The following is a 72089-nucleotide window of genomic DNA, read 5'->3' on the forward strand; positions in this document are numbered from 1 at the left end:
AAACCGGCCGCTGAACCGGATGCTCCTTGCCCTCCTCCTTGCGCTCCACCACAATAGCCACACTGACGGCTCGTGCATTTGCCGCCACGTACAGCAGTAAGGGCTCCTTGTCAACCGGAGCAGCAAGGACTGGGGGCTCGGCCAGCTGCCTCTTCAAATCCTCAAAAGCGGTATTGGCTGCATCATTCCAGACGAAGTTATCAGTTTTCTTCATCAACTGATATAAGGGCATGGCCTTCTCACCCAAACGGCTTATGAACCGGCTTAAAGCAGCGATGCTACCCGCCAAACGCTGAACGTCATTTATACACACCGGCTTAGCCAGGGACGTGATGGCCTTGATCTTCTCCGGGTTAGCCTCAATGCCTCTGTCAGAAACCAAGAAGCCCAAGAGTTTGCCTGCAGGAACACCAAAAACACACTTGGCCGGGTTAAGCATCATCTTATAGACCCGAAGATTATCAAAGGTTTCCCTTAAATCATCTATCAGGGTTTCCTCTTTTATGTATTTAACCACAATATCGTCCACGTATGTGTGAACATTGCGCACGATCTGCTTATGAAGACAGTTCTGTACACAACGCTGGTAAGTCGCCTGTGCACACTTGAGTCCAAAGGGCATAGACACATAGCAGAAGGCTCCAAAGGGAGTGATGAACGCCGTCTTCTCCTGGTCCTTAACTGCCATCTTGATCTGATGATAACCAGAATAAGCATCCAAGAAACTTAAACGTGCACAACCTGCCGTAGCATCAATGATTTGATCAATACGGGGGAGGGCAAAAGGATCAGCCGGACACGCCTTGTTCAAGTCCGTGTAATCCACACACATCCGCCAGGTGCCGTTCTTCTTAAGTACAAGCACCGGGTTAGCCAACCACTCCGGGTGAAAAACTTCAACGATAAACCCGGCCGCCAAGAGCCGGGCTACTTCTTCACCAATAGCTTTCCGCCTTTCCTCATTAAACCGCCGAAGGAACTGTCTGACCGGCTTAAATTTCGGATCAACATTGAGAGTATGCTCAGCGAGTTCTCTAGGTACACCTGGCATGTCAGAAGGTTTCCATGCGAAGATGTCCCTATTCTCACGGATGAACTCGATGAGCGCGCTTTCCTATTTTGGATCCAGATTGGCACTGATGCTAAATTGCTGAGATGAATCTCCTGGAACAAAATCAACAAGCTTAGTTTCATCAGCCGACTTAAATTTCATCGCCGGCTCAGTCTCCGTAGTCAGCTTTTTCAGAGAGGTCATATCTGTTGGGTCGACATTGTCTTTGTAAAACTTCAACTCCTCTGTAGCACAAACAGACTCTGCATAAGCCGCGTCGCCTTCCTCACACTCTAGAGCCACTTTTCGGCTGCCGTGAACCGTAATAGTCCCGTTGTGACCCGGCATTTTGAGCTGTAAGTACACATAACACGGCCGTGCCATGAACTTGGCATAAGCCGGCCGTCCAAATATAGCATGGTATGGACTTCGTATCTTGACCACCTCAAAGGTCAACTTTTCCACCCTGTAGTTGTTCTCATCACCAAAAGCCACTTCCAATTCGATCTTGCCGACTGGATAAGCCGACTTACCAGGTACCACACCATGAAAGATAGTGTTGGACTGGCTGAGATTCTTATCAACCAACCCCATACGACGGAAAGTCTCATAATAGAGGATGTTGATGCTGCTGCCTCCATCCATGAGCACCTTTGTGAACTTGTATCCTCCCACTTGAGGAGCCACCACTAAGGCCAAGTGGCCCGGGTTATCCACCCGAGGAGGGTGATCCTCCCTACTCCACACTATGGGCTGCTCAGGCCATCGTAAGTAGCGTGGGACTGCCGGCTCAACAGCATTCACCGCCCTCTTGTGAAGTTTCTGATCTCGCTTGCACAGACTAGTGGTAAACACATGATACTGTCCACCGCTTAGCTGCTTTGGATTGGTCTGATAACCCCCCTGCTGCTGTTGATGACCCTGGCTAGCCTGTTGATGAAAGCCCCCTTGACCATTCTGAGGACCGGAATTTGAGCCGCCGCCCGGGCCATTGTAACTCTTAAAGGCCTTCATGATCGCGCAATCCTTCCACAGATGAGTCGCTGGCTTCTCTCTAGAGCCATGCCTTGGACAAGGTTCATTCAACAGCTGCTCCAGCGTTGGACCTGACCCGCCGCCTCGGGGAGGTGGCCTCCCCTTGCGTCGCTGGTTATTACCCTGGGAGTTGGCGTTGGCTACAAACTCTAGGCTGCCATCGGCCTTACGCTTGCCTCCTCCTTAGTTCCCCGGGTTAAACTGAGGACCCTTGCCATTGCCGTTCTTCTTTCCCTTCCCTGTCCTTTCATCATCTGAAGGGGGATCCTTGGTACCATCGGAATCGGCGTTGTTGACAAGAGCCGCCATTAGTGTACCCATATCGGTGCAGTCGCGTTTAAGCCGCCCGAGTTTCATCTTAAGGGGCACAAAGCGACAGTTCTGTTCCAGCATTAAGACTGCAGAGCCGGCATCCATCTTATCTGATGAATGTATGATCTCCTTGACCCGGCGAACCCAGTGGGTCGTGGATTCACCCTCCTGCTGCTTACAGTTAGTCAAATCCACAATTGACATAGACTGCCTACAGGTATCTTTAAAGTTTTGGATGAACCGGGCTTTCAGCTCAGCCCAAGACCCAATGGAATTCGGTGGTAGCCCTTTCAACCACGTGCGGGCAGTTCCATCTAACATCATGGTGAAGTACTTGGCCATGGCCGCCTCACTGACCTCCAGCAGTTCCATAGCCATCTCATAACTCTCAATCCGGGCCGCGGGTTGTAAGTCAGCTGTATAGTTAGGCACCTTCCTAGGGCCCTTGAAGTCCTTAGGTAGACGTTCATTACGGATAGCTGGCACCAAGCAAGGGACACCCCCGGTCCTGGTAGGGATACCTACATCAACGGAAGTCGTCGGATAAGCCGGGGGGGTCTGGTAAGCCGTTAATTGAGGCACTTGCTCCGCCTCTTGGCGCGCTCGGTCCTGGTCTGCTGCGTAAAGGGCTCCATTATGAGCCGGGCCATGGCCAGGGGGCGGGTCATGGCGTCGGACATTGCTTGAGCCGGTTGCTGAGACCACATGCCGGCTGTAACTCGGGCTCTGACCCGGACGAGGGGTCGAGTGGATCCTATCCCGGCTGTAGGAGTACGCCTCTTGCTGTGCCAGTGCCGTCTGCAGGAGTTCCCTGACCCGGCGGGTCTCGATGGCCGTCGGAGAGTCGCCGTCAACGGGGAGAGCCGCCAGCCGTGCTGCCGCAGCAACCATGTTCTCCAGCGGGTTATTATAATGTCCCGGGGGTATTGGCACATACTGAGGCGGGGCAGGGGGCACCTGGGGAGGCCCCATCACTTGTGGCTGAGTAAGGGGTCCAGACCCGGGCGCTATGCCCCCTGGCGGGTTACTAGACCCTGCACCTGGCGTGTTGAAGAGGTTGCGTGGATCGTAAACCGGTGGGCGTCGAGACTGGGCCTTTTGATGCCTCCTTCTCATGACCTCATTGGCCGCGTTCTGATCCATCGTGAGTTGGAAGGACTGCGCCTGAATCAGCTGAGTCCGGGCATCGAGAGCCGCCCGCTCCGCAGCCAGCCTGATTCCTTCCGCTGCGAGATCCTCTTTAGCCTTTATCAGATCCAATTTCAACTGTGCCACCTCCGCATCATGCTCGGCTTGATCCGCCGGGTCAACCGTGGCGGTTAACAGGGCCGTCATCTTGTTCGTGAGATCCATGAGCACCTGAGCCGGGGAAGGCACCGGGTTTCCTGCCCCAGCAGCGGGGTTCTGAACAGGCTGCGCCCCGGCCATAAACACTCCAACCTGACTTGGTGGCTCAAAAAGGTCCGGAATGCTGTCACCATCGGAACAGCCCATGAGCCTGCCATCTTGAAGTTGGTACAGTGAGTTTGATTCATCGGTGGCCGGCTCGCCGTCAGAGCCGGCGGGCGCCTCATCACCAGACCCAGATGGATCAGAGGGCCCTCCATGGATGCATCCCACAAAAGCGCGCCTTAAGGCAGACCGGGCCCGGGCGGGTCGTGCGCGCTGAGCCGTTTCGATGAGATCGGCGCAGAGATCCGGCTCAGGGCCTGGCTCACCAATCTTGCCAATGAAGACATGAATTCCGCCGAAGGGGACCCGGTACCCGTACTCAATTGAGCCGGCGTCGGGGCCCCAGTTTGTGTCGTCGATGTAGAGCTTGCCGCGACGACTCTTGGTCATCCGGCCCACAGCGTATCCCTTGAGCCCTTCGAAGCTGCCCTTCAAGAACTCAAATCCACCGTGCGCTGGCCCCACGGTGGGCGCCAACTGTCGTGGAATTGTCACGGCAGATGTCCTCGAGCTAGGACTTAGTCGTGGAGCCATCGCAGCTAGGAAGCTTGAAGGGGTTATGCGGGACAAGGGACGCGAGGGTTTATACTGGTTCGGCCCCTTACGGTGAAGGTAAAAGCCTACGTCCAGTTTGAGGTGGTATTGATTAGGGTTACGATCACCAGGGAGCTAAACAGCTATGCCCGGCTCTCGATGAGATTGTTGTCGTCCTTAAACCGCTGCCGGGTCGTCCCTTTATATAGGGAGGCTGACGCCCAGCAGCCCTTAGAGTCCCGGCCGGCTCATAAGAGTGTCCGGCTCGGACTCTCAATCTTACTTGCCTTACACTACAAGTTCTACCATAATAATGATTATAACTATGGGCCTTAAGCCGTATCCGGGTCTTAACTCATCTCCGGCCCATCATCTTCAAGCTTGTCTCCGGGCTTCTGGCAATGATCATACGAGTAACCCGGCCCCTCCTGGCGGGTGACTCTAAGGTCTGTATCCTCAACAGGCATACTTTCATTGTCAACATAACAACCGAGAGATCTCGATATCTTCCATGCTACACACATTATAGGCGGTTCCCAAACAGAATAGTAAAGTTTATACTCCCCCTCCACCAACAAGCATCAATCCATGGCTGGCTCGAAATGACGAGTGCCTCCAACTAACAAGAGTCCCGGGGGAGTTTTGTTTGTAATTATTTTGATTTGATTTGCTTAGAGCATGGGACTGGGCATCCCGGTGACCAGTCATTTTCTCGTGAGTGAGGAGCGGAGTCCACTCCTCTTGAGAATAACCCGCCTAGCATGGAAGATACAGACAACCCTAGTTGATACATGAGCTATTCGAGCATACAAAACAGAATTTTATTTGAAGGTTTAGAGTTTGGCACATACAAATTTACTTGGAACGGCAGGTAGATACCGCATATAGGAAGGTATGGTGGACTCATATGGAATAACTTTGGGGTTTATGGAAGTGGATGCACAAGCAGTATTCCCGCTTAGTACGGGCGAAGGCTAGAAAAAGACTGGGAAGCGACCAACTAGAGAGCGACAACAGTCATGAACATGCATTAAAATTAATAAACGTTGAGTGCAAGCATGAGTAAGATATAATCCACCATGAACATAAATATCGTGAAGGCTATGTTGATTTGTTTCAACTACATGCGTGAACATGTGCCAAGTCAAGTCACTCGAATCATTCAAAGGAGGATACCACCCTATCATACCACATCACAACCATTTTAATAGCATGTTGGCACGCAAGGTAAACCATTATAAACTCCTAGCAAATTAAGCATGGCATGAGCAACTATACTCTCTAATTATCATTGTAAACATGTTTATTCATAATAGGCTGAATCAGGAACAATGAATTAATCATATTTACAAAAACAAGAGAGGTCGAGTTCATACCAGCTTTTCTCATCTCAATCAGTCCATCATATATCGTCATTATTGCCTTTCACTTGCACGACCGAACGATGTGTATAATAATAATAGTGCACGTGCATTGGACTAAGCTGGAATCTTTAAGCATCTGACACAAAGGAGAAGACAAGGTAATATGGGCTCTTTGTTGAATAAACAATAATGCATATAAGAGCCACTTCAACATTTTCATTATGGTCTTCTCCTCTCGACCCCCAAAGAAAAGAAATAAAACTATTTACACGGGAAAGCCCCCAACAAGCAAAAGAAGAACAAGAAATCTTTTTGGGTTTTCTTTTAGTTATTACTACTACAAGCATGGAAAGTAAACTAGCTAAAAGCTACAACTATTTTTTTGTTTTTCTTAAGGTTTTTCAAACACACGAGAAGAAAGCAAGAAAGAGAAAATAAACTAACATGGATATTACAATGAAAAATTATGAGCACCGACAACTAGAATGAGTGTGTGAACATGAATGTATTGTCGGTGAGAAATACGTACTCCCCCAAGCTTAGGCTTTTGGCCTAAGTTGGTTTATGCCCATGGATCAAAGTTGTGGTTGGGGTCGTACTGAGAAGGAGCCTCGGGTTGCCACTGGTTGGCAATCTCCTCCGGATCCCACTGGTAAACAGACTGTCGTGAAGGATCAAATTGTGGTTCTGGCTCCGGCTCTGTAGCTGATGTGGGGTTCTGGTAGGCATGAAATGCCTCCGGCTGAACAAGGTACTTGCCTGTAGATAAGTCAAACAAAGAAGGAGCAGGCAAAGTAATAATCTCAGGGCGAATTTTATCAAATATCAGTTTGTACTTAAGCGTCTTTTCCTTATTCTTAATGATAAAATCATGTGCTACCATACTCCTATAGTCTAGAAAAACAGGAGGCAGCAACTTTTCTTCCTTCTCATAATGCCTAATAGGTATGTTAAAGTGTGCAGCAAGGCGCGAGGCGAAGATACCTCCCAAGATGGGACCCTTCGTGTGGTTAAGACTTAACTGTTTGGCAACGATAGCGCCTAGGCTAAAAGAGTTATCACGAAACAAGGCATGGCCCAAATAACAATATCAGGGGCACTAACGTTCCCACAGTTTCCGCGACCAATTAAACATCTACTAGCAAATATCGCAAAGTAATGTAGAACCGGAAAATGTATGCTAGTAATCCTTGCGTCGGAAACTTTCCTTGTTTCCCCTACAACAATCATATCAATAAACCCTTCCACATCATTTCGATGTGGTTCCTCTATGCTGCCAGTAAGTGGTATCTTACAAACCCGGCAGAAATCAGAAAGGGACATCTCCTTACGCTCATCATATAAATAAAATTCCACCGAAGGTGGTGATCTCCTAGCATGGAAATGAAAATTTTGCACGAAAATATTAGTGAGTAAGAGATACTGTTCACGCTGGTCGTGGAGGAAGTCGGTGAGGCCCGCATTCTCAACCAAAGAATAGAAATCATCATGAATCTCGGCTGTTGTTAAGAACTCATCACAAGGCTATTCACACGGCCGAACCTCCGTGGTGCGAGGGAGATTATATTGGGGCCTCTTATCCTCTTCACGTTGCTTCTCCCTCAAGCCTCGGCTCGAAGAGCCCCTCAATAATCTCTTCATCATTTTCTGAAAATTTCTGAAATTTTTAGTAATTTAAAATAAAAGTGAACCAAACTCAACAAAATTGATAGCAACTACTCCCACAAGTGCCTAGAGACTATATCATGCATTAGAACTACTTGGGACCATATAAATTTGACATGCAAGCTCAAGAACAGGGTCACCTAAGCAGCAAAAATTTGCAATGAATAAAGCACTAGAACAAAAACTAATTGGACCATTGGAGGAGTCACATACCGAAGAACAATCCCCCAAAGCAGTTTTGTGAGTGGAGCTTTGAGCAAGGAGATTGAAAATCGCAGCAAAATGAGCAAGAACTCGTGCTTGAGCTGGTTGGTGATTTCTTTTGGGAGGAAGGAGTGTGTGGTGGCTGGAATAAGTGGAGGGGAGCCACCATGGGCCCACGAGGCAGGGGGGCGCGCCCAGGGGGTGGGCGCGCCCTGGACCCTCGTGGCTAGGTGCTTGCTCCCCCTACTGTGTTCTCAGTGCCAAATATTCTCAAATATTATAGAAAAAATCATATTTCATTTTCGGGGCATTTGGAGAAATTCTATTTGTGGGGTATTTTTTATTGCACGGATAATTCAGAAAGCTGACAGAATATACTAATTTTGCTTTATTTAATCTAAATAACAGAAAGTAAAAGGAGGTTACACAAGGTTGTGCTTTCTAACTTCATCCATCTCATGCTCATCAAAAGGAATCCACTAACAAGGTTGATCAGGTCTTGTTAACAAACTCATTCGGAATCGCATGAAACCGGAGAAATTTCGAATAACACTATGTTACCTCAACGGGGATATGCACATCCCCAACAATAAGAATATCATATCTCCTTTTGACAGTAGGAAGAGGAAATTCAAAACCTCCAATAACAATCGATGGAATTTTTCCAATAGAATTGATACTGTGGACTTGAGGTTGTTTCCTCGGAAAGTGTACCGTATGCTCATTTCCATTAACATGAAAAGTGACATTGCCTTTGTTGCAATCAATAACAGCCCCTGCAGTATTCAAAAGGGGTCTACCAAGGATAATCGACGTACTATCGTCCTCGGGAATATCAAGAATAACAAAATCTGTTAAAATAGTAACGTTTGCAACCACAACAGGCACATCCTCATAAATGCCGACAGGTATAGATTTATCAGCCATTTGCAAAGACATTTCAGTAGGAGTCAACTTATTCCAATCAAGTACGATATAAAGAGAGAGGCATAACACTAACACCGGCTCCAAGATCACATAAAGCAGTTCTAACATAGTTTCTTTTAATGGAGCATGGTATAGTTGGTACTCCTGGATCTCCTAGTTTCTTAGGTATTCCACCCTTAAAAAATTAGCAAGCATGGTGGAAATTTCAGCTTCCGGTATCTTTCTCTTATTTGTAACAATATCTTTCATATACTTAGCATAAGGATTCATTTTAAGCATATCAGTAAAACGCATACGCAAGAATATAGGTCTAATCATTTCAGCAAAGCGCTCAAAATCCTCATCATCCTTTTTCTTGGATGGTTTGGGAGGAAAAGGCATGGGTTTCTGAACCCATGGTTCCCTTTCTTTACCGTGCTTCCTAGCAACAAAGTCTCTCTTATCATAATGTTGACTCTTTGATTATGGGTTACCAAGATCAACAACTGGTTCAATCTCTACATCATTGTCATTGCTAGGTTGAGCATCAACATGAACATTATCATTAACATTATCACTAGGTTCATGTTCATCACCAGATTGTGTTTCAGCATCAGAAATAGAAATATCATTGGGATTCTTAGGTGTGTCAATAACAGGTTCGCTAGAAGCATGCAAAGTCCTATCATTTTTCTTTTTCTTCTTTTTGGAAGGACTAGGTGCATCAACATTAGTTCTCTGAATCCTGCTCAATTCTCTTAGGATGACCTTCAGGATACAAAGGTTCCTGAGTCATTTTACCCCCTCTAGTCATAACTCTAAGAGCATTATCATTCTTCTTATTATTTAATTCATTGAGCAAATCATTCTGAGCTTTAAGCACTTGCTCTACTTGAGTGGTAACCATAGGAACATGTTTACTAATGAGTTTAAGTTCACCTTTAACTCTAGACATATAATCACTCAAGTGTTCAATCATATAAGCATTTCGTTTCAATTGTCTACCAATGTAAGCATTGAAGTTTTCTTGTTTAACAATAAAATTATCAAACTCGTCTAAGCATTGGCTAGCAGACTTATAACGAGGAATATCACCTTCATCAAATCTATAGAGAGAATTTACCTTTACTACCTGTGTCGGGTTATCAAGACCACGTATTTCTTCAACAGGCGGCAAATTAAGACCATGTATTTCTTCAATAGGAGGTAAATTCTTAACGTCTTCAGCTTTAATACCTTTTTCTTTCATAGATTTCTTTGCCTCTTGCATATCTTCAGGACTGAGAAATAGAATACCCCTTTTCTTAAGAGTTGGCTTAGGAGTTGGTTCAGGAAGTGTCCAATTATTTTCATTAGTCAACATATTATTCAATAGCAATTCAGCTTGATCAACTGTTCTTTCCCTAAAAACACAACCAGCACAACTATCTAGGTGGTCTCTGGAAGCATCGGTTAGTCCATTATAAAAGATATCAAGTTTTTCGTTTTTCTTGAGAGGGTGATCAGGCAAAGCATTAAGTAATTGAAGAAGCCTCCCCCAAGCTTGTGGGAGACTCTCTTCTTCAATTTGCACAAAATTATATATTTCCCTTAAAGCAGCTTGTTTCTTATGAGCGGGGAAATATTTAGCAGAGAAGTAGTAAATCATATCCTGGGGACTACGCACACAACCAGGATCAAGAGAATTAAACCATGTTTTAGCATCACCCTTTAATGAGAACGGAAATAATTTAAGGATATAATAGTAGCGAGTTTTCTCATCATTAGTGAACAGGGTGGCTATATCATTTAATTTAGTAAGATGTGCCACAACAGTTTCAGATTCATAGCCGTAGAAAGGATCAGATTCAACCAAAGTAATTATCTCAGGATCAACAGAGAAATCATAATCCTTATCAGTTACAAAGATAGGTGAAGTAGCAAAAGCAGGGTCATATTTCATTCTAGCATTCAGAGATTTTTCTTTCAGCTTAGCTAATAATTTCTTAAGATCACTCCTATCATTGCAAGCAAGAAAGTCTCTAGCAGTTTCTTTATCCATAACATAACCCTCAGGCACAACAGGCAATTCATATCTAGGGGGAAAATCCTCATCATCACTTTCATCAATATTATCAGTTTCAATAATTTCATTCTCTCTAGCCCTAGCAAGTTGTTCATCAAGAAATTCACCAAGTGGCACAATAGTATCAAGCATAGAAGTAGTTTCATCATAAGTATCATGCATAGCAGAAGTGGCATCATCAATAACATGCGACATATCAGAATTAATAGCAGAAGCAGGTTTAGGGTCGCAAATTTTATCAAAACAGAAGGTGAATCAAGTGCAGAGCTAGATGGAAGTTCCTTGCCTCCCTTCGTAGTTGAGGAAAAATCTTAGTTCTTTCGTCCTTCAAGTTCCTCATAGTGACCAGCAGATATAAATCCCAAGTGACTCAAAGAATGGAGCTATGCTCCCCGGCAACGGCGCCAAAAAATAGTCTTGACACTACTGGAATCTGGTAATTTGCCGTCTGCCAACTCTTTGCCGTCCGCTTCCACAAAGCCGACGGCAAAGAATGGGCAGATGGCAAAAAGTATATTTCCCGTCCGCTTCTTCTTTGTCGTCCGCTGGCTGACGGCAAAGAGCTAGAAGGCAGATGGCAAAGGGCCAGGTGGGCCCCACAGGGCACGGCGTGGCTAGGTTAGCTTCTTTGCCGTCTGCCTGGTCTTTGCCATCTACCTTCGGGACCTTTGCCATCCGCTGGCGGACGGCAAAGAAATGGCCCAGCTAACGGCCGTCTCCCCCTCCTATGCTCGCTCTCTGTCTCTCTGGCCGCACCCCCTCTCTCTCCCCTCTCTCACAACTCAACCGCGCCCGCGCCTGCAATGCCGCCGTCGAACACCGCCACCGCCCGGACGCTGCCGCCACCCCACCCCGCCGCAGCACCGCCCCGCCGCCCCGGAGCCCTGCGGCCCCGTCGCCACCACCACCCGGCCAGCGTCGCCCCGCCGCCCCCCACACTACCGCTGCCCCACCCCGCCGCAGCACCACCCCGCCACCCCAGAGCCCTGCGGCCTCGTCGCCACCACCGCCCACCGCCCCCTCCGCCCGGCCAGCGCTACCCCGCCGCCCCGAAGCCCTGTGGCCCCATCGCCACCACCGCCCAGCGCCCCCTCCGCCGCCGAGCAACCCCGCCGCCCGGCGCCCCTGGGCCTACCGCAGGTGAGCCCCGGCCGCACCCCTCTTCTTCTCTATTTTTTGTTTTTTTCCGTTTTGTAGTTTAGATTACTTTTAGTTTTGTTTTAGATTTAGTTTAGTTTAGATTACTGTTAGTTTGGTTCTTAATTTAGTTTAGTTTAGATTACTTTTAGTTTGGTCTTAGGTTTAGTTTAGTTTTAGGTTTATGTTTAGTCATGAAAAAAAACTAAGAATAATTAGAAGAAGAGGAGGAGAAGAAGAATAGCTAGGTTTAGGTGTAGTTTTTTCCTGTTTTGTTTTAGGTTAATTAGTGCTAGGTTTAAGAAGAGGAAAAAGGAGAAGAAGAAGAAGAAGAAGAAGAAGAAGAAGAAGAGGAGGAGGAGGAGAAGTAAGAAGAAGAAAAAGAAGAAGAAGAAGAAGAAGAAGAAGAAGAAGAAGAAGAAGAAGAAGAAAGAGAAGAGGAGGAGGAGGAGAAGAAGAAGAAGAAGAAGAAGAAGAAGAAGAAAGAGGAGAGGAGGAGAAGAAGAAGAAGAGAAGAAGAAAAGGAAAAAAGAGACCCCGACCCCGACCCGACACCCGACACCCCGACCCCGACCCCCGACCCTCGACACCCTGACACCACACCCCGACCCCCGACCAACCGACACCCTGACACCACACACCGATCTACACCCCGACCCCGACACCTCGGCACGACACCCCGACCCACACCCCAACACCTCGGCACGACACCCCGACCCGACACCCTGACACCCTGACAGCACACCCCGACCCCATATATATTTGTGTTGATCGGGTGTATTTTTATTATGATACACTTAAATTATATACATATTATTATGTTCATGTCAGGTATCCAAATTTTTTATGTTGTACTAATTTCGTTTACTTTTTGTCATTGCAGGTGTTGACAGGATGGTGGGCAAGGGTCCAGAGCGCCCCGATCCTCCTGCGAGCGCTACTGGGAGGGGTGGTTCCATTATTCCAGCCCAGCCCCTCCGGAGAGCGCTGCTAGACAGTATGCAGACAACTGCGGCAGGCGCTTCTTCTTTGGCTGGGAGAGGTCGGGGGAGGATGAAGAAGCCTGCTAGAGGTGGACATGGCAGTGGGAGAGGTAGGAAGGCTGTTACGCCTTCCTCGCCGCCACCCTCAACCGATTCACCAGACCACAGGAGTGCTCCATCTGACGTGGACCCGTCTCGGACTCCGGTCCATGAGCCTCCGGTCGCTGATCCTTCCCCCGACCAGACTCGGGTCGCCGATCCTTCGCCCCACGTGAGTCCGGTCCCAGAGTCTTTGTCTCAGAAGACTCCGGTCACGGGGTCTTCGTCCCAGAAGACTCCGGTCACGGGGTCTTCGGCCCACTAGACTCCGGAGGCTAGTGGCTCGGAGGATGGTAGCGAGGACACCTTTTCAGATGATAGCTACAACGACGACGAGCTGGTTGAGAAGGGCAAGAAGGTCTACAAGCGTGGATGTACAAAGCTCCCGCCTGTGCCAACGACCCCGGACCAGAGGTGGTTGATTGCGTCTAAAGGGTTGAAGTAAGTGCATTTACTATTTTGTAACCTTTTGCCTTCATGTTCCTTCAAATTAATATGTAATGCGTTGGCCTTGTCATACTGCAGGGGCTGGGTACGCCCCAATGGTTCCCGTAGGCCCAACCAGGTCCTTGGTGTGCTTTGCCGGCAGCACTTCCCTGGGTGGGTCACGTTGCCCGGTGAGGGTCAGGTTCCACAGCTAGCACTGACCTGGGAGCTGTACTCGGTTGCCCCGGCCCCGCCGGAGGAGAGGGTTGACGGTGTCTTGTGCGAGACGGTGGCCGACATTGTGTTCCGTCGGTTTTGGGTAATTTCTCCTTTACGGAATTAAAAATCAACACTACCTAGTGATTGTACTAATCAGTGTTGTCTTGTTTGATTGCAGACCTTCTATAGGGTTTCAGAGGGAGAGCAGGAGGCCGCGTGTATGGTTGTCAAAAACGAGTGCAAGCGCCTACTTCAGAACTTAAGGCACGAGGCTCGGGTGGAGGCCGTTCGAGACTACTACGCCTTGAAGGGTATTAGGAGGGGCAAGCAGAAGTGTCGCGGCAAGTTTCTGAGTAAGGAGAAGTACATGCAGGTAATTACCTAATCTTAAGGCCTTGAACTTAGTTTTCTTGATTTGATTCGTAGGCGTAGCGCTGAAATTTCTCTTGACTCACTTAGGTGCCCCCGAGATGGTGTGTGGATAAGATGGACTGTTGGGAGGCGTTGGTGGATGCGTGGTGCTCTGCCCAATGGAAAGTTGAACACCAAAGGGCCAAGGATAAGCGCGACCAAATGGAAGGTGTGCCACACCATCAAGGGAGCTCCAACCCGTTTGAGTACGGGGAGAACTGGGTATGTGGTTTGCTACATGATTCATGCAATTCATTCTTCATGCTAGATAGTTCATTTATGACATATTTAGCTCTAAAATGATATAATAACCTTAGATAGCTCTATAAAATGACTTAATATGCTTTAGTCAGTTAAAAAATGGCATAACTAGCTTCGATAGCTCAATAACGACCTAAACTAATCTTAGCTAGTTCATTCATGGCATAATTAGCTCTAAAATGACATAATAACCTTAGATAGCTCTATAGAATGCCTAAATATGCTATAGTTAGCTCTAAAATGACATAATAACCTTGGATAGCTCAATAATGACATAATTAGCATACTTTGGTCAAAAATGGCATAATAATCTTGGTTACCTCGAAAATGACCTAAACTTAGCTTATTTTCCTCGAAAGTGACATAATAACCTTTCTTAGCTCCAAAATGACCTATTTACATAGCAATATCATTCTTCATGCTAGCTTGAGCCCTTAACTAATATTTTGTTCCTCTCTCTCAGGTGCACCACCACAAGAAGCCTGTGCCAGGTCTGTTCGACCTCTGTGGCATGTCCCATATGGTCCCGTACAAGAAGGCCAAGCCATTCACGGAGTCTGACCTAGATGATCCAGCGAGCTTCACCAACAAGACCTCCCACCACAAGCTTGTGAAGTACAGACACGAGGGGAAGGCGAGGAAAGGGGAGGACTTTAACCCGAGCCAGGATCCTTTTGATACAGAGCTGGTGATGATATCTGGTGGCGGGAGGTCCCATGGCTCTCCAGCCATTGGTGATGGACTGATACGTTGTCCTAAGACTCTCCCGCAGATCAAGAAGCGCCTGAGTAGCTCTGATCCTGAGATAACGGCTCGTGCACGGCCCGCGGAGATCGCCATGGCGGTTAGTTATACGGACTCTCTCACCTTTCCTCCATTACATTGTGTGTGCGTCCGTCGATGATTACAATGCTAACGAGGAGTGGTGTGTTGCAGGCTATTGTTGAGAAAGAGAGATTGAAGACGAAGGAGCTTGTGGAGGAGGCAAAAAGGGAGGCACAAAAGGAGATGGAGGAGAAAACGGCTAAGCTGTTGGAGGAGGAGAGGAACCGGAACGACCTTGCTAACCGGGCCCTATACGAGCTCATCGTGGTACGGTTCTCGTGCATATTAGCCCAATCATGCACGTAATGTTCGCATTACTATCTAATATGACTGACTCGTGAGAACCAAATGTGCAGACCATGTGCGAGAAAAACGGTCAGGCCCCTCCGCCGATGCACCAGATTGCTCCGGCGAACACGGTGAGTTTGATTTGAATGGTCGTTGCTTACTACTATTCACATTTCAGTTTGCGAACTTGCTAACGAGACATTATTGGAAATGATCTTTGGTGCAGCATGGCTCCCGACAAGCATCGACCACTCCTTCTGCCAACGCCGGAACCCCGACCGGTCCTTCACCTCCGTCTGGCACTGGCGCAGCCCCGACCATTCCTACACCTCCGTGATAACGGTATTTTTCTTCTTATTTAGCGTGTTTAGTCCATTTATGACATAATTTAGCCTATTTAGTCCACAAATGACATAATAAGATGAAGAAAATCAAGGAAGAGGAAGGAAAGAAGGTAGGAAGAGAAGAAGAAGAAGACTAGAAGAAGAAGAAGATTCTTCTAGTCTTCTTCTTCTCCTTCTTCTTCTTCTTCTTCTTCTTCTTCTTCTTCTAGTTTTCTTCTTCTTCTTCTTCTCCAAAATGAAGTTAGCTCTAAGTTATATCAAAAATGGCATAATATGCTTAGTTAGGTCAAAAATGGCATAATTAGCTAGGTAAGCTCAAAAATGAATTTTTTCTTCTTATTTAGCCTATTTAGTCCATTTATGACATAATTTAGCCTATTTAGTCCACAAATGACATAATAAGATGAAGAAAATCAAGGAAGAGGAAGAAAAGAAGGAATAGGAAGAAAAGAAGAAGAAGAAGAAAAGAAGAAGAAGAAGAAGATTCTTCTTCTTCTTCTTCTAGTTTTCTTCTTCTTCTCCAAAATGAAGTTAGCTCTAAGTTATATCAAAAATGGCATAATATGCTTAGTTCACTAAAAATGGCACAATTAGCTAGGTTAGCTCCATTTTACCTAAGTATGCTTACTTCTTCTTCTTCATTTTCTTCTTCTTCTTCTGATTCTAGTCTTTTTCTTCTAACTTTCTTGTTTCCCATTTTGCATATTTAATTCACTATATGGAAGCTTGCATGGATGGAGTGCTTGTTTCCCTTTTCATTTTTTCGTTTGCATCGATAAAAAATGTGGAACTTTGTTATATGGATGCATGCATGGAACAATGTGTTGGATGAACATTGTGATGTTACTATAATATGTATGGATGGAACTCTGTTTCCTATTATGTATGTATGTTGTCATGGATGGAGCTATGTGTTGGATACATCATATGTCTGTTGTGCATGTGAAAAAAATATATGTATATCTGTGTGTGAATTCCTGTGAAATTAAATGGATTCCAATAAAAATAGGGGATATGTAGCCTGTTTGCCGTCTGCTAGCAGACGGCAAAGAGCTTCGCCATCTGCTAGCAGACGACAAACAGGACACATGGCAGCTACCTGTACTACCTGGGAACACTGGCTGCCTATTTGGTCACTTTGTCGTCTGCCAGCGGACGGCAAAGATTCAAATCACTTTGCCGTCTGCCAGCGGATGGCATAGCTGGCCACATGGCAAGTTCCCAGTAATGCCTAGCTGAGCTCTTTGCCGTCTGTCAGCGGACGGCAAAGAGCTTTGACTCTTTGCCGTCCGCTGGCAGACGGCAAAGAGCGCCGTTAACCCCCTAACGGCACTCACGCCACTGCACTGTCGTCCGTTGTTTTTGCCGTCTGCTGGCCTCGGATGGCGGACGGCAAAATCCTTTGCCGTCCGTTTCCAGGAAGCGGACGGCAAAGAAGGCCTTTGCTGGCACGTGTTGAGACGGACAGTTTGTCGTCTGCTGGCGGACGGCAAAGACTTTTGCCGTCCGTGATCCATGCCTTTGCCGTCCACCATGGCGGACGGCAAAGAAGCTGACTCCAATAGTGTGATAACCCACAAGTATAGGGGATCGCAACAGTTTTCGAGGGTAGAGTATTCAACCCAAATTTATTGATTCGACACAAGGGGAGCCAAAGAATATTCTCAAGTATTAGCAGTTGAGTTTTCAATTCAACCACACCTGGATAACTTAATATCTGCAGCAAAGTATTTAGTAGCAAAGTAGTATGGAAGTAACGGTAACGGTGGCAAAAGGTAACAGTGATAGTTTTGTAGTGATTGTAACAGTAGCAACGAAAAAGTAAATAAGCGATGAACAATATGTGAAAAGCTCGTAGGCATTTGATCGGTGATGGAGAATTATGTCGGATGCGATTTCTCATGCAATAGTTATAACATAGGGTGACACAGAACTAGCTCCAGTTCATCAATGTAATGTAGGCATGTATTCTGAATATAGTCATACATGCTTATGGAAAAGAACTTGCATGACATCTTTTGTCCTACCCTCCCGTGGCAGCGGGGTCCTATTGGAAACTAAGGGATATTAAGGCCTCCTTTTAATAGAGTACCGGACCAAAGCATTAACACTTAGTGAATACATGAACTCCTCAAACTACGGTCATCACCGGTAGTGGTCCCGATTATTGTCACTTCGGGGTTAACGGATCATAACACATAATAGGTGACTATAGACTTGCAAGATAGGATCAAGAACTCACATATATTCATGGAAACATAATAGGTTCAGATCTGAAATCATGGCACTCGGGCCCTAGTGAAAAGCATTAAGCATAGCAAAGTCATAGCAACATCAATCTCGGAACATAGTGGATACTAGGGATCAAACCCTAACAAAACTAACTCGATTACATGGTAAATCTCATCCAACCCATCACCGTCCAGCAAGCCTACGATTGAATTACTCACGCACGGCGGTGAGCATCATGAAATTGGTGATGAAGGAAGGTTTATGATGACGATGGCGACGGATTCCCCTCTCCAGAGCCCCGAACGGACTCCAGATCAGCCCTCTCGAGAGAGATTAGGGCTTGGCGGCGGCTCCATATCGTAAAACGCGATGAATCCTTCTCTCTGATTTTTCTCTCCCCGAACGTGAATATATAGAGTTGGAGTTGAGGTCGGTGGAGCACCAGGGGGCCCACGAGGCAGAGGGGCACGCCCAGGGGGGTAGGCGCGCCCCACCCTCGTGGACAGGGTGTGGGCCCCGTGGCCTTGATTCTTTTGCCAGTATTTTTTATTAATTACAAAAATAATCTCCCTGAAGTTTTAGGTCATTCCGAGAACTTTTATTTCTGCACAAAAATAACACCATGGCAATTCTGCTGAAAACAGCGTCAGTCCGGGTTAGTTCCATTCAAATCATACAAGTTAGAGTCCAAAACAAGGGCAAAAGTGTTTGGCAAAGTAGATACGACGGAGACGTACCATACGTACATACGGGCGGGGTCCCAAACGCCTACTCACGCATACGTATGGCCAGGGCTTGTGTACATGGAGAGGCAGCGGAGAGCGGCGACGGCGTCCTGTTCATCGACAGCCAACCGGCTGGGTCGAAACAGAGAAATTGCGTTGGGTTTATCGAGAGGCAACAGAATGCGTCCTGTTCATCGGGAGCCAACCGGCCTAGATGGAACAGCCGAAACGAGGCCTGGCGTACCGTTGAACGGAGGAAACGGCCTTCTGTTCAATTGCCTACGGTCGAAACGGTATCATGTTCATCGGGAGGAGTCTGGCGTACCACAAAACAGAGGAAACAGACTTCTCTTCGACCTCCTATGGTCGAAATGGGGTCCTGTTGATCGGGAGGGGTGTGGCGTACCGCAAAACGGAGGAAACGGACTTCTCTTCGACCTCCTACGGTCGAAATGGGGTCCTGTTCATCGGGAGGGATGTGGCGTACCGCAAAACGGGACTCCACGGGCTACTATTCATCCACCGTCTACTGCCTCGCTCTAGCCTCCATGGGTTACTGTTCATCCACCGTCGACCTCCTCCAGCCTTCACCTGTGACTGTTCATCCATGGCGTCTCCCTCCTACCTCCACCAGCTACTGTTCATCCACGGACTCCTGTTCATCCAGCCTCCACGGACTACTGTGCATCCAGCCCTCCACGAGGTCCTGTTCATTCAGCCTCCACCGACTACTGTTCAACCAGCACTCCACGGGGTCCTGTTCATCCACCCTCAGTCGGCTCGATCGGGGTCTTGTTCATCCAGCGGCAACGGCCTCTCCTATCCCCGGGGCATGTTGATCCAACCCCCACCAGGAACTGTTCATCCAACCCCCAACAATGTTCACTATTCATCAAGAGGCAACAAGTTCGATCGGCTTCAGTTAGCAGTAGTAGCGAAGGAATCACTCGGGTTCAGTTAACAGCCAAGGGATCGATCGCTCGGGTTCAGTAACGTAGCTAGTGCAATCGCTCGGGTTCAGTAAGCGAACGCCTCGCTCGGGTTCAGTTAGAGCCCAACGCCTCGCACACATGCGTGTACGTGTACGGGAGAAACGCACAAACCTCTATGCATCGCTCGGCCCCGGCCACCCACCGTAACCGGGAACTCCCCGATATTTTCCTCGCCCTCGCTTCTACCACGTTTTTTCCGTCATGGACGGCCCAAAGAATGTCATGCAGTTGCGTCTTCGGCCCGCCCAGGACGAAAAGCCCATTTTTTTCATGATTTTTTGTCATAGAAGTAGGAGCCCACCATATCTATGATGATACCGGGGTTTTATCACAATTATCGTCATAGAAGTGTCATAAGCATGATAGAAAAAAATCGTTCAGCCCAAAATGTCACGGATGTGTCTCTTTTTTGTAGTGCATGACGGTGTCGCCGCTCTAGCGACCGCGCCCACCAACTCCTCCCATTATGTTGCAGCTCCAGCTGCGCGCACACACTTCTTGCCCTGCATAGCAAATCAGGCCATACAACCTGATCAACCGCTTGTCAAGGTTCAAGTAAACAGTACCGAAAACATAGTACAACACCGACCAGCGGGGGGGGGGGGGTGGGGACTCGATGGCGATAGTAAATGTTCAAATTGGAGATGAGGAGTGGACAATGACATCCAGAAAGTCTTTGTGCACGTGCCCCTGAGGACTAGCGCCCCGGAGCCGCAGTCGTTGCCGTTGAAGAACTTGATACCACATATCGCCGTTGCGTACGCACGATGAGAAATTCTAACTTCACCGCCCCGAGGAGCTGACAGGAATCTATGTCGGCGCTCCGTATAATCCGTCCCAACGAAAGAAATTGACGAGGATCAGAGCCCGGAAGACAGACTCGGAGAAGAAGCGTCGTCATCCGTCAAACACCGTCCTTGCGAGGACTAAAACCCTAACTATCAACTAGCCAGAGCCGAAGCATTAGGAATCCTCCCCGCCTCCGGCCGCCAAAGCGGCAGGCGGAGGGGAGGTGAATCCACAAGCTCGCTGACGGAAATTGAGGGAAGGAAGGCTTTCCGTAGTCGTCGTGCCAGAGGGGAAAGAAACCATTGTTTAAGACCACACACTTAAAGTTATACATTTAATTATTTTGTATAAAGGGCTCAAGAAACTGATAAAAAATATTAATGTCGTCAACACTTTGTTAATAATGGGCCAAAATATATGTTCTAATCAAGTCCAAAATGGGAGATGAATTTTTGATCTTCAATGCTATTGGTTGCAAAGAAAACTATAAACCGACAAGGATGAGAGGAAAATGCACCCATCGAGATACCATCGTCGTGATATTATAGTTTTGCCGCAAGACCCGCTACCAGTAGCTCATCCATTTGTTTTGATCCGAATCACACTCTCGGTCAGCTCTTCTTATAGATAAGGAACTCCACTCCTTAAAAACTAATTCATCTAAGTGCTCATCCAAATGATATACTAAAAACAACATATGCTAACTTGAATGAACTTGGTTAAATAAAGTCATTCCATAGCATACTTTCTAAATATAGATGTATAAGCACAACATATACTAATGCCACATAATATCACTTATTAATCATAGAAAACCATCAACGACGCCCACGTGTATGCCAATGGGCTAGGTATCAAATTAATACTCAAGATACATACTAACTTTAGCATAATTGTTATCATATCCATATTTGTTTAATTACTAGGTTGTATACCATTTTATTTTGCAACAAAATACGTCTTTATTACTTTGCATAGAACTACAAATTGGCACATAAAATCCTATGTGATCTAGAACAATGCAACCTAATACTGCCCCCTCCCCCCCTAAAGGAAAACACTAGTGCCCTCATGTTGTGCCGACACATGACTTTCTTAAGCAAGAACTCACCGTTTGTAGAAACACGCCACTTAATCACAAACTATGTGGCGGTGGACTGAAGCATATGTTAACTTATCAAAGCCTCATAATCTACATGAACAACCATTGAGCGACCGGATCCTCGAAGACTATAGCAAAACCCTAAAAATTCCATTTCAAGAGACTTGACATGAATCGTCAAATAAATATCCATGACGCGAAGAGAAAATCATAGTATATGGCACGCAAGACCATGTTAGCAATGGTTAAACCATGCAAACCTTAATCCGTTGATGGTCATGTTGTGGTACAATGTACATACCATACACATCATTCTGGAATCAACGACTCACCCAAGGTGCCATAGTGATTGTTTGATTTTGATGGAAGCTATATTCATTTGTTGAGAATTTCTATGGTGAACCAAAATAATTAAATATAACTTCTTAATACTACCTCTATTCGATTTACAGGTCGGGCGCATGTTTTTAGATCTTTAATTTAAATAGCAAAATGTGTGTCATATGTTAGTACAAAAAGTATAGTAACTTGAGATTCATCACTGAATGAAGTTTCTAAACATATAGTGTTTGCGCATACAACATACTACACATATTTTGTTTTGTTATTCAAAATCGAAACCTAGAAAATCATGTCGAACTTTCAAAAATCGAACGAAGGAAGAACTTCAACCTTAAAAGCTTTGTCCAGCACCACCTCATTTCACAGCCTCAAAATAACACGGATATATTAATAACAAAATGCCGTATTTATTTCGTTCTTCATTTGCCAAATGCTGTCGCAAGACACTCAACCATACACTGATTTATGACAGCATAATAAATTCGCATCATATAAACCAGCAACAAGACTCCCGGAAAAGAAAAAGAAAAAGAAAAACACTTTCCAATCGCACTCCCTAACCACAGGGCCCACACTGGCAGCGCTATAACGGCAGCTACCAACGCGCTCCAAATCTGGGACCTCCCACCGGCCCTACACGTTAGCCTGCCTCCCCCATTCAATCAACGACCAGCATGATAACGAACTCCTAGATCCGACGGCCTGGATCCGCCGCCAGCCCGCTATATATCCAGTCACCTCACCCACGGGCACCCTCTCTTTCCGCCCTCCGCAACCTCACGAGACTCCCCCAACCCCAGGCGACCCTCCTCGGCGGCGGCGGCGCGGGCGGCGATGCAGATGGCGGCGACCACAACGGAGTCACAGGTGGCCGTGCCGCCTCACCACCCCCACGCGCACCCGCATCCGCACCCACCTCCGCATCACCCGCACCCGCACCACCACATGCCGCAGCCGCGGTGGGTCGTCCTCCCCTACCCGCCGCCGTCCATGGTGGCCGCACCGCCCCCGCCCCCGCCGCAGTTCGCCAAGCACTACGCGCCGGGGCCGCCGCCTCCCCCTGCCGCGGCCGGGCGACGCACGCCGACCCCACCCGCGGCCGGATCCGGCGGGAACGGCTGCGAGGAGAATAAGACGATCTGGGTCGGCGACCTCCAGTACTGGATGGACGAGAACTACCTCCACAACTGCTTCGGCCCCAGCGGCGAGGTTTGTGTTCTCTCCCGATCCGGACTTGTCCGTACTAGATCTCGCGAATACAGTAAGATTCGCCCCATTCCTTTGTCCTGATTCATGTGTTGTGCCATCAAATTGCCATGAAAGCGTATATTTTGTGCTTTGCTGTCGTTTGATGCGGATAAAAGGCGATGCTTCTATAATTAGCCGTGAAAAGTTGCTCAAGGCGCCAACTTTAAGGCCATTCAATACAGTACGGATGGAATGCTCTTCTTTGAATGGTTATTACTTCCATAGCTGCAAGCCATTTCTTCTTTCTGAATTGTAATAACAAACAAAATAGCATTATTCTTTGCGATGCTAGCTTCCAAAGGTGCCGACTTTGGGGATTTATACTAGTTTGGTTAGTACTCGTTTGGACGAAACGGTCTTGGCGCGTATAATTTAATGAACATTGTGAATGAGCTGAGCTAGTTATTGCATTTTGGTGATTACAGAATAAGTAAAATAACGGTTGGAGGGGTGAAAGGAAGCCATAATGAAAGCCTTGACCAATTAAGGCTATCTTTTATTGGGAGGTTTGCTTACTGACGTGGACAGGAATTGGGAAAAGTGGCAAGTACTTTGTCTGGAAGATGGTTAACGAAGAAAGCAAGTTGTACGCGATCTTGTGTTTGTACAATTTGGCAGGAACTATCCTTTACACACATCAACCATGATAGGTTTATTAAAAGACATAATGAATGTTAACCACTCATGGGTTCATCTATTTTTTCCCCTTCAATCATTGCATATTTCTTCTCTTGCCCAGCTACTAGTTTACTCACCCTTTTCTCTACATCTGCTTCATAGGTGGTAACAATAAAAGTTATCCGCAATAGGCAAACTGGACAATCAGAGGGATATGGTTTTGTAGAGTTCTTTTCCCATGCATCAGCAGACAAAGCCCTTCAGAATTTTACTGGCCATGTGATGCCCAACACCGATCGAGCCTTTAAGTTGAACTGGGCATCCTATAGCATGGGTGAAAAGCGATCAGAAGTTGTCTCTGACCACTCAATTTTTGTTGGTGATTTAGCTGCTGATGTTACTGATGAAATGTTGATGGAGCTTTTTGCTAGCAAGTATCGCTCCGTGAAAGGAGCTAAAGTTATCATTGATGCAAACACAGGCCGTTCTAGGGGCTATGGGTTTGTTAGATTTGGAGATGATACCGACAAAGCTCATGCAATGACTGAAATGAACGGTGTTTATTGCTCTACTCGACCGATTCGCGTAGGACCTGCAACACCTAGAAGAACCTCTGGTATGTCCCTTCTTCGCGGTTGTTCTGCAGCCCTAAACTGTCCGGCCTTTTTGTTAGTTCGTGGATTGTCTTGTATTTTTTGTACAAGTGCTTGAACTTTCACTAAATATGACTCATTTTATGGCCACATTGTACCTACCATTACTATCACTATTTGTTTTGGAAAAATCTATTCATACCTTGTATGTCCCTGATGCTGTCGTAGTGTTCTCCTATTAGTTTTCTGGAACACATCCTGTTTTTAATGAAGAATGGTGCTTTCTTCTGTTATTGATCATTTATCTGTACTTGTTTTGCCTTTCTGGACTACGTACATGACCTGTAGAGATTTACAGATAGTATCAAACAAACAAATCCACTTCCACTGCGGTGCTAGTGTTCCTACTGCCTCTAGTGGCGCCAGTTCTACTGCTTCAATTCCTACAAGTCCTTATATTCATATATGGAGCATGTCATGTATTCTGCTTCTTTGTTAAGGGCAATATGGAATTGGTTATTTTCTCATACAAGATCCGTATATGTTTAATCCCTTGTTGCGCAACTTAATGACTATTAACTTCAGGTGATTCTGGTTCCTCAACACCTGGTCATTCAGATGGTGATTCAAATAACAGAACGGTGTGTATACTGGTGTTTCCATAGTGTTTGTTAACCTTGTGGCTTTTTAGTTTATAATCTGAAATTCTCAACCTGCTTTAGGTATATGTTGGTGGGCTCGACCCAAATGTTAGTGAAGACGAGCTGAGGAAATCATTTGCCAAATATGGTGATGTTGCCTCTGTCAAAATTCCTCTAGGGAAGCAGTGTGGCTTTGTTCAGTATGTCAACAGGCACGTTTCTGAAGCTCTTATGTGTTTTACTGGTTATTTCTATGTAACTTACAAGCTATACTTTTATTTGTGCCACTGTTTTTAGAACTGACGCAGAAGAAGCACTGCAAGGATTGAATGGGGCTGTCATTGGAAAGCAGGCAGTTCGCCTTTCATGGGGCCGCAGCCCATCACACAAACAGGTTGGCCATGTGCCTCTTAACTGTTTCCTTCTTTGATCGTTCCTTGCTATAGTATTAGTTTGCATTGAACCAATCATCTTGTTAAAAGTATAATGACCACTATGTTTGAAAACTCTTCAAGTTAAGTTTGGAAAATTTGGCAGTAACCTATGGATGACTATAAATTTGGATGTACTATAGCAAATTAGCCTTGCAAGATAATTTTCATATATGATATTATCTTTTCCTATATGATAATGATCTTTCCCATGAAAGGCTACTTTGTTGTGTCCATGTTTAATTGATTTATGACTAATACGAACTAGCACTGACTTAATGTGGGAATTGAAACGTTCCTGCTATAATGGATCTGTTCCTTCTCGTCCCGCATGCTAGCAATTATTCCAACACAATTATTTTGTATAGTTGCAGCCTTATGCTTGGTAGTTGTTTCTAGTTGAATGCTAAATAAACTTTGAACATGCAGACTGGTTTAATCCTTGTTTAGTTCAGCTCAGTTCATTTTGCAAACCTAGTTTTGGTACAACTAAGCAACCAAGCTTCCTATCCTCTCATTCAGCCTGTGATCTGTTCTACATACCTTGCGTGCTGTGTGGCTATGTAAAAAGGGCAATGCCATGATTGTGTAATATGCCCTGTGGCCCAATCTGTAGCTTTATTTTAAGGCTATGCATTTTGAGGGTGCTTGTTGACTGAATGCCACGCCTTTATGGAAGGAAACGGCCTGAGCCACCTGCGGAGTGTAGGATTAGTTTACCAAGCGATACTCGGTTCTCACTTCATTGTTAAATCAGACATCTGTATAGGGACATAGGCCCTAGGAGGCTTTTATCTCTTACCACTCGATGTATAGAACTTTGAATGATTCACTATTGTTCTTTCAAACAAGTTTCTCATTGGGCACACTTGTCGATAACATGAGCAAACATTAGCACGGCACTTGTTAGCCTGTACTGGTCCTTCAAATATTAAACCAGGCTGTGCAATTGTTCTTTCCTTGCGGCCAAGACGGGTTGCCTTTGCTACGACCCATCATATACTTGTCAACTCTTTATTTATGTCATCTGTATATAGAATCTGTTGATTGTAAAGTTATATTTGTCTTGCGGAGTTGTTTATCCATTCACTTCCATGACGCTAATCCACTGTTTTCTTGTTTTCAGTCTAGGGGCGATTCCGGCAACAGGAGGAACAACAACAACATGTACTATGGCACGCCGTTCTACGGCGGGTACGGCTACGCGTCCCCTGTCCCGCACCCCAACATGTACGCCCCTGCGTATGGAGCCTACCCCTTCTACGGCAACCAGCAGCTGGTGAGCTAGAGAGAGAAAGAGCTTCGTCCCACTCCCTCCGATGGGGAACAAGGTTTTGATCCGGTAAGAGCATAGCAGCGTCAGAAGAGAGAGAGAGTGAGAGAGAGAGAGAGATTATATAGATCGTCCTAAAAGTAAGAGGGTGAGACAGGTTATTAAAAAGTGAAAGAAACGAGTGGTGTCTGTACTCTGTAGCGTCTGTTGTGTGTGTGTGTGTGTGTGTGTGTGTGTGTTGCAAGAACTAGAAGAGCCTCTAGGCTTGTAGACACGGTCGGAGCGTCATGGATGTTGATTCATTCAAGAAATTTTGACTTGCTTAATAAGTTACAACACTGTTTGTGCCGCACATTATTTTTATCTCCACTGGGTGGAGTGCTGCTTATTCGTTGCCGTTTTTTAGCCTATAAACACCGGTACGGTCTGGCTGAGCATATGCATGTAAAAAATCAATATTTGCATGTTGATTGCCTGAATATCCTCTTGCTGCATCGTAGCAATGCCCCTATGCATTGTGTTTGGTTGTTTGCATTGTATATCTGCATCGTAGCAATGCTTCTATGCATTGTGTTTGGTTGTTTGCATTGTATGTGGTTACATGAGTGCATGTTGTTTTGTTGAGCATATAGTTGTGCTCACCTTATATCCTATTTGGCGAGCTTACCTACTACTACACCTTATGCACGAACACCGATCACGCGAACGCCAAAACACTGCAATGGCGATGATCTGAACGAAGATGATGGGAGTTCTTCAACCCGAACCAACGATCCGTCTCGCCAACTTCAAAACCGCTGCATGCTTGCTTTCGCACAAATTCGGAGTAAGCTTCTTCTGCCGCCTGCCTGGTCTTAAACCCTCTGTGGTTGTTGTGGTGCTTGTACCCTGAAATTTATTCATTACAAGCTTCTCATAAACTGTAAACTCCAGGATCCCTTTCGATGAACACCGCATATCACTTATCCTAGCAGTGCGCAAGAGCAATAAGTTGAAGCACCAAGCAATGGAACACACAAACAACAAGCAATGAAGCACACAAGCAAACTACTACTACTTTGGTGTAATCCTATCACCACATCCAAAAGAGGGTGTAATCCTACCACCGCAAGTTCGTGATCACCGTGAGGGTTAGTATATACCACCTCACCAAAATATACAGATCATAATATTGTTTTCAAGACATAACTACACAAAATATACGTCGTCATCATCATCGTCGTCCTTGTCACCAACGCCGTCGAGGATCATGCACGCCATCGCCACCAGCAGAAACAACATTAGTAGTAGTGCTTGCGCAGTCAGATCCTCAACCAGAGCACCCTGTGGGCGTCTCCCATGGCAACAAACCCAACACCCTAGGCTTTGTTGTCCAGCAGGAGACTGAGAGCCGCCATGAGAGCCTCTGGGCTAAAGCCACCTTACTCCATGACGGCGCCGTAGAGGTCAGGGTGGACGTCGATCGTCTTGCTCTCCCTAATGGCGGTGACCACCTCTTTCACTACCCGAGTCATGCTGCTGAGGACGGTCAGCTCCTCCATGAAGTCTCCCCGTTTCCTCTTCCTATCAAGCACATGAACGTGCTCACCATCATTCCCAGGAACTTCAACATTGATGGTGTCTGCCTCGTGGGTGTTTGGATACTCGGGCATCGGCAAGCCCAATGGCTAACCAGAGCCCATGTCATGCTTGTCGGTTGCCAGCCCGAAGGAGAAGATCTGCTGCATCTGATGGTAGTTCTGGATAGGTGTGTTGAGGAACTCTGCGTCCTTGGGGTGAGCCTAAGAAAAAACATGACAAAGTGGTTAGTTAGTATGGCGATGGTTCATATGCTTAAACTGCTGATTAGTTAGAATGGCATGGTTTGTGAGCTAACCGCGATGTGGCCTTAGTAGTTCTCTGCCTCCAAAAGGATCGAGCAGGTGTCTTCATCCCATGAAGCACCGCTCAGGTCTCTGAGCTTGGGCGCGGTGATCCATCTCGCTCTCTACTTCCTCAGGTGGTTGTAGACCTGGGTCGAGGTGACCTCCTGTCCACATAACTCGAATATTTGCTTTGCAACAACGTTCAAGTGCACCTCCTTGAAGCCCTTGTCAGTCCTCATTCCACTAGCTATGACCTCACACATCTTGTTAAGCACGAAGGTGGAGAGGAACGACTGCCATTTCATGCTGTTCCCCCTGCCATCCTTCTTCTTTGCGACTGCCTTTTGAGCAGCAGCATGAGCTACAACATTGGGATAAGTGAACACAAATGGAGGAACCGTAGGCGACACCTCGAAAACGTCTGAACCAGGAGGAATCTGATCGATGGGAGGCTGGGAGTCCTTGACGTAGGACGATGGGAAGTGGCTCTCGGACATCACAATGGCCTGACTAAACTCTTGCGTGCTCATCTCCTACAAACGTAAGCATCATCAACACTAGAACACACTACACATCGACAGTAGGGACTACCAGTAAAACATGGACAGATCGAACTAACAGTAACACATGCACACATGGATGATCTAGTTCAAGACAGCACTACCAAATCTATCAAAGCATACCACGACCCATCACAACAGAACACAACACTAATCATGGACACATGCACGTTCTTGTTCAACACTTGCACACTAGCATACCACACATCTAAGTATTATCAATCCATCCATGACCACTAGCTATTAATGCTTGCCGACATGGAAACAATCCCTAGCATGTTTCAGATCCATCACAACTAGCTACTACAACTTCACAGTCAAACAAATCGGAAGATCTAACCCTACCACATCGACAGATCTAGCTAGAACTAGTAGAGAGGAGGGGTTGATTGAACTTACAGACGCCATCGGATGAGCCGTGGAGGAGGTGCATGGCATGTCGGAAAGGAGGAGCAGTCGATTCGCCGCCGCAGTCAACAGGTCGCCGGAGTAGTTGCGCCGCTTACCTCGTCGTCGAAGTGGATCCGCGTCGGGGGAAAAGCTCGGGAGGGAAAAAATGGTGGCGTGATTTTTGCCGCGGCGGTCACCCTGACTATACAGGGCGACCCAATCGGCGGGCGACGACTCAAATTCTTCCCGCCGCTTTTCCGGAGACGCGCCATCGCTCCCGCCATCTCCCTGCCCGCAGCTACGCAACGCTGTGTTCCCCTCCCCTGCATCGCTCGAGCCTGGCTCGTTGAAAACTGCCGGTTAGGGCGTTTCTAGCAGGCCTAGCTGAGCACTGCTTTAAGATTCGTGCGGGCCAGGCAAACAAATAGATCGAAAACTGTCTGCACGGGCCTGACTGGGCCTAATGCAAGCAACCAAACGCATCCATATGTGTCCGGCTTATTCGTTCTGGGACACAATTTAGCTGAACCTGGTGCTCTCACACCTTGGCATCAGCTTATGGGAGTAGCGTAATTCAGATGCTTGGTATGTACACGCTGCAAAGACGTAATGTCTAACTGTGATTGTTCCGTAGGATTCAGCGAGGCGTAATCTAATCTGTTTCGGGCATGTGGCTGGACGGGAATGCCCGGTTTGGAAGATCCAAAAGAGGAGGATTCGGCGCATTCTCGCCGTGGCCTAGGCAAAATCTTGTTCGGGGTCCTTGTTTCTCGGATGGGGAGTGCCGGGTTCGGAAGATCCAAAGGCGGGGATGACGCGGGGTGTGCAGGATGCAAAATGGGGTTGCCCACCAGCAGCAGCTTCGTGCTCGTCTTGCCATATTTACCCAAGGAATTAACAAGTGCTCCTACACGCTTTCAAAAGGGATCTCTCCGTAAGTAGACTTGGACTAGGCGTGGTTGCCCTAGACTAGTGCAGATATCATGAGCTCTGCTCAGTCACCCCCGACGCGGGAACAGAATCAGATCAAGCCATGAACCAGTTCACACCGCCTGCCTCGACGATAAGACGACGCCGACGTGGGTGGTAGAGTACGAACGAAGATGGCCGTCGACCTCTAACGTCCCTTCGTGCCCAAGGAAGACCTGAACGAGTAAACCAAGTCCAGGTCTTCAAGTCTCCTCGGCTGCGTCTGCGTGCGTGCCTTTAATTTTTTTGTCATTTCTTGTACGGCACATGAGCAGACCACGCGCATGCAGGAAACTCAAGACTTGTTTACCGCAGGGATTCGTTGAGGGCACGGGCGGATCCTATACGTTTCGAGCCCGTCAGTTGCTTTCACTTTTGCCTCTTTCAGGGATTTTTATTCCTATGAATATGAATAATGGTATATGGCACAAGTGGATGGACGGATGCACATACATAGTTATCCTGCCATCCTGCCTCGCTGCCCAAAAGCTATGTACTGAACCTTACACCGATTCTACTAATGGTAATCAGAGAAATGCTTCTGTCTCTAAAAAAAAAAGGAAGAGGCCGATCGAAGAAGCTATCGTGCTTGCCTTGTTTATGCGCACTCGTCCCGGAATATTTTCCTCCCGCGAATGAATCGGTACTACCTAGCTAGCTAGAGGTTTAATATTCCGCCTGGCGGGCGGATTTTATTCCGGAACAAAATATCCCCAATCTATCCTGTCATCCTATCTGATCGAAATGCAAGTCGAGAAATTCTGCACCGATGGATGGATGGCTGCTTCCACGTATAGTGTTCGGAGTTAATTAAGGCGCTCGGGTTTCTTTTCGCTGCAGCAGCCGGATATGTTGATCTTTTTCTCGATTTTTTTTCTTTCAAAAAGGATATGGACGATGCATGCGGCCATTTTATTAATTATTAATAAAGACCATACAAAATAATACATCTTGAAGCCACCATCTACGCAACACCTGTTGCTACTCCTATCCCATTAAGGCCTTGCTCGGATGATGTGGATTCAATCCACGCAGAGGTTGGGTAACACCCATCCCCTCACCCAATCCCCATTATTCCCTTTCCTTCAAATCCCTGTCAATTTTGATTCATTCGGTTAATCCACAAGAACCCTAACCTTACAAATTCCTAGAGTGCGAGAGGGGAAGGAAGATGAGAGAATGGTAGGGGCTTTGGGTCTTACCGGCGAGACGGTCGCCATCCGAAGAGGGGAGGGACGCCGGAGATGGTGAGGCGCTTCCGCTATCGATCTTGCGCCGGGTCGCCGTAGTCTCCTCCGGGCCATTGTGGCATAATAGAGGGGAGGGGATCCGCCACATGCGAGAGACGAACGCTTGATCACGCCGCCGCCGCCGTTGCCGTCAACTCGCGGGAGAGAGGGGTCGAGCAAAGGCTCCTTTTATTCTTTTTATCTGTTCCGTCTCGTTCCCTCAGGCAGGGTTTGGTTCCACGGGACGGGAGGAGAGGGTTTTTTCCCGGTCAAAACCCGGTGGTTTCGAAGGGAATAGGCCGGGGATAGACCCCCGCCGGTTTTAGCTGAACACACTTATATGACTGACCGGGACCTAAACCCGGCCGGGCCGAATCCACGTGGATCGGCGGGGCTTGGCCCAATCCCTGTGTGGGTGGGATTAAACGAACAAGGCCTGATGAAGGTGTGCCGAATATCCGGGCCTAATACCAAACGGACATCGCATCAAACCCTAACATCTAAAGCCGGATGCCCCAGCCCAGCCACACACCGGGACTGGGTCCCATACCGGACCAACGCATTCTCAGAGGCTGCCGTCGCCATCTTCCACCGGTCCATCTCCAGAGCAGTAACTGACCCATCGACGTTGCCTGGCCTGCCGTCGACGCCACCACGATGCCAGACAACTCCACCATGCTGCACGTATCCGTCCACACGCGCACGTCGCCGAACCTCCGCAGCGCCATGCCACCGGGATCCGCCGTCGGCCTTGCGGTGGATGAGACACCGCTCTTCCGCTTGTCCCGTCCAATCAGCACTTGCTCCTAAACGATGCCCTCGGGAGGGACAACGGCGTCAAAGGTACCATCATCGTCCGATCCGGTAGATCCAGATCTAGGGTTCCCCCCGGAGCATCATGAGTGGGGTGCCACGACCTGCAACAATGATGCCTCGAGAAGGGAACGACGTCATAGACGCCGCCATCGTCCGCCATGACCGACATCGGCGCGATTTTCACCGGAAGTCGCGTCCCCCAACCTCGCAACTGGCTGGAACCGAATGGAGTTTCGCCGTGGAGACGAGGGCCGCCGTCAGCATGCCGGCAAGGAGCCTCCGGCCTCCCCTAACCGGTCCTCCACGCGCCACCGTCCGGCCAAGGCCGAATCGAGACGGCTCTGGACAGGACGCCAGATCCATAGCCATCGGAGCCACCCATGCGCACGCAGCCACCACACCACCGGCCATGAAAGCTCCCATCGCCGACGCACAACAGGGGCGCCGCCCTGACTGCCGCCCCCGGCCTCCCCGCATGAGACGCCGCCTCCGCCTCACAGGGTCCGCCGCGGCGACCACCCGCCCTGAAACTGCGATGCAGGGCCCGCCGCACCATGGCCCTTGCCGGCGACAGCGGCGGCTGGGGATGGAGCAACAAGGAGGGACTGGCGGCTAGGGATCGGGGGCCCTTAGTGCCGCCCAAGGGGAGGCGATGCGAGGGGACGGGAGGGGAGCTATGATGTTGATGTTTTTCTCGATAAAGGGTGTTTTTATTAACGCAACAAGTAGCATCAAGAGGATACGAATCGAATTGAGCGGCACCCGATCTGTGCGTAGCTAGGATGCATACACACAGCCAAAGGCAACAAGTCTAACATAGAAAGAAAATAAAATGACAAATCAGCACCAGTAAAGATGAAAATAAAGACATAGCCGGAGATGTTGATCTATTCTAACCAGCCATGATGGTGCGGCGCAATGAGCCGTCCTTGTCCCTAGCACCGAATCGTCAATGTCGCTGGTTGTCTCCAACAAGCCGAGCCGAGGTGGCCGGAGCGACGCGCCATCGCCCATCGGGATCACACGGCAGGACGAACAGATAGATGACGGACGCATGGGTCCCATCATTAGAAAATGAAACGAAACCACAGCCCTTAATTGCAGTCTTGTCCTCAGTCCACGGTAGCCATTCACATTCATCCCTCTCTCTCTCTCTCTCTCTCTCTCTCTCTCTCTCTCTCTCTCTCTCTCTCTCTCTCTTGCGTGGGAGAGTCCTTGGGCTATATAAATATGAAGGCCACCTCGTCTCCCCCCTCTCCAACCCTACCCCCGTACTCTACCTCACGAAAGCTGCCCCGGTACGCCCCGCAACCATAAACGCGACGCCCAGAGAAGATGTGAGTGCGTTAATGCCTAGGATCGTACGCTGCGAGCATCTACATATTCACCCCGGACCTTTCTCCCGGTCTCGACCGTCTCACTCCATCTCCGTCCCATCCACCTGCAGCTAGCAGCGGCCGCGCGCGCTGTGGATCATAAGCAATCTTCCATGGAGCCGCCGCCTTCTCCGCTGGGCACCGGCGCCGGCGCTGTCTGCTGCATGTGCGGCGATCGCGGCCTGCCGCACGAGCTGCTCCGCTGCAAGCTCTGCCGCGTCCGCCTGCAGCACAGGTGCGTGCCTTGCGCGATCGCTCCAGCTCTCCTTCTCCTATCGATCGAGCCATCTGACCTGGGCGTGTGTTTGTTATGTGTCTAGATACTGCAGCGATCTGTACCCGAGGGCCACGGCGTATAGGAGGTGCAACTGGTGCCTGAGGGAGCCCGCAGAAGCCCACGCCCAACCCCACGCTCACCCGGTGGCTAGCAAGAAGGCGGACAAACGGAAGATGGTGGCATCAACGGAGACGTCCACCTCCGACGAGGAGGAGCGGCGGCAGCACGAGGCCGGATGCGCCACTGCTACGAGGTCCAGGAGATCGGCTGCGGAGGTTGGTAAGCCGGTCAAGAAGCCCAAGGTCGACGAGAGGCCACCGCTGCCCCCGTCGCCGGGCACGGCAGCGAAGGGGAACAGCGGCGACAAGAAGCCCAAGGTCGACGAGACGCCAGCGCTGCCTCCGTCGCCGCGCACGGCAGCGAAAGGGAACAGCGGTGACAAGAAGCCCAAGGTCGATGAGAGGCCGGCGCTGCCTCCGTCGCCGGGCGCGGCAGCGAAGGGGAACAGCGGTGACAAGAAGCCCAAGGTCGATGAGAGGCCGGCGCTGCCTCCGTCGCCGGGCACGGCGGCGAAGGGGAACAACGGCGACAAGAAGCCTAAGGTCGACGAGTGGACGGCGCTGCCCCCGTCCCCGGGCACGGCGGCGAAGGGGAGCAGCGGCGACAAGAAGCCGATGCAAGCGGGGAAGTTGGCGCGGCCGGGTAGGGTGAAGGTGAGGAGGTACAAGCTCCTGGCAGAGGTGATTAGCTGCTAGCCAGGATCACGGAATCAAAAGGGGAAGTAGCTGGCAACTTAGCCAAATAGCTAGCCAACATCGACATTGGTGATTTGGTGTCGATGTATGTACATATCGTTTGCCCGTCGTGTACGGGTTTCCCCTCTCTTTTTTGGGAGAGAGTCGACTACCGTGGTAGCGCTGTACAGATCTTAAACCGTCAGTTTTATATACCAGTTGACGTGCATAGAGGGGGCGGTTTGACTTTATGTCTGGGCCGCGATGAGCTGGTTGCTCCGTGCGGTGGTATGTTGGGGCGATGGCCTCCCTCAAGAGATGAGTCAGTGCAACGGCCATGGTCTGCGAACGGTTACACTTCGCAACTTAGGTTGTAGGCGGTTAGGCCGTGCAGCATTGTAACTTGAGAGTGAGTGGTGGTATGTCGGGGTGGTGGCCCTCGAAGGTTAGGTCAGTAAGCCGGTCAAGGAGCCCAAGGTCGACGAGAAGCCAGCGCTGCCACTGTCGCTGGGGATGGTAGCGAAGGGGAACAACAACGATGAGAAGCCGATGCAGGCGAGAAAGTTGGCGCGGCTGGGTAGGGTCAAGGTGAGGAGGTGCAAACTCCTGGCAGGTGTGAGAATAAAAGGGTAAGCAGCTAGCCACCATCGACAGATGTCGATAAATATATACATCGTTTACTCGTCATATACATGTTTTTCCTCCTTTTTGTTTTTTGAGAGAGTTCACTAGGTGCTAGTGATGTACAAGTCTAGGAGTTTCGAGTAAATTAAGTCATTTTTTACTTTTATACACCATGGGTTCGTGTGCCAGTATATATATATATATATATATATATATATATATATATATATATATATATATATATATATATATATATAGAGAGAGAGAGAGAGAGAGAGAGAGAGAGAGAGAGAGAGATTGATTTTATATAGGGGTGGCTGTCGGTGTCAAAACCGGCAGATCTCGGGTAGGGGGTCCTGAACTGTGCGTCTAAAATCCATGGTAACAAGAGACAGGGGGCACGATCTTTACCTAGGTTCGGGCCCTCTCTATGGAGGTAATACCCTACTTCCTGCTTGATTGATCTTGATGAATATGAGTATTACAAGAGTTGATCTACCACGAGATCATATGTTATGGTCTAAAACCTGAGGGTATGATGAATAATGTCCTAATCTATCGACTAGCCTGGCCTTGGCTTATATAATGCACCAGAGGCCTAGGATAACAAGAGTCCTCGCCGAATACGTTGGTGGAGAGGAGTTCTTGTCTTGATCACCAAGTCTTGTGGAATACTCCTTGTATGCGGCATGGGCTGCCCGAAGTGGCCCATGAGTGAACCGCCATGGGGGTCCTCGGCCCGATCCACCTGGCCGGGAGACAATGTGGTGAGTACCCCCTAGTCCAGGGACACCGTCAGTAGCCCCTTGAACCGGTCTTCAAGTTGGGGACGCTCCTCAATCCTTCCGAACTGTTCTTCATCTTCGGTCGTCAGTCTTGAAAACTGGTTCACCAAACATTCTCATCTTTGATCTTGAGGATCTCCGAAGTAAATCCGAAGAGTTTACACGTCGGGTATCCGAGGAGCCCCTTTAAGTTTCGGGCCTTTATCAATGCCTTGTTATTTTTATGCCACACCTCGGGTTTGAAGTTGTTCCCGGGCGGCAGTGTCCTCTTGCGTCCGAGCTCCAACGCCGGAATGTATTTGAGGTATCTTTTGCAGCCGAGCACCAACGCCGGACCGCTTCCGAGCTCCAACGCCGGAATGTATCCGAGCTCCAACGCCGGACTATGTCCAAGCTCCAACGCCGGACTATATCCGAGGTGTCATAGATCACCTTGGTTCAAAAAAGTTGAAGGAGTTTAGCCGATCTTAATGCCGGAAATGCCCTCTATGGAGCCAGCCACTGGCGCCCGAGCTTTATGCCGGACTGCTTCCGAGGTGGTGCACCACCCCGACTGCGGGCCGATTTTTTGCCAATATTTTTGATTGGTGCAATTTATTCTCTGCCGAGATATATAGCCAGTAGCCCTCAAGGTGTGTATCGGTCTAAAACCCGAGATGCACCTGAAGGATGACATAAGACCGCTGATCCCAATAGCCCTTAAGACTCAGGTTGATTCACAAAATCGGCCTGAGGATCAACTCCTAGCTCGGCAGAATACTTCGGGACACAAAAAGCGGTGTGCAAAGTCCTCGAGACTCAGGTTAGGTGCGGCCGACCAACCTGAGGATCGTAATCTCCTCGAAAACTATATCGCACTTAATTTTTTTGCACTGGATTGCCAATGCAATAGCTCCCGAGACACTGGTCGGGTGGCAACACCAGATCAGGGGATCGATGTGCCCCTTTAATATTAGTAAATAATGAGCGCAAAGCCCAGTAGCCCCCGAGCCTTAATGTGGGCACATGTGGCCAAATTAAGGATCGATATCCGTTTGACAGAAAATTTTGTTGTGTTTAACACATAGTTCTCGGAAAGAGAATAAAAGATCTCATAAAGGAGATAGAGCTAACGAAAGCTGAGCTCGCCAAGTTCGGCCTTAAGGGGCTTAAGAGATAGGAAATCAATGCCAATAGGGAACTATGAGAGCGTTATGTCAGCTACTCGGTTGTCTCAAAGAGACTGTGCCATTGACTCTTTAAAAGATTGACCGTGGAAAAATTGATTTTTGCTCACAATTTATGTGTAATGATTCTATGTACCCAAGTACTTAACATCATAAATGCTCGGATCCGCATTGTACAAAACTTTGTTGACCGACCATCGGCTTCAACCTCCTCGGCTAGTAGCCAGGGAGTGTTTGTCCCACTTTTTAAAGCCCTTATGAGGGCAAAGATTTGTGGCAAACGAGGCAATCCGGCCATATGGTTTTATAAACAAAGGATGCGGAGAGATATGTTATATGAAGAGACATCTTCCAAAGAAAATAGTGTTGGGGATCGTTGCAGAAATTAAAAAATTTCTACGCATCACCAAGATCAATCACCAAGATTTCATAAATAATGCAGTAACTGCTAATACAATTCCAACAGACTCTTAGCATCGCTACGAGTGAGAAAGTCTCACCGTAGTCAACTCCTTGAACTTCGGAAAACATCTTAACGACAAGTCGAGCTTTCTTAATGGTGATACTTACCATCATTGTCCGTCTTCCTTTTAAAATCCATTTGTACCTAATAGCCTTACGACCATCAAGTAGTTCTTCCAAAGTCTATACTTTGTTTTCACACATGGATCCTCTCGGATTTTATGGCCTCGAGCCATTTGTCGGAATCCGGGCCCACCATCGCTTCTCCATAGCTCGTAGGTTCATTGTTGTCTAGCAACATGACCTCCAAGACAGGATTACGTACCACTCTGAAATAGTACGCATCCTTGTCGACCTACGAGGTTTGGTAGTGACTTGATCCGAAGTTTCATGATCACTATCATCAGCTTCCACTTCAATTGGTGTAGGCGCTACAAGAACAACTTCCTGTGCCCTGCTACACACTGGTTGAAGTGACGGTTCAATAACCTCATCAAGTCTCCACCATCCTCCCACCCAATTCTTTCGAGAGAAACTTTTCCTCGAGAAAGGACCCGTTTCTAGAAACAATCACTTTTGCTTTCGGATCCGAAATAGGAGGTATACCCACCTGTTTTGGGTGTCCTATGAAGATGCATTTATCCGCTTTGGGTTCGAGCTTATCAGGCTAAACCTTTTTCACATAAGCGTCGCAGCCCCAAACTTTTAAGAAATGACAGCTTAGGTTTCTCTAAACCATAGTTCATACGGTGTCATCTCAACGGAATTACGTGGTTCCCTATTTAAAGTGAATGCGGTTGTCTCTAATGCCTAACCTATAAACGATAGTGGTAATTCGATAAGAGACATCATGGTATGCACCACATCCAATAGGGTGCAGCTATGATGTTCGGACACACCATCACACTATGGTGTTCCAGGCGGCATTAGTTGTGAAACAATTTCCACAATGTCTTAATTGTGTACCAAACATGTAACTCAGATATTCATCTCTATGATCATATCATAGACATTTTATCCTCTTGTCACGACGATCTTCAACTTCACTCTGAAATTACTTGAACCTTTCAATAATTCAGACTTGTGTTTCATCAAGTAAATATACTTAGAATCTACTCAAATCATCTGTGAAGTAAGAGCATAACGATATTCACTGCGTGCCTCAGCACTCATTGGATTGCATACATCAAATGTATTACTTCCAACAAGTTGCTCTCTTGTTTCATCTCACTGAAAACGAGGCCTTTCAGTCATCTTGCCCATGTGGTATGATTTGCATGTCTCAAGTGATTTAAAATCAAGTGAGTCCAAACGATCCATCTGCATGGAGTTTCTTCATGCGTATAAACCAATAGACATGGTTCGCATGTCTCAAACTTTTCAAAAAAAGAGTGAGTCCAAAGATCCATCAACATGGAGCTTCTTCATGCGTTTTATACCAATATGACTCAAATGGCAGTGCCACAACTATGTGGTACTATCATTACTATCTTATATCTTTTGGCATGAACATGTGTATCACTACGATCAATATTCAATAAACCATTCATTTTAGGTGCAAGACCATTGAAGGTATTATTCAAATAAACAGAGTAACCATTATTCTCCTTAAATGAATAACCGTATTGCGATAAACATAATCCAATCATGTCTATGCTCAACGCAAACACCAAATAACAATTATTTAGGTTTAACACCAATCTCGATGGTAGAGGGAGCATGCGATGCTTGATCACATCAACCTTGGAAACACTTCCAACACATATCGTCATCTCACCTTCAGCTAGTCTCCGTTTATTCCGTAGCTTTTTATTTCGAGTTACTAACACTTAGCAACCGAACCGGTATTTTAATACCCTTGTGCTACTACGAGTACTAGTAAAGTACACATTATAATGTATATCCAATATACTTCTATCGGCCTTGCCAGCCTTTCATCTACCAAGTACCTAGGGTATTTCTGCTTCAGTGACCGTTCCCCTTATTTCAGAAGCACTTAGTCTCGGTTTGGGTTCAACCTTGGGTTTCTTCACTAGAGCAGCAACTGATTTGCCGTTTCATGAAGTATCCCTTTCTTGCCCTTGCCCTTCTTGAAACTAGTGGTTTTACTAACCATCAACAATTGATGCTCCTATTTGATTTCTACTTTCGCGGTGTCGCGAATAGCTCAAGGATCATCATATCTATCCCTGATATGTTATAGTTCATCACGAAGCTCTAGTAGCTTGGTGGCAGTGACTTTGGAGAACCATCACTATCTCATCTGGAAGATTAACTCCCACTCGATTCAAGCGATTGTAGTACTCATACAATCTAAGCACATGCTCAACGATTGAGCTTTTCTCCTTAGTTTGCAGGCTTAAGAAACTTGTCAGAGGTCTCATACCTCTTGACGTGGGCACTAGCCTGAAATCCCAATTTCAGTCCTTGGGACATATCATATGTTCTGCGATGTTTCAAAAACGTCTTTGGTGCCTCAATTCTAAACCATTTAGCATTACGCACTGAACTATCATGTAGTCATCAAAACGTGTATGTCAGATGTTCACAACATCCACAACCGCGCTCGAGGTTCAGCACACTGAGTGGTGCATTAAGGACATAATCTTTCTGTGCAGCAATGAGGACAATCCTCAGTTTACGGACCCAGTCCACATTATTGCTACTGTCAACTCTCAACTAAATTTTCTCTAGGAACATATCTAAAACAGTAGAACCAAAGCATGAGCTACGACATAATTTGCAAAGACCTTTTGACTATGTTCATGATAATTAAGTTCATCTAATCAAATTATTTAGGGATAATTAGATTTATGCCCCTAGTTGTGTCCAACTCGGCTGTTTTACCCCTAATTTCCAAAAGTCACCGCTTCTGTCCAAGTCACTTCGCTCATCTTATGCTTTTGCCCTTTGACCGTTTGACCATCAGTTTGAAAACTTCATAACTAATTCATACTAAATCAGAAAAATGCAAATAAGATATCAAAATGTTCGGAAAAACATCACCTATACGTCAGTGTCATTTGCATTCATGAAAAAAGTGTTTGAAAGTGCCCATCCGAGTTTTAGCTCTTATGCTACTACCATGAATATTAAAATCTAAAAAAAGTCAAAAAATTCAAAAAAAAACATTGGTGGCAAAGAAAGACAAATGTTTTAAGTGATTGCCAAGTTTCATCAGGGAATGACATTCGTGGGTGCCCCAGCAAAAAAACAATGAGCACTCCAAAATAGATTTTTTTTGCCACGACTTCCACGAATATCGTTCCCTGATGAAACTTGGCAAGCACTTAGAACATTTGTCGTTCTTTGCCACCATATTTTTTTTGAATTTTTTTAAATTTGTCTAGATTTTACTATTCATGGTGGTATCAAAAGAGCTAAAACTCGCATGTGCACTTTCCAACACTTTTTTCATTAATGCAAATGACACTCACTTATAGGTGATGTTTTTCTGAACATTTTGGTATCTTATTTGCATTTTTCTGACTTTGTATGATTTAGTTATGAAGTTTTCAAACTGACGGTCAAACGGTCAAAGGGCAAAAGCATAAGAGGAGCAAAGTGACTTGGACAGAACCGGTGACTTTTGGAAATTAGGGGTAAAACAGACGAGTGGGACACAACTAGGGGCATAAATCTAATTATCCCAATTATTTAATGAACTCCCACTCAGATAGGCATCCCTCTAGTCATCTAAGTGATACATGATCCGAGTCAACTAGGCCGGGTCCGATCATCACGTGAGACGGACTAGTCATCATCGATGAACATCTTCATGTTGATCGTATCCACTATACGACTCATGTTCGACCTTTCGGTGTCTTGTGTTCCGAGGCCATGTCTGTACATGCTAGGCTCGTCTAGTCAACCTAAGTGTTTTGCATGTGTAAATCTGGCTTACACCCGTTGTATGCGAATGTTAGAATCTATCACACCCGATCATCACGTGGTGCTTCGAAACAACGAACTTTCGCAACGGTGCACAGTTAGGGGGAACACTTTCTTGAAATTTTATGAGGGATCATCTTATTTATGCTACCATCATTCTAAGCAAATAAGATGTAAACATGACAAACATCACATGCAAATCACAGAGTGACATGATATGGCCAATATCATCTCGCGCCTTTGATCTTCATCTTTGAGGCGCGGCATGATCACCTTCGTCACCGGTATGACACCATGATCTCCATCATCATGATCTCCATCATCGTGTCTTCATGAAGTTGTCTCGCCAACTATTACTTCTACTACTATGGCTAACGGCTAGCAATAAAGTAAAGTAATTACATGGCGTTTTCAATGACATGCAGGTCATACAATAAATTAAGACAACTCCTATGGCTCCTGCCGGTTGTCATACTCATCGACATGCAAGTCGTGATTCCTATTAGAAGAACATGATCAATCTCATACATCACATATATATAATTCATCACATCCTTTTGGCCATATCACATCACATAGCATACCCTGCAAAACAAGTTAGACGTCCTCTAATTGTTCTTGCATGTTTTACGTGGCTGATATGGGTTTCTAGCAAGAACGTTTCTTACCTACGCAAAAGCCACAACGGTGATATGCCAATTGCTATTTACCCTTCATATGGACCATTTTCATCGAATCCGATCCGACTAAAGTGGGAGAGACTGGCACCCGCTAGCCACCTTATGCAACAAGTGCATGTCAGTCGGTGGAACCTGTCTCACGTAAGCGTACGTGTAAGGTCGGTCCGGGCCGCTTCATCCCACGATGCCGCCGACTCAAGATAAGACTAGTAACGGTAAGCAAATTGAACAAATCTTCGCCCACAACTACTTTGTGTTCTACTCGTGCATAGAATCTACGCATAGACCTGACTCTGATACCACCGTTGGGGATCGTTGCAGAAATTAAAAAATTTCTACACATCACCAAGATAAATCTATGGAGAGACTAGCAACGAGAGAGAGGGGAGTGCATCTTCATACCCTTGAAGATCGCGATGCGGAAGCGTTACAAGAACGCGGATGAAGGAGTCGTACTCGTAGCGATTCAGATCGCGGTTGATTCCGATCTAAGCGCCGAACAATGGCGCCTCCCCGTTCAACACACGTACAGCCCGGGGACGTCTCCTCCTTCTTGATCCAGCAAGGGGAGAGGAGAAGTTGAGGGAGAGCTCCGGCAGCACGACGGCGTGGTGGTGGAGCTTGCAGTTCTTCGGCAGGGCTTCGCAAAGCACTAGTACGGAGGAGGAGGTGTTGGGGAGCGAGAGGGCTGCGCCAGGGGAAGGGGTGTGGCTCCCATGCGCCTCCCCACTATATATAGGGGTGGAGGGGGCTGGTTTCTTGCCCTCCAAGTCCATTGGGGCGTTGGCAAAGGTGGGAGAAAGAAATCCCATCATTTCCCTTCCCCACCGATTGTTATCCCCCTTTTTAGGGATCTTGATCTTATCCCTTCAGGATATGATCTTATTCCTTCTAAGGGGGATCTTGGTGCACCTTGACCAGGGATGTGGGGCCTTGCCCCCACTACCCACGTTCATGTGGGTCCCCCCATGCAGGTGGGCCCCACTTCGGAACCTTCTAGAACCTTCCCGGTAAAATACCGAAAAATCCCGAACATTTTCCGGTGGCCAAAATAGGACTTCCCATATATAAATCTTTACCTCCGGACCATTCCGGAACTCCTCGTGACGTCCGGGATCTCATCCGGGACTCCAAACAACATTCGGTAACTGCACACTAATTCCCATAACAACTCTAGCGTCACCGAACCTTAAGTGTGTAGACCCTACGGGTTCGGGAATTATGCAGACATGACCGAGACAGCTCTCTGGCCAATAACCAACAGCGGGATCTGGATACCCATGTTGGCTCCCACATGTTCCACGATGATCTCATCGGATGAACCACGATGTCGGGGATTCAATCAATCCTGTATACAATTCCCTTTGTCAATCGGTACGTTACTTGCCTGAGATTCGATCGTCGGTATCCCAATATCTCGTTCAATCTCGTTACCGGCAAGTCACTTTACTCGTTTCGTAATGCATGATCCCACGACTAACTACTTAGTCACATTGAGCTCATTATGATGATGCATTACCGAGTGGGCCCAGAGATACCTCTCTGTCATACGGAGTGACAAATCCCAGTCTCGATTCGTGCCAACCCAACAGACACTTTCGGAGATACCTGTAGTGTGCCTTTATAGCCACCCAGTTACGTTGTGACGTTTGGCACACCCAAAGCATTCCTATGGTATCCGGGAGTTGCACAATCTCATGGTCTAAGGAAATGATACTTGACATTAGAAAAACTTTAGCAGACGAACTACACGATCTTGTGCTATGCTTAGGATTGGGTCTTGTCCATCACATCATTCTCCTAATGATGTGATCCCATTATCAACGACATCCAATGTCCATGGTCAGGAATCCGTAACCATCTATTGATCAACGAGCTAGTCAACTAGAGGATTACTAGGGACATGTTGTGGTCTACGTATTCACACATGTATTATGGTCTCCGGTTAATACAATTATAGCATGAACAATAGACAATTATCATGAACAAGGAAATATAATAATAACCATTTTATTATTGCCTCTAGGGCATATTTCCAACAATTAGGTCCGTTGTCGGTTCCTTTCTTTCGGTTGCCATGCCGACCATGGTCATGAAACCTCACCTCCGATCAATGCGGGAGAAAAATATTGAGGATTTAGATTGGGGAAAGTTCCTGAATTATGTGGTCTTTAGCGAACCAAAATTTTCACTTCCGTCATTGCCGACCAATTATATCTGTTTAGATGGCTAGCTTTCGGCGTCACCCAGTCTGAAGTACTAACTCGGATGACCCGGTAGTAACAATCACAGAGGTGCTCCCTTTACCGTCTAGCCGAACAATCGGGAACGTAGGGGTAAGCACAGGAGCCAAGCAACCCAGCTTGGCCAAAATCTTAAGTCAAAAAGAGGCGAACAGAAAAGAGAGGGCGAATAAAATGGCAAGGGTGAAGTGGGGGAGAGGAAAACGAGAGGCAAATGGCAAATAATGTAATGTGAGGGATAAGAGTTTGTGATGGGTACTTGGTATGTCTTGACTTGACTTGACTTGGCGCGAATCTCCCCGGCAACGGCGCCAAAAAACCTTCTTGCTACGTCTTGAGCACTGCGTTGGTTTTCCCTTGAAGAGGAAAGGGTGATGCAGTAAAGTAGCGTAAGTATTTCCCTCAGTTTTTGAGAACCAAGGTATCAATCCAGTAGGAGATCACGCACGAGTCCCTCACACCTACACGAACAAATAATAACCTAGCAACCAACGCGATAAAGGGGTTGTCAATCCCTTAACGGTCACTTACGAGAGTGAGATCTGATAGATATGATAAGATAATATTTTTGGTATTTTTATGATAAAGATGCAAAGTAAAATAAAAGGCAATAAAAATAACTAAGTGTTGGAAAATTAATATGATGGAAAATAGACCCGGGGGCCATACGTTTCACTAGTGGCTTCTCTCAAGAGCATAAGTATTACGGTGGGTGAACAAATTACTGTTGAGCAATTGATAGAATTGAGCATAGTTATGAGAATATCTAGGTATGATCATGTATATAGGCATCACGTCCGCGACAAGTAGACCGAAACGATTCTGGATCTACTACTATTACTCCACACATCGACCGCTATCCATCATGCATCTAGAGTATTAAGTTCATAAGAACAGAGTAATGCTTTAAGTAAGATGACATGATGTAGAGGGATAAACTCATGCAATATGATATAAACCCCATCTTTTTATCCTTGATGGCAACAATACAATACGTGCCTTGCTGCCCCTGCTGTCACTGGGAAAGGACACCGCAAGATTGAACCCAAAGCTAAGCACTTCTCCCATTGCAAGAAAGATCAATCTAGTAGGCCAAACAAAACTGATAATTCGAAGAGACTTGCAAAGATAACCAATCATACATAAAAGAATTTAGAGGAGATTCAAAAATTGTTCATAGATAAACTTGATCATAAACCCACAATTCATCGATCTCAACAAACACACCGCAAAAGAAGATTACATCGAATAGATCTCCACAAGAATCATGGAGAACTTTGTATTGAGATCCAAAGAGAGAGAAGAAGCCATCTAGCTAATAACTATGGACCCGAAGGTCTGAGGTAAACTACTCACACATCATCGGGGAGGCTATGGTGTTGATGTAGAAGCCCTCCGTGATCAATGCCCCCTCCGGCGGAGCGCTGGAAAATGCCCCAATATGGGATCTCACGGGTACAGAAGGTTGCAGCGGTGGAATCAGGTTTTTGGTTCCATATCTGATAGTTTGGGGGTACGTAGGTATATATAGGAGGAAGAAGTACGTCGGTGGAGCAACATGGGCCCCACGAGGGTGGAGGGCGCACCCGGGGGGGGGGGGGGTAGGCGCGCCCCCTGCCTCGTGCTCTCCTGGTTGATTTCTTGACGTAGACTCTAAGTCCTCTGGATCACGTTCGTTCCGAAAATCACGTTCCTGAAGGTTTCATTCCGTTTGGACTCCGTTTGATATTCTTCTTCTGCGAAACACTGAAATAGGCAAAAAACATCAATTCGGGCTGGGCCTCCGGTTAATAGGTTAGTCCCAAAAATAACATAAAAGTGTATAATAAAGCCCGTTAATCAACCAAAACAGAATATAATATAGCATGGAACAATCAAAAATTATAGATACGTTGGAGACGTATCAAACATCCCCAAGCTTAATTCCTGCTCGTCCTCGAGTAGGTAAATGATAAAAACAGAATTTTTGATGTGGAATGCTTACTTAGCATAATTTTCAATGTAATTCTCTTAATTATGGTATGAATATTCTGATCCGAAACATTCAAGATAAAGTTTAATATTGACATAAAAATAATAATACTCCAAGCATACTAACCAAGCAATTATGTCTTCTCAAAATAACATGGCCAAAGAAAGTTATCCCTACAAAATCATATAGTCTGGCTATGCTCTATCTTCACCACACAAAGTATTTAAATCATGCACAACCCCGATGACAAGCCAAGCAATTGTTTCATACTTTTGGTGTTCTCAAACTTTTTCAATCTTCACGCAACACATGAGCGTGAGCCATGGACATAGCACTATATGTGGAATAGAATGGTGGTTGTGGAGAAGACAAAAAGGAGAAGATAGTCTCATCAACTAGGCGTATCAACGGGCTATAGAGATGCCCATCAATAGATATCAATGTGAGTGAGTAGGGATTGCCAAGCAACGGATGCACTAGAGCTATAAATATATGAAATCTCAACAAAAGAAACTAAGTGGGTGTGCATCCAACTTGCTTGCTCACGAAGACCTAGGGCATTTTGAGGAAGCCCATCATTGGAATATACAAGCCAAGTTCTATAATGAAAAATTCCCACTAGTATATGAAAGTGATATCATAGGAGACTCTCTATCATGAAGATCATGGTGCTACTTTGAAGCACAAGTGTGGTAAAAGGCTAGTAACATTGTTCCTTCTCTCTTTTTCTCTCATTTTTTTATTTTTTATTTGGGCCTTTTTTTATGGCCTCTTTTTTTTTCTTTTTTTCGTCCGGAGTCTCATCCCGACTTGTGGGAGAATCATAGTCTCCATCATCCTTTCCTCACTTGGGACAATGCTCTAATAATGATGATCATCACACTTTTATTTACTTACAACTCAATATTTAGAACAAAAATATGACTCTAGGTGAATGCCTCCGGCGGAGTACCGGGATATGCAATGAATCAAGAGTGACATGTATGAAAGAATTATGAACGGTGGCTTTGCCACAAATACGATGTCAACTACATGATCATGCAAAGCAATATGACAATGATGAAGCGTGTCATAGTAAACGGAATGGTGGTAAGTTGCACGGCAATATATCTCGGAATGGCTATGGAAATGCCATAATAGGTAGGTATGGTGGCTGTTTTGAGGAAGGTATATGGTTGGTGTATGATACCGGCGAAAAGTGCGCGGTATTAGAGAGGCTAGCAATGGTGGAAGGAAGAGAGTGCGTATAATCCATGGACTCAACATTAGTCATAAAGAACTCATATACTTATTGCAAAAATCTACAAGTTATCAAAGCAAAGTATTACGCGCATGCTCCTAGGGGGATAGATTGGTAGTAAAAGACCATCGCTCATCCCCGACCGCCACTCATAAGGAAGACAATCAATAAATAAATCATGCTCCGACTTCATCACATAACGGTTCACCATACATGCATGCTACGGGAATCACAAACTTTAACACAAGTATTCCTCAAATCCACAACTACTCAACTAGCATGACTCTAATATCACCATCTTCATATCTCAAAAAAATTATCAAGCATCAAACTTCTCATAGTATTCAACACACTCATAAGGAAAAAAATTACTAGTACTGGATGCCTATTACTTTAGGACTAATTTTTCAATTTAAGCAAATTACCATGCTGTTTTGTAGGACTCCCAAAATAATATAAGTGAAGCATGAGATAACAATAGTTTCTATAAGACAAATCCACCACCGTGCTCTAAAAGATATAAGTGAAGCACTAGAGCAAAAACTATATAGCTCAAAAGGTATAAGTGAAGCACATAGAGTATTCTAATAAATTCCGAATCATGTGTGTCTATCTCAAAAGGTGTGTACAGCAAGGATGATTGTGTTAAACTAAAAAGCAAAGACTCAAATCATACAAGACGCTCCAAGCAAAATACTTATCATGTGGTGAATAAAAATATAGCTCCAAGTAAAGTTACCGATGGAAGTAGACAAAAGAGGGGATGCCTTCCGGGGCATCCCCAAGCTTTGCCTTTTTGGTGTCCTTATATTATCTTGGGGTTCCATGGGCATCCCCAAGCTTAGGATCTTGCCACTCCTTGTTCCACAATCCATCAAATCTTTTACCCAAAACTTGAAAACTTCACAACACAAAACTTAACAGAAAATCTCGTGAGCTCCGTTAGCGAAAGAAAACAAAACACCACTTCAAGGTACTGTAATGAACTAATTCTTTATTTATATTAGTGTTAAACCTACTGTATTTCAACTTCTATATGGTTTATAAACTATTTTATTAGCCATAGATTCATCAAAATAAGAAAACAACACACGAAAAACAGAATCTGTCAAAAACAGAACAGTCTGTAGTAATCTGTAACTAACGCAAACTTATGGACATCAAAAAAATCTACCAAAATAGGAAGACCTAGAAAATTTGTTTATTTATCTTCTGCAATTGGAATAAGTATTTTATCACGTTCTGGTGATTTTTAACAATTGTTTTCGTGAACAGAAAGTTTCTGGAATTTTCAGCAAGATCAAATAACTATCATCCAAGAAGATCCTATAGGTTTAACTTGGCAGAAACACTAATTAAAACATAAAAACAAGTCTAACCAGGGGCTAGATCAAATATTTATTCCTAAACAGAAGCAAAAGGCAAAAAAACTAAAATAAAATTGGGTTGCCTCCCAACAAGCGCTATCGTTTAACGCCCCTAGCTAGGCATAAAAGCAAAGATAGATCTAGGTATTGCCATCTTTGGTAGGCAATCCATAAGTGGCTCTCATAATAGATTCATATGGTAATTTAATTTTCTTTCTAGGGAAGTGTTCCATGCCTTTCCTTAACGGAAATTGGAATCTAATATCCCCTTCCTTCATATCAATAATTGCACCAATCGTTCTAAGGAAAGGTTTACCAAGAATAATAGGACATGAAGGATTGCAATCTATATCAAGAACAATAAAATCTACGGGCACATAATTCCTATTTGCAACAATAAGAACATCTTTAATTCTTCCCATAGGTTTTTTAATAGTGGAATCCGCAAGGTGTAAGTTTAAAGAGCAATCATCAAATTCGCAGAAACCTAACAAATCACACAAAGTTTTTGGAATCGTGGAAACACTAGCACCCAAATCACACAAAGCATAGCATTCATGATCTTTAATTTTAATTTTAATAATAGGTTCCCACTCATCATAAAGTTTTCTAGGGATAGAAACTTCCAACTCAAGTTTTTCTTCATAAGATTGCATCAAAGCATCGACGATATGTTTAGTAAAAGCTTTATTTTGGCTATAAGCATGAGGAGAATTTAGCACGGATTGCAGCAAGGAAATACAATCTATCCAAGAGCGATTATCATAATTAAATTCCTTGAAATCCAAAATAGTGGGTTCATTAATATCTAGAGTTTTGATCTCTTCAATCTCACTTTTACCAATTTTTGCATCAAGATCTAAAGACTCTGAATTTTTGGAACGTCTTTTAGGTAAAGGTGGCTCATATCTAGTCCCATAATTATCAAGATTCATATTGCAAAACAAAGATTTAATAGGAGACACATCAATAACTTTTAGATCTTCATCTTTATTTTCATAGAAACTAGAAGAACACGCTTTCACAAAGCAATCTTTCTTAGCACGCATCCTAGCGGTTCTTTCTTTGCACTCATCAATGGAAATTCTCATGGCTTTGAGAGACTCATTGATATCATGCTTAGGTGGAATAGATCTAAGTTTCAAAGAATCAACATCAAGAGAAATTCTATCAACGTTCCTAGCCAATTCATCAACCTTGAGCAATTTTTCTTCAAGCAAAGCATTGAATTCTTTTGTGAATTCATAAAATCCTTAACACTAGTCTCAAATTCAGAGGGCATATTATTAAAATTTCCATAAGAATTGTTGTAGGAATTACCATAATTATTAGAGGAATTACTAGGGTACGGCCTAGGATTAAAGTTCCCTCTATACGCGTTGTTACCAAAATTATTCCTACCAACAAAATTCACATCCATAGATTCGTTATTATTCTCAATCAAAGTAGACAAAGACATATCATTAGGATCAGAAGAAACACTTTTAGTAGAAAATAATTTCATAAGTTCATCCATCTTTCCACTCAAAACATTAATTTCTTCTATCGCATGCACTTTTTTATTAGTAGATCTTTCGGTGTGCCATTGAGAATAATTAACCATAATATTATCTAGGATTTTAGTAGCTTCTCCTAAAGTGATTTCCATAAAAGTGCCTCCCGCGGCCGAATCTAAAAGATTTCTAGAAGCAAAATTCAATCCGGCATAATTTTTTTGTATAATCATCCAAAGATTCAAACCATGTGTAGGGCAATTACGTATCATTAATTTCATCCTCTCCCAAGCTTGTGGAACATGTTCATGATCAAGTTGCTTAAAATTCATAATATCGTTTCTAAGAGAGATGATTTTAGTGGGAGGAAAATACTTAGAGATAAAAGCATCTTTGCACTTATTCCATGAATTAATACTATTTTTAGGCAAAGACGAAAACCAAACTTTAGCACGATCTCTAAGAGAAAAAGGAAATAGCTTCAATTTAACAATATCATTGTCCACATCTTTCTTCTTTTGCATATCACACAAATCAACGAAGCTATTTAGATGGGTAGCGGCATCTTCACTAGGAAGGCCGGCGAATTGATCTTTCATGACAAGATTCAACAAGGCAGCATTAATTTAGCAAGATTAAGCATCGGTAAGAGGAGCAATCGGAGTGCTAAGAAAATCATTGTTGTTGGTATTGGCAAAGTCACAAAGTTTAGTATTATCTTGAGCCACCGTGACAAGCAAGCAATCCAACACACGAGCAAACAAGAAGCAAGCGAAAAAGAGGCGAACGGAAAAGAGAGGGTGAATAAAACGGGGGTGAAGTGGGGGAGAGGAAAACGAGAGGCAAATGGCAAATAATGTAATGTGAGGGATAAGAGTTTGTGATGGGTACTTGGTATGTCTTGACTTGACTTGACTTGGCGCGAATCTCCCCGGCAACGGCGCGAGAAAACCTTCTTGCTACCTCTTGAGCACTGCGTTGGTTTTCCCTTGAAGAGGAAAGGGTGATGCAGTAAAGTAGCGTAAGTATTTCCCTCAGTTTTTGAGAACCAAGGTATCAATCCAGTAGGAGATCACGCACGAGTCCCTCACACCTACACAAACAAATAAGAACCTCGCAACCAACGCGATAAAGGGGTTGTCAATCCCTGAACGGTCACTTACGAGAGTGAGATCTGATAGATATGATAAGATAATATTTTTGGTATTTTTATGATAAAGATGCAAAGTAAAATAAAAGGCAATAAAAATAACTAAGTGTTGGAAGATTAATATGATGGAAAATAGACCCGGGGGCCACAGGTTTCACTAGTGGCTTCTCTCATGAGCATAAGTATTACGGTGGGTGAACAAATTACTGTTGAGCAATTGATAGAATTGAGCATAGTTATGAGAATATCTAGGTATGATCATGTATATAGGCATCACGTCCGCGACAAGTAGACCGAAACGATTCTGCATCTACTACTATTACTCCACACATTGACCGCTATCCAGCATGCATCTAGAGTATTAAGTTCATAAGAACAGAGTAATGCTTTAAGTAAGATGACATGATGTAGAGGGATAAACTCATGCAATATGATATAAACCCCATCTTTTTATCCTCGATGGCAACAATACAATACATGCCTTGCTGCCCCTGCTGTCACTGGGAAAGGACACCGCAAGATTGAACCCAAAGCTAAGCACTTCTCCCATTGCAAGAAAGATCAATCTAGTAGGCCAAACCAAACTGATAATTCGAAGAGACTTGCAAAGATAACCAATCATACATAAAGGAATTCAGAGGAGATTCAAATATTGTTCATAGATAAACTTGATCATAAACCCACAATTCATCGGTCTCAACAAACACACCGCAAAAGAAGATTACATCGAATAGATCTCCACAAGAATCGTGGAGAAGTTTGTATTGAGATCCAAAGAGAGAGAAGAAGCCATCTAGCTAATAACTATGGACTCGAAGGTCTGAGGTAAACTACTCACACATCATCGGAGAGGCTATGGTGTTGATGTAGAAGCCCTCCATGATCAATGCCCCCTCCGGCGGAGTGCCGGAAAAGGCCCCAAGATGGGATCTCACGGGTACAGAAGGTTGTGGCGGTGGAATTAGGTTTCTGGCTCCGTATCTGATAGGTTGGGGGTACGTAGGTATATATAGGAGGAAGAAGTACGTCGGTGGAGCAACGTGGGCCCCACGAGGGTGGAGGGCGCGCCCAGGGGGTAGGCGCGCCCCCTGCCTCGTGCTCTCCTGGTTGATTTCTTGACGTAGACTCCAAGTCCTCTGGATCACGTTCGTTCCGAAAATCACGTTTCCGAAGGTTTCATTCCGTTTGGACTCCGTTTGATATTCTTTTTCTGCGAAACACTAAAATAGGCAAAAAACTTCAATTCGGGCTGGGCCTCCGATTAATAGGTTAGTCCCAAAAATAATATAAAAGTGTATAATAAAGTCCTTAGAAAAAATTATAGATACGTTGGAGACGTATCACCAAACTAGATCAAGTGTTCGGTGCCAATCCGAAAATTGGCCTTAGAAAAAAATTGTGCTTCTGTCGTGCTTTAACATGACACATCCTATATCAAGACTTAAAGTAGGTCAGCCTACGACTTCAACCTCCTATACCGAAGGCGGAGTACTTCTCGTTAGGCCAGTTTAGCAAACTAAACTCTAGCGGCTTTGAGAGAGAAATTAGGCTCCCCGACTATTGACCATACACTCGCGTCAAAAAAAGGAGTGATAGAAAAAGACTTTTCAACGACTAAGAAGAAAACACTTATTATAAAATGGCTCATGTAAATTTTAAGAGCCCCCAAGTGACTTGGCTAAAAGAATTTTATGTATAACGATTGTATGTACCGAAGTACTTATATCAGATCTGTGTTCACTCGAACTTTAAACGCGTCTTAACCGATCGTCGGCTTCTCCCTCTTCGGTCAAGGGCTGAAAAGTGTTATGTACTCCACCTGTCGAGAATATCGACGGTGTTTTCGACAACCAGACAATCAGGCCATAAGGTTGTAATAGACAAAGCGCGCTCATGGAACTTATGCTATATTACTGACGAAGTGTAAGAAGCATCTTCGAAGAAAATAGTACCCCCACCGATACCTTTCTTCGGTTGCTCATTTTTACTATGAGACTTGTGCAATAGATTTTTTGTACTCATGAGTTCCATTGTGTGCCGACCATGATTGAAAACAATAAGAGCGCTAGCTTTCGGCTTCACCCAGTCTGAGGTCCGAGCTCGGATGACCCGATCGTGACAATCACAGAGGTGCTCCCTTTACTCCCTAGCCGAACAATCGGGAACGTAGGGGTAAACACAGGAGCAAGGCAACCCAGCTTGCGGAACACTTAAGTCAACATGATGCATATTGTGGCGCAATACACGAACAGGGAACGAAGTCGTACAAGTATAATCATATGCAAGAGGAAAGGCTTCATAAAGGAAGCCCCCAAGTAAACGGGGTATTTGAATTTGTGTGTCACAAACAAAGTTTTGACAAGGAAGTTTTTCACATACAAGTTTTTGCCAAAAAAGTGTAATGCTTTGGTCGAACCGAACAAAATTTAAAATTGAAAATTCTGAGCATAAAAGCGACTTAGCTGGTTAATGTGCTCGGTGTCGATGCACGGCCCGAGCTTATGGCGGCAAGGTCCCAGCCCCCAACCCGGTCCCGAGGTAGCGGAGCGAAGAGCTCGGCACTCCGAAGTGGCGACATAGCACGGCCAATGCAGGCCGGCAGTGTGACGCCGAAGTCCCCGGCGTGGGTTAATGAAGTGATGACGAAGCCCTTGGTCCAGCCGAGGTGACATGGTACGTCGGTACGCCGAGGTGACAACGCTGCTCGACCCGGATCCTTTACCTGTGCACAAAAAATAGTGCAAGCCGGAGATAATAGGAATAATAATAATAATAATAATAAAATATTGCATAATTAATAATTTATGAAAAGTGAGTAATAAAAGAAATATGGCCCGTGTGCCAAACACTCGATGAGGTAGAGCTCTCTCAGCGATGCTGAAGTCCCCGAGGCAACCGAACATGTCGGTATGGCAATTTGACCAACAAGGTGATCACGCAAGCCGATTTATGCCGATTGGGACAACGACGTCGGCTTGCCGAAGTGATCGCGTGACGCAATCGAAGTCGAACACCTACACACATAAAATAGTGTGGTCCAAAAAGGATAATTGCTTTTTGCAAAAATAATTTATTTAAATAGAAGTGGCCTGGCGCCGAAGTCAATGTCGATGCAGGGCGTCGGCGTGACGCGGTGAAGGCGTGGCAAAGCTTGAATTCATAGGCCGTTCTGAGTTCTGGATGCGGCATTCGCTGAACTGTATACAGAAACTGACCGAACCACCACGCGACCGTCGTTAATACGGCCACCATTTGATAGACCTGTGTACAGATGATGAAACAAATCAGAGTAATAATTCCTTGGAAAAAATAAACCCAAGCAAGAAAAAATATTAGGATTAATAGCACCTGGTTTATCTGCTGTAGCAATCTAAAGAAAGGTTACTCCCAAAATTGGGACTCGATCCACACACCCATTGCCTGATGGGCGATGAAGCGACGGCATGGCGATGCTGGCAAAAGTGGGCTCGCTGAGGCAAAGCCCCCGGTCCAGCTAACATGACGAAGCTGGTCGGTTGGTGACGCCGAAGTCACCTGAGTATATTGATGAAGAAATAGCAAAGTCCCCGGTCCAGCCGAGGTGTCGAAGCGTCCATGTCAGCCGATGAGTCGAAGCAGGTCGGCTGGTGACACCGAAGTCACCGGAGTAGGTTGATGAAGAAATAGCAAAGTCCCCAATCCAGCCAAGGTGTCGAAGCCTCCATGTCAGCCGATGAGTCGAAGCAGGTCGGCTGGTGACGCCGAAGTCACCGGAGTAGGTTGATGAAGAAATAGCAAAGTCCTCGGCCTAGCCGAGATGACGGAGCGGGTCGGTAAGGAGACGTTGCAGATGCCATGCCGGCCGAGGTGTTGAAGTAGTTCAGCGTGATGGACATCGGCTTGAAGAAGCAACAATGCGGTCATGCCGACGCTGGTCATAACTTGTGACGCGGTCAATGCCGGATTGATGAAGTGACCGAGCGGAGATGTCGGCACGCCTGTCCCTTCGCGATGCCGAACTCTTGTTCGGCTTGCCGAGCTGATGATCCGATAAGGTTAAGCTTGGCTCGATGAAGCGACGATCTGTCTAGCGCAAGTTGGCAGACATGGAGCAATGTTACCGGACTGGTTTGACACCAGCGCGATGGTGAAGAGTGTCTCAGAGAAGGCTTAAAATTTTATGGGCACGTGTTAAGAACAACGCACAATACCCTAGAAGAAAATTCCTTTAAGAAGGTCGTCCAATATCACGTTCATAAAGAAACATGAATTCTGGTCGGATCCGTATTCGCGCAGAAAACATATCCGAAAAGTGATGCCCTAATCGTAAGGTTCACAGAGTTTGGACGATCGGATCGAGCTGAAATTTTGAGGGGTGGTAGATATATGAATTCCGTAGCCGATCAACGGTTGGATCTTCCAAAGGACGTGCGAGCTAGGTGCTGGAGACCACGCCCTAAACTCGTCCAGATTTGACAGGGCTCCGGTATATCGTAGATTGCCGGAGATTCCTCCATCGGAACTTGACGAAATTTTGCATGGTTGTTGTAGACTTAATTCCGCACAATTCCACCAAAGGAATCGTCAAAATGATGCTCGAGGAGGTGGTGGCAGCGGATACAAGTTTGTTGTTCGGAAAAACAGCGCGGTCGCCCGAGGGCAATGTTGACGTTGAGCCCCCGAGCTCCAAGGATGATTTCTCCATGATCATGATAGGGATCGGAGTTGATGTTGATGGAGGCCCGCGTCCGAATATGATGATCGGAGGCAGGGCACAGTCCTCGGTCAAGCCAAGGTGACCAGTCAAGCCGGCGATGAAGATGCCGACGTCGCAGTCGATCTGCAAACGAGCCATTGACCCTTTGCCGATCACAGAGCGGAACTCTCAATGAAAGCACCATTGTCGGTGTTAAAACTGGCAGATCTCGGGTAGGGGGTCCTGAACTGTGCGTCTAAGGTCGATGGTAACAGGAGACAGGGGGCACGATGTTTACCCAGGTTCGGGCCCTCTCTATGGAGGTAATACCCTACTTCCTGCTTGATTGATCTTGATGAATATGAGTATTACAAGAGTTGATCTACCACGAGATCATATGTTGTGGTCTAAAACCTGAGGGTATGATGAATAATGTCCTAATATATCGACTAGCCTGGCCTTGGCTTATATAATGCACCAGAGGCCTAGGATAACAAGAGTCCTAGCCGAATACATTGGTGGAGAGGAGTCCTTGTCTTGATCACCAAGTCTTGTGGAATACTCCTTGTATGCCGCATGGGCTGCCCGAAGTGGCTATGAGTGTACCGCCATGGGGGTCCTCGGCCCGATCCACCTGGCCGGGAGACGATGTCGTGAGTACCCCCTCGTCCAGGACACCGTCAGTGGCGGCCGACCACATGTAGTCTACGGACGGTTGCCCCATGAAGCATAGGCTGTAGGTGGTAGCGAGTGGTGGTATGTCAATGGTGAACCTGTAAGGTGGTGTTGGTGGACCATGCCTAGGGGCGGCGGAGCGGTCGGAAGTCAGGGGGGTGGCCTTGAGAGTTTAACAACGTCGTGGTTGTGTGAGTGACGAGGTAGCGCGTAGTGCTGGTCATCGGTGTATAGAGCGTCACATTATGCACAAATCATGTGTGGCTTGTGGAGCGCATGTGTCTTCATCTCCGCGAGAACATCCCGAGTTCGCTCCTTCGATAGTAGTCACGACTTCTTCTATCCGACAGTGATGGGGGTGATGGAGTGGGTTCCGGTTGGTTTGTGTGTGCTCGGTTGACGCGTTTTTGTTGGGGAACGTTGCATGGGAAACAAAAAAATTCCTACGCTCACCAAGATCAATCTAGGAGATGACCATCTACGAGAGGAGAGATTGCATCTACATACCCTTGTGATCGCTAAGCGGAAGTGTTAAGAAACGCGGTTGATGTAGTCGAACGTCTTCACGATCCAATCATGATCCGTCCCACGAACTCCCGATCCAAGTGCTGAACGGACGACACCTTGTTCAACACACGTATGGCTTGATGAAGCCTTCACCTCCTCGATCCAACAAGCGATGGTGAAGTAGTAGCTCGAGTCCTCCGGCAGCACAATGGCGTGGTGGCGGTGGTGGTGGCGAAATCAGCAGAGCTTCGCCAAGCACTACGGAGAGGAAGAGGGATGCGAGGGAGAGGAGAGGCAGCACCGTTGCGTGGAGATGTGCTCTTAGGGTGCGGTTGCCCTCTCTCTACCTCTCTGTATATAGGGTAAGGGAGGAGGGGGTGGCGCCCCTAGGGTTTCCCCTAGGGGGCGGCGGCCAGGGCAGATGGGTTCTCCCCTAGGGTGACTTGCCCCCAAGCCGGGAGGTGGGCAGCCCTAGGGGAACGCCCCAACCTTCCTGGTTACGTGAGATGCGGTGAGGGAGGTGCTCAGCCCCTTAGTGGGCTGGTTTGCCCCCTCCCCTTGGCCCATGGGGCCCCCCGAAACCCCTTTCGATGACGCTGGTCATCACCCGGTACCCCCAGAACAATTCCGGACCCCAATACCCTTCATCAGATATATCTATCTTCACCTCCGGACCATTCCGGAGTTCCTCGTCACGCCGGATCTCATCCAGGACTCCGAACAACCTTCGGTAACCACCATAATGACTCAACTATACTTATATCGCCACCAAACGTTAAATATGTAGACCCTGCGGGTTTGAGAACTATGCAGACATGGACGAGACACCTCTACGGTCAATAACCAATAGCGGGACCTGGATGTCCATATTGGTTCCCACATATTCTACGAAGATCTTATCGGTCGAACCTTGATGTCAAGGATTCAGCTAATCCCGTATGTAGTTCCCTTTATCTATCGTTATGTTACGTGCCCGAGATTCGATCGTCGGTATCTCCATACCTAGTTCAATCTCGTTACCGGCAAGTCTCTTTAATCGTTCCGTAATACAAGATCTCGTGGCTAACTCATTAGTCGCATTGCTTGCAAGCTCATTGTGATACTATATTACTGAGTGGGCCCTGAGATACCTCTCCGTCATACGGAGTGACAAATCCCAGTCTTGATCCATGCCAACTCAACAGACACCCTCGGAGATACCTATAGAGCACCTTTATAGTCACCCAGTTACACTGCGACATTTGGTACACACAAGGTACTCCTCCGGTGTCAGTGAGTTGCATCATCTCATGGTCATAGGAACATATACTTGACATGCAGAAAATGATAGCAATAAACTTGACACGGTCATATGCTACGTTCATAGTTTAGGTCTTGTCCATCACATCATTCTCCTAATGATGTGATCCCGTCATCAAATGACAACTCATGTCTATGACTAGGAAACCATAGCCATCTTTGATCAACGAGCTAGTCCAGTAGAGGCTCACTAGGGACATGTTGTTGTCTATGTACCCACACATGTATTTGAGTTTCTAGTCAATACAATTATAGCTTGGATAATAAACGATTATCATGAACAAGGAAATATAATAATAATCACTTTATTATTGCCTCTAGGGCATATTTCCAACAATTTTTGTTGTGCTTATTGCACTACTGACATGTGTGAGTTTATCCCTCATAGGACGTTTGAGGCTTTGAGTGGGTTGGCCATGCATGTATCAGTTTTTACCCGTTTCCCCTAATTTTAACTAGATTATAATCCCTTCTTAGTTACTAAAATGGAAAACCTTTTAAATTCGTATTAAAAATGGATGGAGGCATGGAACATTATCGCATAGCTGTATTCACCGCTCATTAAGATCGCTCGCTCATGAAATTACATGTGAGCTATTTAGGGCTCACTTCAAAGCACTTTACCCTGATTTTGGACACTCCGTTCGATGATGTTGATGATGCCACCTTCTTCTTCCTCTAGCCAACCTCGAGGGTTGTTTTGATGATATATGTGTTCACTTTTGCCCCTCCACTATATTGTTAGTGATGTTCCCAGCATCAAGCCATTGAAACCCTATGTCCGTGATCCGTCCTTCTTTCCAAGGGATGAGGACTTGAGAGGGGCGTGGAGGCGAGGGAGTGGGGAAGGTGATGTGCGATGTGCGGCTTAACATAGACGGGTGGGTGCCCTTCTTAGATATGGGGTCACACTCTAATACTCTAGTTTTTATGTACAAGATATATAACTTTATCATCCATATTCATCCTCCAAAACTATTGAAGGGAAATACTAGTTAGCCGATCAAAAATTGGTGCCACTTGAGGTAGCAGTGCCGTCGGATTTCGGGCTCCGCAGACCCTTGAGAGATTCGAACTCTGGGGTGCGTGCAAAGAACTCAACCTCCCCAGTCCGCCTACTCGCCAATCTCACGGCCTAGCTCGATGAACAAGAAGGAAATGGGACACGACAGTTCACCCAGGTTCGGGCCACCTTGCGGTGTAAAACCATACTCCTGCTTTGTGGTGGATTGACCTCGAGGGGCTGAGGATGAACTAGTACAGTGGGAGAACAACCTCGGGAGGAGGTGTGTTCTTGCACTCGAGTGAGCTGGTTGGTGTGAGGATGGAATGGATCCGATCCCTCTCTACGGTGGTGGTGCTGCTCTACGGCCTTGGTCCTCTTCCCAAACGAAGGCGGGAAGGAATCCCACAATGACCAAATTCGAAGGGAGACAACTAGTACATCTTATCCTGACAAAAGTAGTCTTCGCCTGCAAAAGCCTCTGGTCGTGACGCTGCGGTGGGCTCGGCGATGACCTCCGTCTTGCCGTCCTGGCGGTCTTGGTCTTGTTGCATGGAAATGGAAACCTTTGGCGAATTCCTCGGGACTCCGCGCCTGCGCTTGCCTCCTTAGCACCAAAGAGGAAACTGCTGTTCTGCGCCCGCTGGCGCCCACCTGGCCTTGGTCGTCATGGCTTACGTCACCTGAACCTCGCGAGGCGAGGCTTGCATAGAAATCTCTGCTTCTCAGGAGCCAGCCTGAGGAGGCCGCTCCTTCTGGAGGTCTTGGTGTCGTCCACCTCGCGACGCTCTTGAGTTGTTGATGCTGAAGGTGGGCCGTACCAGGCAGCTGATGGAGCCACGTTGTGGGCCACAGGCAGGCAAGTCTGGGTACCCCCGTTCCCAGAATGCCGACAATAGCCCCGGGCCCAAGGCGCGCTCGGACTTGGCTTTGAAGCGAAGCAAAAGGGCAAGTGCGGAGCGCCGCGGGCCCTAACCACCTGCGGCCTCGGTCGACGCGTGGCGATTGATGGGACGCGAGCTTCTCCGCTTCCCCACGCTGCCTCGACAACTGTTCGACTTGACAAGAGCTTGCTGCATGCAGAGAAAGACCATCATTGCATGGGATCATGGAGGACGACGGTTGGCCTCCCGCCGGCTATAAATGAGGGGAGGGGCGGAGCCCCCCTCGCTCATCTCCATCTTCTTGGTGCTCGCTCCTCCTTCTTCTTTGTCTCGCCATCTTATCGTAGTGGCCATGGTGCCGATTAGGAGGTTCTCTGTGGCGGAGAAGGGAAAAACCCCTCGGGAGGAGCCTGGGCCGCTTCCGCCGAAGAAGAGGCTTGGCCACCCTCGCAACGCTGGCGTAGGGCAGGAGGTGATGCGGCCTTGTTGGTACGAGCGGCCTCCCCCTGGCTTCCCGATCCCTCTGTATGCCCGCGCGCAGAGCTTTGGATAGGGCGGCGGTGCTTAGCGCCGCACGGGCCAAGGTCGCAATGGACAGGCCGAGGGTGCGCGGCCAGCCGGCCCGCGAACTCACGAGGAGGGCACCTCGCGCGAGTTCGTGGTGTGGGCGGCAATGCCGCCGCACACGTGGATCCGACTCCCGAGGTTCTTCGCCGAGGAGATGTCGCCGAGGGGGCCACTTGAGCTGTGGCTACAACACGCCGGGTGCTGCAGCCTAGCCACGGGGGGCGGAGGTCGAGGTCCTCCCCCCGGGCGACATCTTCATGACTCGAGGATGGGGCGAGGTCGCCCGCGCCTGCCACTCAGAGGGGGCCCTCGCCATCCACTTCGAGTACGACGGCGCCTCCACGCTGTTCTTCAAGGTCTTCGATGAAGACGGCCGGCGCCTGGAGTGTTGCTCCGGGGGAGGCAGTCCATGTGGCGCGGCCACGGACGTCGAACTCGCCCCTGGCCTTGCCGGTAGCTCCTCCAGCAGCAGCGGTGACTCCTGGGGATCCAGCAAATCTCCCAAGCCCCGCAATTCTCCGGAGTCCAACGATGACAACTACGTGCCGCCGAGCTCTCGCCACGCCCGGAGTGCAGTGATGATGTTTGCCAATACTACGTCGGTGGTTCCCCCAAGAGGAGAGGATGATGTAGCACAACAACGGTAGGTATTTCCCTCAGTAATGAAACCAAGGTTATCGAACCAGTAGGAGAACCAAGCAACACAACGTAAACAGCCCCTGCACACAAATAACAACACCTCGCAACCCGACGTGTTAAAGGGGTTGTCAATCCCTTTCGGGTAACGACACCAGAAACGGTGCGTGGACGGGAGAAAGTTGTGATAGATTGAAATAATAGATCGCAAATAAAATAAAGTGCGGCAAAGTATTTTTGGTTTAATTGATCTGAATAAAAACGCAAAGGAAAAATAGATCGCAAGGCAAATATATGAGAAATATGACCCAGGGGCCGTAGGTTCACTAGTGGCTTCTCTCGAGAAAAATAGCAAACGGTGGGTAAACAAATTACTGTTGGGCAATTGATAGAACTTCAAATAATTATGACGATATCCAGGCAATGATCATTACATAGGCATCATGTCCAAGATTAGTAGACCGACTCCTGCCTACATCTACTACTATTACTCCACACATCGACCGCTATCCCAGCATGCATCTAGTGTATTAAGTTCATGGAAAAGCGGAGTAATGCAATAAGAACGATGACATGATGTAGACAAGATCCGTTTATCTATATGGTGGTCGATATAGATCTCATCTTTTTATCCTTAGTAACAACGATACATACGTGTCGGTTCCCTTTCTGTCACTGGGATCAAGCACCGTAAGATCGAACCTACTACCGGGCACCTCTTCCCATTGCAAGATAAATAGATCAAGTTGGCCAAACAAAACCCAAATATCGGAGAAGAAATACGAGGCTATAAGAGATCAAAGAAATTCAAATAACTTTCATGGATATAAAAAGATAGATCTGATCATAAACTCGAAGTTCATCAGATCCCAACAAACACACCGCAAAAAGAGTTACATCATATGGATCTTCAAGAGACCATTGTATTGAGAATTCAGCGAGGGAGAGAAAGCCATCTAGCTACTAACTACGGACCCGAAGGTCTACAAAGAACTACTCGCGCATCATCGGAGAGGCACCAATGGAGGTGGTGAACCCCTCCGTGATGGTGTCTAGATTGGATCTGGTGGTTCTAGACTTCGCGGCGGCTGGATGAATATTTCGTTTACTCCCCTAGGGTTTGTGGATTTTGGGGGTATTTATAGAGCAAAGAGGCGGTCCGGGGGGCACCCGAGGTGGGCACAACCCACCAGGGCGCCTGGGCCTCCTGACGCGCCCTGGTGGGTTGTGCCCCCCTCGGGGCACCCCCCGAGGTGCAACCAGGGCCCATTGCCTTCCTTCTGGCCCATAAAAAATCATCGTGGAGTTTCGTGGCATTTGGACTCCGTTTGATATTGATTTCCTGCGATGTAAAAAACAGCAACTGGCACTTGGCACTATGTCAATAGGTTAGTACCAAAAAATGATATAAATTGACTATAAATTGATTATAAAACATCCAAGATTGATAATAAAACATCATGGAACAATAAAAAATTATAGATACGTTGGAGACGTATCAACATCTCCAAGCTTAACTCCTACTCGTCCTCAAGTAGGTAACTGATAAAAAACATAATTTTTGATGTGGGGTGCTGTTCATCAAGTCATGTCATATTCTTTTCTTTATAGCATGGAAATTTGGACTTTTATGTGATTCAAAGCAATAGTCTAGTTTTGACATAATAATTTAGATACTCAAGCATATCAAAAGCAAACATGTCTTTCAAAATATCAATGCTAAAACAAGTTATCCCTAGCCCATCATACTCAAACATTCATCCAGTTATGAAACACACTCAAATATTAACTACACCCAAGACTTAAGCACGATCATATTGCCTCCTAGTTGGTGCTTTTATAAGAGAAGATGGAGACTCAAAGTAAAAATAAAAATTGCATAAAGTAAAAGAAAGGCCCTTCGCAGAGGGAAGTAGGGATTTGTAGAGGTGCCAGAGCTCAAATCGAAAAATTTGAGACAAAAACATTTTGGGAGGTGTATTCATACCACCAACTAAAATGACTCAGAGTTCCAAACACTTTCCATGCTAGATATGCCATAGGCGGTTCCCAAACAGAAAATAAAGTTATTCCTTTTTCCACCATTCTTTCACTTTCCATGGCTAGCCGTATCCACGGGTGCCCTCCATACCAACACTTTCCAAGGAATTTTTTATTTGACAACATAAAGTAATTTTTTTTTGCATTTCGGGACTGTGCATCCCTAAAACCTTTGCCTTACTCTCGTGCAATGACAAGTGAATAAACACTCATCTTGAGAATAACACATCTAGCATGGAAAATATTAGCCACCCGTTACCGTTCCGCGAAGGAAACAAATACACAAAAGAGAAGTTTATTTTGAAAATTAGAGATGGCACATGCAAATTTGCTTAGAACAGCAAAAGAATACCGCATATAGGTAGATATAGTGGACTCATGTGGCAAAACCGGTTTAAAGGATTTTGGATGCACAAGTAGAGATCATACTTAGTGCAAAATGAAGGCTAGCAAAAAGATTGAGAAGCGACCAACCAAGAAACGAATAATCTCATAAGCAAGCTGTAAGCATAATTAACACCGAATAATGCACCATAAGTAGGATATAATTTTCATTGCATGATTATTGACTTTCGTGCATGCATAGGGAATGACAAACCTTAACACCAATATTCTTACTAGAGCACAATTACTCATCAACATAACTCACATATCACATCATCATATCTCAAAACTATTACTAAGAATCAAGTTTATTTTGTCCAATGATCTTCATGACATTTTTTATCCTTCTTGGATATCTATCATTCTGGGACTAATTTTTATGTGTCACTTCGGGAGCTAGTTGATGCAGCGGTGAGGAGAGGTGTTGATATCCTTTGCGTCCAAGAAACCAAATGGAGAGGACAGAAGGCGAAGGAGGTGGAGGATACCGGCTTCAAGTTGTGGTACACGGGGACGGCTGCAAACAGAAATGGCGTAGGCATCTTGATCAACAAGAGCCTCAGGTATGGAGTGGTAGACGTCAAGAGACGTGGGGACCGGATTATCCTGGTCAAGCTGGTAGTTGAGGACTTGGTTCTCAATGTTATCAGCGCGTATGCCCCGCAAGTAGGCCACAATGAGAACACCAAGAGGGAGTTCTGGGAAGGCCTGGAAGACATGGTTAGGAGTGTACCGATTGGTGAGAAGCTCTTCATAGGAGGAGACCTCAATGGCCACGTGGGTACATCTAACACAGGTTTTGAAGGGGTGCATGGGGGCTTTGGCTATGGCATCAGGAATCAAGAAGGAGAAGATGTCTTAAGCTTTGCTCTAGCCTACAACATGATTGTAGCTAACACCCTCTTTAGAAAGAGAGAATCACATCTGGTGACTTTTAGTAGTGGCCAACACTCTAGCAAGATTGATTTCATCCTCTCGAGAAGAGAAGATAGGCGTGCGTGCCTAGACTGTAAGGTGATTCCTGGAGAGAGTGTTGTACCCCAGCATAAGCTGGTGGTTGCTGACTTCCACTTTCGGATTCGTGTCCAGCGGGATAAGCGTGCCAAAGTCGCTAGAACGAAGTGGTGGAAGCTCAAGGGGGAGGTAGCTCAGGTGTTCAAGGAGAGGGTCATTAAGGAGGGCCCTTGGGAGGAAGGAGGGGATGCGGACAATGTGTGTATGAAGATGGCGACTTGCATTTGTAAGGTGGCCTCGGAGGAGTTTGGAGTGTCCAGGGGAAGGAGAAGCAAAGATAAGGATACCTGGTGGTGGAATGATGATGTCCAGAAGGCGATTAAAGAGAAGAAAGATTGCTTCAGACGCCTATACCTGGATAGGAGTGCAGACAACATACAGAAGTACAAGATGGAGAAGAAGGCCACAAAGCGAGCTGTTGGTGAAGCAAGGGGTCGGGCATATGAGGACCTCTACCAACGGTTAGGCACGAAGGAAGGTGAAAGGGACATCTACAAGATGGCCAAGATCCGAGAGAGGAAGACAAGGGATATTGGCCAAGTCAAATGCCTCAAGGACGGAGCAGGCCAGCTCTTGGTGAAGGACGAGGAGATTAAGCATAGATGGCGGGAGTACTTCGACAAGCTATTCAATGGGGAGAATGAGAGTTCTACCATTGAACTGGACGAATCCTTTGATGAGACCAGCATGCGTTTTGTGCGACGAATCCAGGAGTCTGAGGTGAAGGAGGCTTTAAAAAGGATGAAAGGAGGTAAGGCGATGGGCCCTGATTGTATCCCCATTGAGGTGTGGAAAGGTCTCGGGGACATAGCGATAGTATGGCTAACCAAACTTTTCAACCTCATTTTTCGGGCAAACAAGATGCCAGAAGAATGGAGACGGAGTATATTAGTACCAATCTTCAAGACAAGGGGGATGTTTAGAGTTGTACTAATTACCTTGGAATTAAGCTGATGAGCGATACAATGAAGCTATGGGAGAGAGTCATTGAGCACCGCTTAAGAAGAATGACAAGCGTGACCAAAAATCAGTTTGGTTTCATGCCTGGGAGGTCGACCATGGAAGCCATTTTCTTGGTACGACAACTTATGGAGAGATAGGGAGCAAAAGAAGGACTTGCATATGGTGTTCATTGACTTGGAGAAGGCCTATGATAAGATACCGCGGAATGTCATGTGGTGGGCCTTGGAGAAACACAAAGTCCCATCAAAGTACATTACCCTCGTCAAGGACATATACGATAATGTTGTGACAAGTGTTCGAACAAGTGATGTCGACACCGATGACTTCCCGATTAAGATAGGATTGCATCAGGGGTCAGCTTTGAGCCCTTATCTTTTTGCATTGGTGATGGATGAGGTCACAAGGGATATACAAGGAGATATCCCATGGTGTATGCTCTTTGCGGATGATGTGGTGCTAGTTGACGATAGTCGGACGGGGGTAAATAGAAGTTAGAGTTATGGAGACAAACCTTGGAATCGAAAGGGTTTAGGCTTAGTAGAACTAAAACCGAGTACACGATGTGTGATTTCAGTACTACTAGGTGTGAGGAGGAGGAGGAGGTTAGCCTTGATGGCCAGGTGGTACCTCGGAAGGACACCTTTCGGTATTTGGGGTCAATGTTGCAGGAGGATGGGGGTATTGATGAAGATGTGAACCATCGAATCGAAGCCGGATGGATGAAGTGGCGCCAAGCTTCTGGCATTCTCTGTGACAAGAGAGTGCCACAAAAGCTAAAAGGCAAGTTCTACAGGACGGCGGTTCGACCCGCAATGTTGTATGGCGCGGAGTGTTGGCCGACTAAAAGGCGACATGTTCAACAGTTAGGTGTGGCGGAGATGCGTATGTTGAGATGGATGTGTGGCCACACGAGGAAGGATCGAGTCCGGAATGATGATATACGAGATAGAGTTGGGGTAGCACCAATTGAGGAGAAGCTTGTCCAACATCATGTGAGATGGTTTGGGCATATTCAGCGCAGGCCTCCAGAAGCTCCAGTGCATAGCGGACGGCTAAAGCGTGCGGAGAATGTCAAGAGAGGGCGGGGTAGACCGAATTTGACATGGGAGGAGTCCGTTAAGAGAGACCTGAAGGATTAGAGTATCACCAAAGAGCTAGCTATGGACAGGGGTGCGTGGAAGCTTGCTATCCATGTGCCAGAGCCATGAGTTGGTTGCGAGATCTTAAGGGTTTCACCTCTAGCCTACCCCAACTTGTTTGGGACTAAAGTCTTTGTTTTTGTTGTTGTTGTTGTTGTTGTTGTTGTTGCTTTTCATAAGCTCAAACAAATATAAGTGAAGATCATGAGCATAACAAATTTTCTTTCTCCCAAAATAATTTAAGTGAAGCAAGAGATATTTTTTTTAAAATTTTACCAACTCTCAAATAAATCTAAGTGAAGCAAGAGAGCATTTCTTCAAAAATACTAAGCACACCATGCTCAAAAAGATATAAGTGAAGCACTAGAGCAAGTCCTAGCTCATAAAAGACTTAAGTCAAGCATAGAGAGCAATTCTAACAAGTCAGTATATAATTTCGGCTCTCTCAAATGGGTGTGTACAACAAGGATTGACGACTTAAAACACAAAATAAAACAAGCAAAGACACATATCATACAAGACGCTCCAAGCAAAACACATATCATGCGACGAATAAAAATATAGTCTCGAGTAAAATACCGATAGTTGTTTGAAGAAAGCGGGGATGCCACTCGGGGGAATCCCCAAGCTTAGTTGGTTGCTCATTCTTGGATAATAGCTTGGGATGCCGGGGCATCCCCAAGCTTAGGCTCTTAAATCCTTCCTTCATCCATCGTAAGATAACCCAAAACTTCAAAACTTCAATCACACAAAACTCAACAAAACTGTTGTGAGATCCGTTTGTATAAGAAAGCAAACCACTACTATAAGTGTTGTGTCAAAACCAATTCATATTTTGTTTTTGTATTATATCTACTGTATTCCAACTTTTCTATGGCAAAAACTCGTCAAAGAAAACTATAGAGCCATCAAAATAAGCACACAACACAAAGAAAACAGAATCTGTCAAAACAGAACAGTCTGTAGTAATCTGACTTTGGCGAATACTTCTGGAACTCCAAAATTTCTACGACAATAGGATGACCAGGGTAATTTATATATTAATCTTCTGCAAAAAGAATCAGGGCAAAATCTTTTTTCTGTGATTTATGAAAATTATTTTCGTGAGCGCAAAGTTTCTGTCTTTTTCAGCAAGATCAAACAACTATCACCCAAGAAGATCATATAGGCATTACTTGGCACAAAGACTCATTAAAACACAAAAAACACAATCATACCAGTAGCATAATTGTGTAAACACACAAGAACAGAAAGCAAAAAGCAAAAATAAATTTTATTCATTGGGTTGCCTCCGAACAAGCGCTATAGTTTTACGCCCTTAGCTAGGCATAAAGCAAGGATCTAAGTTTTGTCATCCTTCTTCTTCTTATTTTTCTTGGGGGTATTTTTATCAGGAGGTTTTGTAAACACAACATAAAACATATTATCCATAGAAACTTTAGCATTCCTTAGTTGGTTTTCATCATAACCCCTTTGATTTCCCGCAACAATCCAAGAGTAATGTTGATTGACATTATTGAAAACTTGTTGGATTATTTCTAGAACAGGTACCTCCTTTTTAAGATTTTCATCAAAGATCTTATTATCCTCAAGCAAATTAGTGCATAATCACTATTGTAAAGAATTTCATCTATCATGGGTTTTTCATGATTCATACCATAAAAGTCAAAGATTTCCCTAGCTTCCCGAATTATGTAGTCAAACTCGTTCATAAGAACGAGAGTGGCCAACTTTTTGGCTCAAGGATTCTTTATTTCGGGAAGCTCAAAAAACAATCTTTGCAAAGTAGGAAGAGTGCGGATAAATTTACTTTCAAGTTTCAGAACTAGTGCTGAAATAGCATCCGCATAAGATCTAGTAGTTTTAAGTATAGGGGTATCATCAAGACTCAGATTTCCAACACAATTGAAAAATTCCTGGATACGTTCTTTGCCCATAACGTTCCCGTGCCCCAAGATAAAAGTTTTAGCATCCAGATTGCCTGTACGTCCAATCTTAGGAGTCAGTCCATCATCTATTGGTGCCATACCGAAATCACTCATGATTGCAAGCAAAGAATAGATCTGACAAGAAAACGGCGAACGGAAAAGAGAGGCGAATAAAACGGCAAATTTTGTGAAGTGGGGGAGAGGAAAACGAGAGGCAAATGGCAAATAATGTAAATTGCAAGGAGATGAGATTTGTGATTAGGAACCTGGTTATGTTGAAGATCCTCCCCGGCAACAGCGCCAGAAATTCCCTTGATGATGTTTGCCAACACTACGTTGGTGGTTCCCCCAAGAGGAAAGGATGATGTAGCATAGAAACGGTAGGTATTTCCCTCAGTAATGAAACCAGGGTTATCGAACCAGTAGGAGAACCAAGCAACACAACGTAAACAGCCCCTGCACACGAATAACAACACCTCGCAACCCAACGTGTTAAAGGGGTTGTCAACCCTTTCGGGTAACGACACCAGAAACGGTGCGTGGACGGGAGAAAGTTGTGATAGATTGAAATAATAGATCGCAAACAAAATAAAGTGCATCAAAGTATTTTTGTATTTTTGGTTTAATAGATCTGAATAAAAACACAAAGGAAAAATAGATCGCAAGGCAAATATATGAGAAATATGACCCGGGGGCCGTAGGTTTCACTAGTGGCTTCTCTCGAGAAAAATAGCAAATGGTGGGTAAACAAATTACTGTTGGGCAATTGATAGAACTTCAAATAATTATGACGATATCCAGGCAATGATCATTACATAGGCATCACGTCCAAGATTAGTAGACCGACTCCTGCCTGCATCTACTACTATTACTCCACACATCGACCGCTATCCAGCATGCATCTAGTGTATTGAGTTCACGGGAAAACGGATTAATGCAATAAGAACGATGACATGATGTAGACAAGATCCGTTTATCTATATGGCGGTAGATATAGATCTCGTCTTTTTATCCTTAGTAGCAATGATACATACGTGTCGGTTCCCTTTCTGTCACTGGGATCAAGCACCGTAAGATCGAACCCACTACCGGGCACCTCTTCCCAGTGCAAGATAAATAGATCAAGCTGGCCAAACAAAACCCAAATATCGGAGAAGAAATACGAGGCTATAAGAGATCATGCATATAAGAGATCAAAGAAACTCAAATAACTTTCATGGATATAAAAAGATAGATTTGATTATAAACTAGAAGTTCATCGGATCCCAACAAACACACCGCAAAAAGAGTTACATCATATGGATCTCCAAGAGACCATTGTATTGAGAATTCAACGAGAGAGAGAGAGAGAGAGAGAGAGAGAGAGAGAGAAATCCATCTAGCTACTAACTACGGACCCGAAGGTCTACAAAGAACAACTCACGCATCATCGGAGAGGCACCAATGGAGGTGGTGAAACCCTCCGTGATGGTCTCTAGACTGGATCTAGTGGTTCTGGACTTTGCGGCGGCTGGATGAATATTTCGTCGACTCCCCTAGGGTTTGTGGATTTTGGGGGTATTTATAGAGCAAAGAGGCGGTCCGGGGGGCACCCGAGGTGGGCACAACCCACCAGGGCGCGCCTGGGCCTCCTAGCGCGCCCTGGTGGGTTGTGCCCCCCTCGGGGCATCCCCCAAGTGCAACCAGGGCCCATTGCCTTCCTTCTGGCCCATAAAAAATCATCGTGGAGTTTCATGGCATTTGGACTCCGTTTGATATTGATTTCCCGCGATGTAAAAAACATGGAAAAAACAGCAACTAGCACTTGGCACTATGTCAATAGTGAAGGAAATATGCCCTAGAGGCAATAATAAAGTTATTATTTATTTCCTTATATCATGATAAATGTTTATTATTCATGCTAGAATTGTATTAAACCGGAAACATAATACATGTGTGAATACATAGACAAACAGAGTGTCACTAATATGCCTCTACTTGACTAGCTCGTTAATCAAAGATGGTTATGTTTCCTAGCCATAGACATAAGTTGTCATTTGATTAATGAGATCACCTCATTAGGAGAATGACGTGATTGACTTGACCCATTCCGTTAGCTTAGCACTCGATCGTTTAGTATGTTGCTATTGCTTTCTTCATGACTTATACATGTTCCTATGACTATGAGATTATGCAACTCCCGTTTACCGGAGGAACACTTTGTGTGCTACCAAACGTCACAACGTAAATGGGTGATTATGAAGGTACTCTAAAGGTGTCTCCAAAGGTACTTGTTGGGTTGGCGTATTTCGAGATTCGGATTTGTCACTCCGATTGTCGGAGAGGTATCTCTGGGCCCACTCGGTAATGCACATCACTATAATCCTTGCAAGCATTGTGACTAATGAGTTAGTTGCGGGATGATGTGTTACAGAACGAGTAAAGAGACTTGCCGATAACGAGATTGAACTAGGTATCGAGATACCAACGATCAAATCTCGGGCAAGTAACATACCGGTGACAAAGGGAACAACGTATGT

General features: G+C 46.1%; 2 protein-coding genes across 3 annotated transcripts; both read left to right on the plus strand.

Annotated features, from left to right (window-relative positions):
* Positions 1-22478: 22478 nt before the first annotated feature.
* Positions 22479-26919, plus strand: LOC109766482 (polyadenylate-binding protein RBP47). 2 transcript variants are annotated; one of them, XM_020325255.4, is made up of 6 exons: positions 22479-22972; positions 23792-24245; positions 24808-24863; positions 24945-25075; positions 25161-25257; positions 26421-26919. In XM_020325255.4, the coding sequence occupies exons 1-6, from the start codon at positions 22598-22600 to the stop codon at positions 26580-26582; spliced, it is 1275 nt and encodes a 424-aa protein (XP_020180844.1). In that variant the 5' UTR covers positions 22479-22597; the 3' UTR covers positions 26583-26919. The 2 variants fall into 2 exon arrangements, with proteins under 2 accessions (XP_020180844.1, XP_020180845.1); XM_020325256.4 differs by having other exon boundaries at positions 22509-22972; positions 24841-24863.
* A 6719-nt stretch (positions 26920-33638) lies between these two features.
* Positions 33639-35012, plus strand: LOC109766481 (uncharacterized). The gene is made up of 3 exons (XM_020325254.4): positions 33639-33733; positions 33844-34007; positions 34093-35012. The coding sequence occupies exons 2-3, from the start codon at positions 33886-33888 to the stop codon at positions 34802-34804; spliced, it is 834 nt and encodes a 277-aa protein (XP_020180843.1). The 5' UTR covers positions 33639-33733; positions 33844-33885; the 3' UTR covers positions 34805-35012.
* The last annotated feature ends 37077 nt before the right edge of the window (positions 35013-72089 follow it).

The sequence above is a fragment of the Aegilops tauschii genome, chromosome 2 (assembly GCF_002575655.3).
Source record: "Aegilops tauschii subsp. strangulata cultivar AL8/78 chromosome 2, Aet v6.0, whole genome shotgun sequence".
Lineage (NCBI taxonomy): Eukaryota > Viridiplantae > Streptophyta > Magnoliopsida > Poales > Poaceae > Aegilops > Aegilops tauschii.

Coding starts and splice junctions, on each gene's coding strand:
- LOC109766482 (XM_020325255.4), top strand. CDS start 22,598: ATGCAGATGGCGGCGACCACAACGGAGTCACAGGTGGCCGTGCCGCCT. Junction 22,973..23,791: donor GCTTCGGCCCCAGCGGCGAG/GTTTGTGTTCTC, acceptor TCTGCTTCATAG/GTGGTAACAATAAAAGTTAT. Junction 24,864..24,944: donor GTGATTCAAATAACAGAACG/GTGTGTATACTG, acceptor AACCTGCTTTAG/GTATATGTTGGTGGGCTCGA.
- LOC109766481 (XM_020325254.4), top strand. CDS start 33,886: ATGGAGCCGCCGCCTTCTCCGCTGGGCACCGGCGCCGGCGCTGTCTGC. Junction 34,008..34,092: donor CGCGTCCGCCTGCAGCACAG/GTGCGTGCCTTG, acceptor TTATGTGTCTAG/ATACTGCAGCGATCTGTACC.